Source organism: Eumetopias jubatus, unplaced genomic scaffold, assembly GCF_037043125.1.
Source record: "Eumetopias jubatus isolate StellerSeaLion01/CBP00866 unplaced genomic scaffold, mEumJub1_p1.0 scaffold_13, whole genome shotgun sequence".
Taxonomy (NCBI): Eukaryota; Metazoa; Chordata; class Mammalia; order Carnivora; family Otariidae; genus Eumetopias; species Eumetopias jubatus.
Genome location: NW_028274819.1, coordinates 20440278 through 20512366, shown reverse-complemented (window position 1 = coordinate 20512366; position 72089 = coordinate 20440278). Strand labels below are relative to the sequence as shown.

The window sequence follows — 72089 nt, the reverse complement described above, 5'->3', positions numbered from 1 at the left end:
TTAAGTGCCCAGACTCAAATAGAATCTCTGCAAGATTCTGTGGTTACAGGGATGGTTAAGACAGAGCTCCTGACTTCGTGGATTTAATTCCCATCTTGGTAGCTAGGAAGTCACTACAAAGAATTCTTCAAAGCCATCTTTTGTGATCTAATCCAAGATACTATTAAAAACGCACTCTTCAGGTCACTCCTACAAGCTTCGCTTTTTTCTTCATATCATAGATTTTGAGGGCTGGATGGAAACTTAACATTGATAATAAAACGACAATAATATTTATGAAACACAGGAACTGTGCTAAAGAACTTAAGGCATAAATTATTCCATTTTATAAATAATCCTATGTCAGAGATGCTGTATGTGTCCTCATTTGACAGAAGAAGAAACTGAGGCACAGATAGGTTAACTAACAAATAGGGACTTTAGCCAAGAGCCATCTGACTCCAAAGACATGATATAGCACCTCATTCAGTTTCTTGCCAAGGCTGGTAATACATCATGGTTAAAAGGACAATTTTGGGGTTTAATCATAACTTGTCTGAATCCCTAACTGCCCCGTGATATTTGCAAGCCTCGTTTCCTCCTATATAAAATGAATATGCTAACATCTAGTTAAAGGAGACCATGGGATGTAAAGGAGATGCTGTATGTCAAATACTTAGCGTAGTGCCCACACAATTTTAAGCATAGTATATGTGGCAGTAGTAATTATTATTTTTAAACATAATTGTATAGATACCGAAAGTGAGTCACAGAAAAAGACACTTGCCCATAGTTAGGTAGTGTCAGAACCTGAGCCCAGGTCTCTTAAAAGCCAGATGTGGCTCATCTCTCGAGGTCTCCAGGCAGTTATAACTTCCATGTGACTCATAGCAAAAACGTTATATATCTGTAAACATATATAAAACTCCTTTATTTCCCTGTCAGGCAGTTTCAAATACTCATATTCGTAAGGCTGATATCTGACAAGTCTCTAAATAGCAGTGTCTGACTAAGATAATGGTCCAGGGTTCCATCTGCTCAGGTGAAGTCTATGAAATAGGCCAGACCCCTATTCATGAAGGATCATTCTGCCACCACTGGATACCTCCTGTCCCAATTATGAGTCCATCCTTCTGTTGGGTTTTAATACTAGTCACTTCCTGCCTGCCTTCGTATTTTAAACTGACTTCCTCTCAGAGAAAGCAACTTGTACGACTGAGGTGCAGGCCCATGGAATTTCATTACCAGGGGAGGAGATGTCTGAGTCCCGGTTGAAACCAGTGCTGAAATTTTGCTCACTTTGGAAGCAAAGTTCTTAAAGATAGAGTATACCAAGTCATCATCATCATTAAAATAATAAAAAGCTGTGACTGAATGAAAAGGACTGAGTGTATTTGTTTGTAAAAACCTAATCTAGTAAGAATTTTTAAAAATTCAGTGTACTTTCTAAAATTCTCCCTTAGTGAACCGAGAGTGGTAATACCATAGATATATTTCCTGAAGTTGGACAAATTTAGTTTCAGGTCTTAGTTTCACCATTTACCATCTGGATGACCCTGTCCCCTAAGCACAGTACATAAATATATATATAGTCTGTTTACTAAAGAAACTGTGTCTCATAGAAGATAGGTGTCGATATATTTATATCTTGTATAAGATATATCTATATATCTTACAAGTTTAGGTGAGATAATGTCAGGAGGTTGTTTTATATACTATGAAACTCTAAAAATGTGGAGAGATAGTAGATATCTCTCTCTTTTAGGATTTGAAATCAGAAGAGCCTGGGTAGAATTCTGAGTTCATCAGGAATGAGTTGGGTGGCCTTAGCCATAACCTCCCTCAATTTGTTTCATTATCGATAAAGTTAATTAAAGGATATTTTAAGAATAAACAAAGTGGTACATAAAAATCCTCAGAGCCTTTCTGAAAGTAAACATTCAATACGTTTAGAAACTACAATTGTTTTTAGAGTAAACAAAGTTGGGAAGTAGTTGCTTCAAGCCCTTGTTCTTGGCACTGAGCTACCAAGTGAGGCTGTATAGCTGGGATTACAGAAGTGACAGGAGTCTGGACTAGGTCTTCCCCTGGTCAGCTTCATCTCTTCTTTGCAAAAGAAAGTGAGCACAGAACATTGTCTGTACTTGGTACTAGTGCAAATCCTTCAGAACAAAGCTTTGCCTCCATCTATTGAAATTTCCAAATCATTTCATTATCCCTTGTAAAAAATTTCTCTCCTCTGCTCCAATATTGGGCAGAGATTAAATTTGGCTGGGTTTCTGGAATTGTTCTATTTTCAAATGTAAATGAAAATGCCATTTGCTGTCAATTTTGATAAGTCCTTTAGATGGAAAATCTCTCTCTCTCCAAGGTATGGCAGCTGTTTGGATACTTGATGAATCATTTAACAAGGAAAACCAAGTAGAGTGAATAAATATTCTTTCATTTCCAATCTTAAAATATGTGTAAATAATCATTTTCATTACAATATTCATTTGTGTTGTCTTTCATCACTAATTTTGGTTAATGTTTATTAATATCAACAAAATAAACATGATAATGAGTACTTAGAAAAATATTTATGATATATGTCATTACGATGCAACCATTTTGCAGATGTGGAAATAAAATTTCTGGGTGTTCGCACCTATTATTTTTTGATTACCAAATAAATGTAGAAACCAATGAGAAGTCATAGGGACTTTACTACAAGAATTTACATTCTAAATCCTTAATTCTCAGAATTTGATATGCCTCAACATCACCTGAAGGGCTTGTTAAAACATAGATTCCTGGGTCCCATGCCCAGTTTCTGATTCAGTAGATCTGGGATGGGGCCTTAGAATTTGCATTTCTAGAAGATTCCCAGGTGATGTTGATGTTGCTGTTCAGGGGATCTCACAATGAAAACAATTATTCTAAATCATCCTGTTAAGCATATTAAAGAATTTAAGCATATTTAAGCATTTTAAAGTAATATGAGCAAGGAAAAGGAAGAGGATATCTTGAAAAATTTCTTTGAATCACTTTGTTTTTACAATAATAGGTATTTTTGTCTTGTTTTTGGAGGTGTGCAAATTAAAGTTCAGATGTGTTAAACAACTTTCTCAAAGCTTTCTCAAAGGAAGGGATAAAGTTGGAATTCAAAAAGAGGCCAATGGGATCCTAAAACTGGGTTGCAAAAATCAAATATTTTCTAAATGCATTTAATATACTAGAAATAAGCCATTTTAATGATAAATAATTACTAATACTCAGCTCCAAGTTCAAGTAGACAATAAGGAGCAGTGGAGATTATGGTGAACTTGAGGGCAAATCTCTATGCCTCAGAACCTGTCAATTGTTATAAACTGGGAGCTGTTATAAACTGAATTGTGTTGTCCCTGATTTCATATGTTGAAGTCCTAATCCCTAGCACCTCAAGATGTGACTGTATTTTGAGTAAGGGCATCTAAAGATGTAATTAAGGTAATTAAGGTGGGCCCTCATGCAATATAGCTGATATAATATCATAATATACATAATATGTAATATGTAATATAGGGAGATTAGGACAAAGACACAGTTGGAAAGATGACCATGTGAGAACACAGTGAGAAAGTGGCCATCCATAGGCCAAGGAGAGGCCCCAGATAAAAACCAAGCCTACTAACACCTTGATCTTAGACTTCCAGCCTCCAGAACTGTGAAAAAAATAAATTTCTGTTGTTTAAGTCCCCCAGTCAGTGGTATCTTGTTATGGCAGCCCTAGCAAACTAATACAGGAGCGACCGTGTATTTTCTTACTACATCTTCAGATTGTTTCAGAGAAGTCAGAAATCTGGATATTGTGCAAAATCTGATTTCTAAATCTTGGCAACTAGTCAAATTTATTTAAAACACCACAAGACAAACTCTGCAGATAAAATAAATCAGGGTTACTTTATACTGCATATATGGAGGTCTTAGCCCATAATGATTGTTTAACAAATGTTCTTGTTCCTTTCCTTTCAGGAAATAGTAAAATTTTGTGGCATTGTTAGAAATATCGCCCTTTATATTGGAGAGCTCCCCTGGAGGCCTGGTAATAGAAACCACTTACACTTGCTTTGTTATCTTCCTTTCCTGTCCTTTCAATTTGAAGCTGATATTAAAAGACACTCGAGAGAGTTGAGATTGAGAAATGTGGGAAGGAGTCTATTTCTTCAAATTTCTGAGAAATGAAGAAAAGCCCCGAAAAGAAAGTGAATTTTTGGCAGAGCAATTTTGTTGTCTATCTAAGAGCTCCAAGATGGAGGCCATGGCTGGGCTGAGTGGTTTTGCCTTTTTCTTGAGATCTCAGTGAACACTTATCAGAAAGATATGAATGGACAAGACCAGGCTCCTCATTATCGACCTTTCAAAACACAGGGAGAATGATGAGAAAGGTGACTGAGAGAGATTCTCATTTCCTTCTGACTAAAGGATGAGTTCAAAAGGTTATGTGGGGGTGTGCTAACGATAGCATGCAGGAGTCTCAAGACAAGTTCAGTGAGTTTGAAGCCTTTGAGTCTTTGGACAGGAAAAATAAAAAAAAACAGTACCAATTTAAAAAGTGATTCTACATCAGAGGCTCTCCACACTGTATTCATAAAGACTGAGTTTCCCTGCTGGTTGGGTACATTGTAAACTTGGAGAAGGGAAAAGATTCTATTTCCTCCTATAATGAAATCTCATTAGAGTAGCTCTCAAACTTTTTGACTGCAACCCCCAATAAAAATATTTTTACATCATTATTCCATACACATATACACATGTACATAACTAAAGCAAGTATTTTGTGAAACAAATCAAACATTTCATGAAACATTACTATGTGTGATCTCTCATAGTATTTGCTATTTTATTTCATTTTTCAAAAACACTGGTCATAGTCACCAAATGGATTTTATGATCCTCTAAATAGGTTGTAACCTACAATTTAAAAATTTAAGATATTGAAAACCTGCTCTAAAAAGATTAAGGTACTGAAAGGATCTAAGAAGAGGGCACAGTCTGATAATTCACTTCGATCTGTGCAAATCCACAGAAGTTATTCTCAAATTAGTGCAACTGCCAGACTAAATGTTAAGATTCATGAATTAGTTGAGAGCGTACTACATTCCAAGTACTGTTCTAGGTGGTTGCAGAAATGAATATAAGGTATAAATAAGTAAGTCCCTCCATCATGGGCCTTATTTCTGGTAAGAGAGCCAAGATGTTCATCAACAGATGAATGGATAAAGAAGATGTGATATATATATATACAATGGAATATTATGCAGCCATCAAAAGGAATGAAATCTTGCCATTTGCAACAACATGGATGGAACTGGAGGGTATTATGCTGAGGGAAATAAGTCAATCAGAGAAAGACATGTATCATATGACCTCACTGATATGAGGAATTCTTAATCTCAGGAGACAAACTGAGGGTTGCTGGAGTGGTGGGGGGTGGGAGGGATGGGGTGGCTGGGTGATAGACATTGGGGAGGGTGTGTGCTATGGTGAGCGCTGTGAATTGTCTAAGACAGTTGAATCACAGATCTGTACCTCTGAAACAAGTAACATATTATATGTTAAAAAAAAAAAAGAAGACGATAGCAGGAAAGGAAGAATGAAGGGGGGGGAAATCGGAGGAGGAGACAAACCATGAGAGACAATGGACTCTGAGAAACAAACTGAGGGTTTTAGAGGGGAGGAGGGTGGGGGGATGGGTTAGCCTGGTGATGGGTATTAAAGAGGGCACGGACTGCATGGAGCACTGGGTGTTATACGCAAATAATGAATCATGGAACACTACATCAAAAACTAATGAGGTAATGTATGGTGATTAACATAACATAATAATAATAAAAAGAAAGTAATAACAAATAAGTCTATAATATAATTATAGGTCATAATAAATACTATGAAGAAAAATACAGCCTCATTAGACAATGGAGAATCACTGGTAGGGGCATGTTTTTAGATAGGGTAGTCATAGGAGAGTTTCCAAAGGAGATGACTTTTGACAAAATACCTGAATTAAGCAAGGGAAAGAGGCAACAGACCTATGAAGACTGATCTAGTAAACAATGTTGAAGGCAGGAGGGACAACAGTGCAAAATCTTTGAGGCAAGAATGAGCTTAGTGTGCTTGGAAGGACAACAAGAGGGCCAATGGTCTAAAGCACTAGGAGATGAAATTAGAGATACACACAGAAGCCAGATGATACAGAACATGCCAAGCATATGTATATATTTAATTTTCATAACGGTAATGGAAAGTCATTGTAGGATTTTAAGGAGAGAAGTGGCATGAACTATCATAGATTTTAAATGTTCACTTTGGCTGCTTTGAGGAAAATTGACTATAGCAGGAAACATTAAAGATGGAGGCCAGTTCAGAGGCCTTCATACCACTACTGGTGATAGATGAAGGCAGCTTCTTTTTCATGGTGGAGAAATAGATTCAGAATATATTTTGAAGATAAGCTGAAAGGATTTACAGAGTGACTAGTTATGGTTAGGGAACGAGAATAATTAAAAATGACATCAAGATTCTTGGCCCAAGTAGCTAAAGGACTTGGTAGGGTTCATCACTAAAATGAGAAACATTAAGAATAAAAAAAAAAATGGGGTGGAAATCAAGCATTCTTTTTTGGAAATGATATATTTCAGAGGTCCACTACACTTGCAAGGGGCGAGGGAGTGGGCAGTTGTATATAGAAGCCTGAAGCTGGAGAGAGTACACAGGTAGACTTATATGTTCAGCAAATGGGTGATATTTAAAACCATAAAATTAGATAAGGTCACCTCAGGGACTATTAAAGATAAAGGAAAGATGAGTTCCAAGACTGGGTCCTGGAACATCTAACAATTATCATTGAGGAAAAGAAAGTGAGGGTCGCTAAAGATAGGGAGAAGAAACTGTGCATAAAGTAGAAAGAAAATCAAGAGAATTTTGTGTTCCAGAAGCCAAATAAAGAAAATGTTTCAAAGACATTCACTGTGCAAAATGCTATCAACAGGGACTAAGACTTGATCTTTGAGTTTGGCAAGATGGTGGTCTCTTGTGACAGCATAATTTCGGTGAAGTTTTGGGGAAGAAAGCCTGCAGAGAGTGGGTTCATGAGAAAATGTGAGGTGAAGAGAAGACAATTAGCACAGGCTATACTTCTGAGCAGTTTTCTATAAAATGGAGAAGATACACAATCAGATATTTGCAGATGTTTCATGGAACAATGGTTCTAGGCATTTTATTTTGTTTTATATTTGATAAAACATGGTAGGCTTGCATTCTGAAGGACATAACACAGTAGAAAAGGATAAAATGATGATACAAGAAAGGGGACAATTAATTTCAGAAGCAAAGTTTTTGCATACATGACAATATAAGATCCAGTGAACAAGTGTAGGAATCACCTTGATAAGAATGTAGAGTTCATTCATTGTAACAGGAAGGAAGAAAAATGCATTGGTACAAATGCAGGATCATTAATTGATTTGGGGGTTGGAAGATAAAATAGTTTACTTACGATTGCTTTCATTTTCTCAGGGAAATAAGAGGTAGGTAAGACGGTCAACCATGGGAAGAAAGTAAGAAGGTGAACTGAGTGGTGGGATTCTCAGGGAGTACTGAGATATCAATTTCATGGCATGGTTACATGTTTTTCTCCAGCTATGTTTTGTGATAGGAGAAGAATTGGTAAGAAAGTTAGATTTTGCCAGATGAATAAGATGAAGGAGGGGAAGGGAAGGAAAACAAAGAAGCTGAAGTGTGGCAGTTGAGTGTGTATATAAGGGAATGATTTTCAGGATGGATGACAGATCATAAACCGTGGAATGAGGGAGTTGAGGACCTGATGGAGTTCATGGTAAGTAACCTTAAGTAGTAAGGTCAATGAATTAAAGATGGCATTGCATAACTATTGGACTGGGGGCCTGGAAGTTGGAAACTTTATAATAAATGTTGATGATTGAAACCAAGATTTGGGAGATGGTAGACCTATACATAGTGATAAGGTCTAGTCTATATCTATTAAAAAAATAGCTAAGGCAGCATAGAAGAAAATAGAGTTTGAATTGAGGCAATCAAAAACTGGGACACTAAATTGCTGGATGGATCATCTCTATAGATGTTCAAGCATCAAGAACGATAGTGACCAAGTGCCAAAGCTTTCAGTGATTAGAGAATGTTCAAGAAGTCTATAAATGATTTCACAAAAGAGGACTACTAGATGGTATAATCTGATGGTATGTACTCCAGAAGACCTGCATTTTCCCCTAGAAGGAGGAAACCTTTCTTAATAAAGAATTGTGAAACAATGATGCCCACCCCAAATCTAGATCTAGACCCTTGGTAAATAGCATTTGATATCATCATCATCATCATCATGATTGGTGGTAGTGGTAGTGTTGGTACTGGTAATAATACTGCACATACATACCTCAATTTCCTTATCTGTTAAATAAGGTTCTCCAAAGTTTCTTTTAGGTCAAAATATACTAAGTCTTCATGAATCCATGATTCAACCTAAAAATGAAACACATACATTTAGGAGAGCCCTGGACATCAAGATGAGTGCATGGATACCCAGAAAGAAAAGAGGCTCTTTTTCTAATATGTTCTCTCTCAAGTCTTTACTTAGGATAGAGTCTGACAAGTAGTAGGAACTCAGCAGTACTTTTGGAAAGAAGAACAGAAGATGGAGAATCAAGAAGGAGGGAAGGAGGAAAGGTTGCAGATGAGGCGTTCATGACTGCTCTGTCATTTCATTGCTTTGCTTCAGTTCCAGGAATGCACGTCCAGATTGCATCAAGTGAGGATTCAGTTGAGGTCAAGGCAGGGAGCTCTCATATCAAGAAATGAGGCACAGTCTTCATAAGAAAAAGAAATGTCTTAGAAAGTCCAAAGTTCGATAGTGGCTGTGTTATTTTCTTCTAGTTCCCTAAGGAAATGGGCGGTAGAAGGGAATTGTGATCCTGACTTAAAGTGACTGTCAACTTTTTATTTAGCCATGGCCACTCTCAGAGTTTTACCTGCTTCAAAGAAAGTTATTTTAAAGTTATTTTTATAAAGCTCATCCTCCTGGTGTAGGCTTCTGCACTTTGAAGAGAAGCACTGCTCTGTTCCACTCATGGAATAGGTGACTGAAATGAAGAAGCAATACCAGTATATCTATTTACAAAACTACAGGGAGGGGGCATTGGAACAGGATCTGGGAGTTATGAGAGGGTGCTCCCCAAGCTTATGCTAAAGGCGATTACAAATTAACCATGCTATCAATTGAGCAGTGGCGACATTCCTTGAATCCCTCGGTGAAAATGACTGCATTTAAAGAAACAGTGTATGAGTTAATGTATATAAGGAAAAAGGACTGATTTGGTACTAACAGATCAATAACTCCACAGGTAATAGCTATTAAAGAGTGAGACTCATTAATCTGTGCTAATAGCTTGCCAAGATTAAAACCCTCTCTTTTATCATTGAACATGAAAAGTAAAATAGCTCTCCTGGCCATGCTATTTCATGTTATTCTATTAAGTTGTCTTTTACAGACTTATAGTTTCTATTGTTCTATGTATTTATGCATTCATCCAAAAGTGTCTATTGAGTGCTGGAAATATACTAGGTATTCTGTTGGACACTGATGGTAGTGTGTAATTAGGAAAGGTCTTTGTATTTTTTTAAAAAGATTTACTTATTTTATTTGAGAGAGAGAGTAGGGGGAGGGGCAGAAGGAGAGAGTTTTCAAGCAGGCTCCCCGCTGAGCACAGAGCCCCATGCGGAGTTTGATCTAATGACCCATGAGATCATGACCTGAGCCTAAGCCAAGAGTCAGACACTTAACTGAATGAGGCACCCAGGTGCTCCAGAAAGGTCTTTGTATTTAAGGGACTTTCTTCTGATAGAGAGGACAGAAACAAAAACATAAGATTTACGATTTTGGCTATATTGATGAATCAGAAGATTCAGATGCTTGTCAGAAGAACAGGATGCTGCGGATGGGGATAAAGGTAGATCAGAGACAAGGAAAACTTCCCGGGGGAAAAATATTAAGGGGAAATATAATGTGTGCATAGGAATTAGGTAGATGAGAGGGTGTTTTTTACCTAGATTTCATAACAGTAATAAAACCCAACTACCAGCATGTATACTATTTGATAATTTGCACTATATCTTTACATTTATTATCAAATTAGAGATGATCCACCCCCTCGAGAGAAAGATAGGCTTGGGATGATAGTCCCATGAGACACCTGAGAGAAAAGAAGCCAAGGAACGAGAATAGGCAAGATGTGATAGCTGAAAACTGTCCAAGCTAGGACTCGGCGTCAGAATTTGAATCCTATTCACCATGATAATTCAACAAAACCAGGTGAAGAAATTGGCTTACTCATTTTCAGGCACGATTGAATTATAAAATTCTTTCTTTAGGACAATACCTTTACAACCAATTTTAATCAGATGCTTAACTTCACCTTCTGCTGGACATTAAATGGCCCTTTATCTTCTGAAAGAGAATATCACATCAATGGAAGCATGGAACTTTCTTTCATAAACTAGTGGTACTATCTACCACCTTGGAAATGAGGGCTCCCAAGAAGGCATATCAGACCTCTTCATCAATATAGCCAGATAACCATGGTTTTCTCAGCTTTTAAATTATGGAGCAGCAGTATAAGGTGTTATGAGTGAAAAAGCTCTTATTTAAAACACAAATATCTGTGACAGTAGCAGTAGCATGTCACATAGAACTGGCCAGGGAAATTGGTTTTTGAATAATTGTTTTTAATGCATTTCCCTCCACCAACAGTAATAAATATCTCTCTGGTAGAACTACACAAGCAGTCTTGGGTGTTGAACATTTCCATAAATCAGTAGTGTTGCCTTGGAAAGACTCAGTTACCCATTATCCTCCACTTCAGTGAAGCAGAGGGGGGCTGAATAACAGCAAACTGGAGTTCAGATTGTTTCCCTCATTCTGCTACCCTGCATCAAGCTTATTTTGCCTGAATCAACTTCTAATTTCCAGCTCTGAAAGAGAAGCCGGCGTTTCCAAGAATCCCTACAGATCAAAGCTCTATATTGCAGAGACAGCAACCAATGTTTGCCAAACCAATGTTTGCATACATATACCAAACAAGACATTTAGCACATTCATTCAACAGCACTCACTGAAAAATTATTTACCTTCTCCTTCTGCCAGGCTTGTTGTGACACACTAAGAATGCAATAGAGAAGACAAGCACATTCCCATATTCTAGAGGGTTAGACTGATATTAATCCAATAATTATGCAAATAAATGTTTGTTCTGTAACGACTTATATGAAGTAAAGAGAAAAAATGCTAGGAGAATATATAGTAGGTGAGCCTGACTTAGTCTGGGAAGAGGGATACAAAAGTTTCTCCTAGGAAAATAACTTAATAGGCTATGTAAAAGATGGTAGACATGACCAATCTAAGAGGAGGAGAAAGAGCATTTCAGACAGACATGATTCAGAACTGAGCACCATGTGTTTTTATAGCTGGCAGTGGTTCACGGTGGGTAGGTAATCAGAGTGTTATTTGGGGCTATACTGTATTGGCAGGTACAATTCAGCCAACTACAGTGGAATGTCAACATACAGATGGCAGAGCGTGCAGTAGCTGAGATCATCTGAGTATAGATTATGCAGGGGCAGAGTGAAGAGTGGAACCTTGAGGGAAATAGCAATATTTTAAAAGACTGAGGCAAAATGATCACAATCAAAGGAACAGAACACTTCACAAGAAAGGTGAGGAAAACAATGACAAACAGCAGAGAGGTTGAAAAGCACCCATTAAAATTGTCAATAACATAGTGGTTGACTTTATATAAAGAGGCTTTGGCAGAGTGACAATACGAAATCCTGCAGTATAGATAGTTATCTAAAATGTCAGAAAACAGCAAAAAAGATACTAATTTGTTCAGAATTCACAGGTAATAAGCAAGAATATGAATTATTTGTCTCGTTACCTCTAAGCAATAGCAAGAGTAGAGCTTGGATTCTGCCACATCCTAGCTGTGTAACCTTGAATATATCAACTAAAATCCTTCTACCTCAGTCTTCACATCTGAAGTAGGTTAATAATTGTATCTGCTTCCCAGGATGGTACACAGAAAGTGTACACAGAAAGAACACAGAAAGTGGAGGTTAACAGTGTATTGGAAATTGTAAAGGGCTATAAAAATGCTTGTTAATATTTTCCCCATAAAAGGAGAGAACAAGAAGTAGATCCTATTTAGAGATTGTGGATAAGTTGTCTCAGCATGTACCAGTATTTGTAGCAGGGTTTATAAATGGACCCAAGTGGAAAATAGAATTGCTTCACCAGTTGTATTGTATTGATAACTGATAAACATTTTTTTTATATTTTTTAACAGGAATCTAGGAAAATTTTCTAAAAATACCACATATATCTTAAGATAATTATAATTCCATAAGTTAAGATTTTGGAACCTGATGAAAAAAGTGTACTTGATTTCCCACTTGTCAAACGTCTCTTCATTACCATAATTTCATGACACATATAAGAATGACTCACATAACTAGGAAAGAGAATCCAAGTTGTTGGTGGCATCTTTTGAAGAAGTGGTTTAGGAAGAAAGTGTCTAAATATATTGAAAATATTTTTGGAGTAACTAAGAGCTTAAGAAAGGAAAACAAGTGAAATTCCTGCTTTATTTACCATTGTATATAAAAATGTTCATTACTGTATCATCTAAAAAGAGTAAAACATACATTCAGAAAATTATAATGAGATGCCCAAGAAAACATTATTCATCTTTTCGTAGTAATTACAATCAAGGAATCATGAGGGTTTTTTTAATTTTATCTACCTACTAGGACAATAAGTAAATACGACATGAATTCTAGTTAAGTGAAAATAAGCAAGACCACAAAAGGACAGACTCTGCAACACAGAAACATTTTACACATGGGAAGACATTGAATAACATCCCAAAAGAGAATTGCCTTAAGGTTGTAGGATTTTGGATATTTTTGAACTTTCTTTATTTTAAATTGTTGGTAGGTGTCAAACTTTTTTTTAAGGTATCTTTATTTTTATTTTTTAATTTTTTTATTATGTTATTTTTTAATTTTTAATTTTAATTTTTATTTTTTATTATGTTATTTAATCACCATACATTAAATCATTAGTTTTTGATGTAGTGTTCCATGATTCATTGTTTGTGCATAACACCCAGTGCTCCATGCAGAACGTGCCTTCTTTAATGCCCATCACCAGGCTAACTCATCCCCCAACCCCCTCCCCTCTAGAACCCTCAGTTTGTTTCTCAGAGTCCATAGTCTCTCATGGTTCGTCTCCCCCTCTGAATTTCCCCCCTTCACTTTTCCCTTCCTATTATCTTCTTGTTTTTTTTTTTTTTTAACATATAATGTATTATTTGTTTCAGGGGTACAGGTCTGTGATTCAACAGTCTTACACAATGCACAGTGCTCACCATAGCACATACCCTCCCCAATGTCTATCACCCAGCCACCCCATCCCTCCCACCAAATGAAATTTTAAAACTGTACTTTTTGATATCAGAGTTTGAGAAATTAATTGAACCAGGACATTACATTGTGTTTCTGTATACAGTTCAATTCATTCTCCCACTCCTTTCAAAGCTACAAGAGTCTGATATTCCTAATTCCATCCTTCTTCTTTTGGAAATAACTTTTTAATAGAGAACATTGATGTCACCAGACTGGTACTATTTCAACTTTCCGCCACCTAGTCTATATCTAACCATATCTTCATCTATCTTTTCTTCTTTATCTCCCATTAGATACAGAAGGTATCTATCTGAAGTCTCAGAAACCCAACTCAATCTTGTTCAAAGCAGATACATTGGCTTATTTATCTGAACATCTGAGGACTGAACTGACATTCATCACAAGCCTATCCAACAATATTATCAGGGCTCATTCCCCAGTTTCACTCTGTGTTATACTTGTGCATATGTGTTATGTACTTTGTTTTGTCATATTCTCAAAGGAGGCCTTCATTCTTCAAAAGCCTAAGGACTGCAGATCTAAAGATGGGGACTCTGTGTGATTTGCGAGAGATATTGTGCTGATATTAAAGAAATAAAATCCACATTTATCTGGTAAACATGCTGCTTCTCGTTCAATTACCAGTCAGTATTAGGTGGGTAGGAAATAAAGTATATGCTCAGCGTTAAATCATGTTATGAGTTCTTTTTTTTTTTAAGATGTTTTTTTAAGTTTTTTTTTAAAGATTTGACAGAGAGAGTGAGAAAGGGAACACAAGCAGGGGGAGTGGGAGAGGGAGGAGCAGGCTTCCCCTGAGCAGGGAGCCCGATGCGGGGCTCGATCCCAGGACCCTGGGATCATGACCTGAGCTGAAGGCGGCCGCTTAATGACTGAGCCACGCAGGCACCCCCATGTTATGAGTTCTAAGAGAAAAATAACTCATGATATTTTTCAAAAACTCTGGGTAAAACTTTGATGGTCTCCCCGATTTGTTGAAGTGAGCTGACTTGTCAAATTTAGAAATTCAGGGCTATCGATTTCTTCTCTCTCTTTCCCTTTTTTAGTCTCTTCTTGCTTCCCTTATCAATGTGTACTGATCTAACTTATTGCTTTTAATAGTTCACATTATTTTATATTATTATACGTTAATATATAATTAAATCACATTTTCCCTATTTCTGCATAATCTCAATTTTTCTGCCATATCAATACTGACATAAGTAAATTTCTGTCTATATAAATCTTGATGTACCAGTGTTCTTATTTCTGTAGACTGAGTTTCCCAAATGAAGGTTTTTGGAAATATTACATGAGCAGCACATTTTTTCATAATGACTATTTATAGGTTGAATGCCCAGTCTTACTAAAGGTATGAAATTCCTTCTCAACAGAACACGGTTATTTCTTAAACTCCAAAGAATTTGACTTCCAAGTTTGGTGCAAAAAAATGATTATCCAGAGACACTGGGATGGTTTTGTTAGAGTATTTTTAGCAACAAAAGTTTTAAACTTGTTCTTTGCTTCTTGCTGGTCAAGGTCCATTAGCTTTCTTCCTTCTTATGCTCTACTTCAGGATCTGGCCGATTTCTCATTTTGGACAAAAAAAATGAGTGCTTTTGGCTCTTTTATAACTTAGTGTCTTTCTCAGGATAAATTCACTTTGGAGTGGGAACCACTGTACCATTTACCTATTTCATGTGAGATTGCCTTGTACTCTTCTATCAGAAAATGTTTCACTCTCGTGGGTAATTCCCAGAAGACAAACACCTCAGAGTATCTAGCTCCTGACTTTTTGGCCAATCCCTGAAGTATTTTAAATACTTTGTTTTTCTCCCATAATATTAATGATTACAATCAACATTTTGAACACTGCATGTGTTTTATCTTTATTCTCTTACAACAGTCATCTGAAGCAGGTAGTCTTGCAATTACCAGCTTACATATATAAACTGGGTTAAACAATGTTTAACATTACTTAGTTAAGTAATTTGCAGGGCCAGAGTTAGCAGGATTGAATTCAGGAAATATGGACTAGAGTCTATATACTTAATCTCTAAGAATTACTGCTTGGAACAATGTTAACTTCCAGTAGATACAAAAAATTGGCATCATGCAGGGAGGATTGAGAAAGTCATGTACTATTCACTATAGAGAAGGGCAACAGGGATTTCCGAGTTTATAAAAACAATCCAGGTCTCCTTGGTGAATTGGAGCTGAGATGGATTTTGCGAGAGAGAATTTATTAAGTCCAAGCATCTATCAATTTATTAAATATATAGGCATGGATCCCCTCTTCCATTGCTACCATATATATAACTTCATATTAGTCTGTATTGACAGCAACAAAATAGACTTGCTTATACTTTTAAGAGTCAATCCACCACTGTCCAAACCCAAGAAGAATCATAAAAGGGCAAGCCATTGCCAAATGAACACTCCCCTAGAAGGAAGTTCAGTAGGCATTTTATGTTTTCTAGTGTTTTGTTCTTGAACCATCTGGATTACCTTACTCTGGTGCTGATTGAACAAATGCCCTTCTACTTAGAGTAAGGGCTTATTTCAAAGTAATGGAAATCACAACTCCTCTGAGCTCTGTATCATCCTCGGTTTCCGATCATGAAGCTTCTGTTGACATTTGAACTTTGGCAATATTGTCATAGGCCACTGTTTGTCTTTTCACCCACTATATGGTCAATTATTTCTAATTGGTGCCAACAACCTAGTCTTAATAGTGAATTGTTGGAAAAAAATGTTGATTCTCACTATCAGGTCCCCTTAAGTTCTCTTATTTGATCTTTATTTCTAGGCATCATTACTCCAAGAAAGCTTCTGGGTTGGTGAACACATCTACATGCCAGGAGGAAGGTACACCCCAATTCTACAGGGACAGAAGCACCTGTTGCTCAGGAAATTTCTGGACCTCACACTATGGATCTGACTATTATATCTTAACCTTTTTAAAAAATCTGGTGTGTGTAAGTATCTCCCTGAGTCCCGAAAGCCATTTCAGCAAATTACCAAACCCAAGAAAGGAGTCATGGAGGTATGTCAGAAGTACAGGTGACAGCCTGGGATTTGTGATTGGTTTTTGAAATGGGGGCTGTTTCGTGGGACTGAGTCCTTAACCTGTGGGCTCTGAGGCTAACTTCAGGCAGATGGTGTCAGAACTGAATTGAATTGTGGAACACTTGGCTGGTATCGGAGAACTGCTTGATGTGTGGAAAACACACACTTCTGGTGTCAGAAGTGTTGTGTTGCAGTAGTGTGAGAGTAAAGGAGAAAGGCAGGAGTGTTTCCTGTGCAGATATATTAACAAACATTAGTCCTATAACTAGAATGAGAATGGGAGGTACAGGTGACATTCGGGTCTAAAGATACTGTTGGATACAAAAGGTACCCAACTACATAATTGCAAAGCATGGATTCTTTACTGAATGACATGGGTTTTGATTTCATCTTTGGATCAACCTGCTATGTGATGTACAAGTTACCTTTCTGAGCCTATTTCTCCTTATAGTGAAAAAAGAATTAATGCCACCTACTTCATAGGAGTTCTGGAAATTCCCTTCAAATTCTAAAATATTTAAATATATGTTCAGAAGTAGTTACTATTATTTGTTGAGTGTTTATTATATTCCAGACTGTGCTAAGAATCTGAAAAACACCTGTCAGTTTTCATGCTCAGGAAAACTCTACGAGGCAAGTTCTTTCGCTATAATCATTTTGAGGATGAGAAAACTGAAGTTCAGAGAAGTTAAGCAGCATTCTCTAGGTATCATGGCTGGGAAATAGTGGAGCCAGAATTTGATGGACTCCAGTACTTTTAACCTTGTCATGTACTCAGCACAAGAAAACACTATATAAACACATACATACATACATACGTATTGAATTTTCTATACATAAATGCTATACATGTCATTCTAAAAAGTGTACTCCATTTTCAGATTTTCATGTCATAAACCAATGGAGCTTAGGAGCCCCAAATAGATATTGTTGAGGAAAAATATTAGGGAAAACAGATACTCCAAACTTTGCAATCTATGAGTGGTAATCTGGCATCCCTTAACTGGATACTGAGAATAATGCCAAAGAGAAGCTGAAATGCATACTAGCTGCCTAATGAAAATTTATCTAATAAATTAACTAGAGTGAATAGATATTATTTAACTTCTAACCAATAACAAAGACATTTACTGATGGTTGTTTGAAAAAGAACACTTGTAGACAGCAGTGTAAGATCCTAAGAAAACCAAGAAATCTGAATGAAAAGATCACATTTTCAGTAAGACCAGAATATCCAAAGCTAGTCTATGTGCCTTAATGATTCCTCAAACCTTTAGGTCTTGGAGGTTACCTGGAGAATCCTCTTAGCATAATGTGTTATTTAATTGTCTAAATTATGACACATTCACTTTTCTCAAAGTGTGAGGGAAAATGAAACAGGACTGTGAAAAAAACAACAAGTTTCAAATAGTAAGACTGTTGAATCGCAGACCTGTGCCTCTGAAACAAATAATACATTATGTGTTAGAAGAAAAAAAAAGATAGGAAGGGAAGAATGAAGGGGGGAAATCGGAGGGGGAGACGAACCATGAGAGACTATGGACTCTGAGAAACAGACTGAGGGTTCTAGAGGGGAGGGGGTGGGGGGATGGGTTAGCCTGGTGATGGGTATTAAAGAGGGCACGTTCTGCATGGAGCACTGGGTGTTATGCACAAACAATGAATCATGGAACACTACATCCAAAATCAATGATGTAATGTATGGTGATTAACATAACATAATAATAAAAACAAACAAACAAACAAAACAAATAGTTCCAATCATGCCTGTGGACAAAACGTCTCTGCAGCTGTAAAGGAAAAAGTTTATTTATTCCCATCTCATATTAATATTGCAGGTGGGCAGGTTAAAAAGAGCTAATTACACATTAATTAAATATTTTAAGAAATCAAAGATTTCAGGCTTTATTTCAGCTGAGGAGAATGGGCCCACAATAAGAAAGTTTTATATATTGAAACATGGAGTAGGTTGTGCACTTTGGAGGCAAATGTCTAAACCAGCAGCTGTGTTTACACCTTTTCCATTTAACACATTTTATAAAGATGACCTCTCGAGAACTATCTCCAGTCTACTGCTCTTAATTCACTGCCTCCTCCTGATTTTGATAATGGATTTGAGTACTACCTCTGTGCTTTAACATGAGACACAGGCAATCTCTTTGTCTTCCCTACAGGTCTCTCACAATGGATAAGGTAATAGCTTCGGCAGTGGCATCTAACCTCTCCCCTGTCCATTCTAGATTAAAATGTGTCCTCATCTTTCACTCATATTGCAGTAGCTAGATACTTTTTTGTCTTTTATTTCTCCAATACTGGAAAGCAGGGCACATGTTCTCTTATGACTAATTACTTCAGCAGTATTTCAATGACCTCACGGCGTCACTGAAATCATTACATTCCTACTCCCATGTCGCTTATACCCCCACGAGAAGGGCTATGTTTCACCTAACATTTCTTCTTGAATTCAGTAACAGCCAGGCTGTTTAAGATGCCTTTTTTTTTTTTAAACAAAAGGCCAGAGGTAGCAAACTGAAGGAATTTAAATAGGAAGGAAATATAGAATGTGAAAACATTAAACTCATCTGAGAAGGACCCAGAATCATCAGCGAGCAGTTAGCAGGCTGCTGGTGAGTGTTTGGGGCATGCAGGGCGTGGTGCCCCATCACGTGCAACCCCGTGACGCACTCATTTTTGTACCCTCATGAGCTATTCATCCCTAGAGCCATGCTGTTCAAAATGGGGTCTGCATATTAGGACAGTCTGAGAGGAGATAATTATAGAAATTGAGAGTAACGCGGGGAACTTTCATATGAATATAACATAAATTTTATGTCATTCGAATCTAAATTTTTAAGCTCATATTTTAAACTTCTTGTTGTGTGTCTCTCTTCATTTTTATTGTATTATATGAACTACTAGTCAGATACAGAATGAGAAAAAAAAATCAGTCCTCACCCCAGGAGAGGGAGAAAGCACTGAGCCAGGAAGACGGAATATCCCTTAAACAGCTTTGTATTCCCTCACGGCACCCTGAAATACAATAAAACCTGTTTCTGGGAACCTACTACCCTCATCCCTGATATTTTCCAGATGTTATATAATTTTTACTTTATCTCCTATATATACTGTGATAGGTAATTTTACATCTCAAACTGACTAGAGAAAGAGGTGCCCAGATTAAATGCTAATCCTGGGTGTGTCTGTGAGGGGGTTTCTGGATGAGATTAGCATTTGAATTGGTGGACTCCCTAAAGTAGATCACCTGTCCCTGCCTGACTAATGAGCTGGGCCATGAGTCTCCTGCCTTTGGATTGGGATTTATACCCCACCCCCGCCATTTCTCAGGCATTCACACTTAGTACGGGATTGTACGACCATCTTTCCTGGGTCTCCCCCTTGCAGATGATGGGCTATGGGACTTCTCAGCCTCCATTAGCACATAAGCCAAGTCCCCATAATAAATATCTCTCTGTCTCTGTCTCTGTCTCTCTCTCTCTCTCTATATATATACACACACACACACACACACACACACACATATATATATAATACTGGTTAAAGCAGTAATATATACTGATTCTGTTTCTTTGGAAAACACTGACTAATACGTATTCAAAACAAAAAGAAGTAAGATGGGTAGAGAACCTGATACAACCCACATTCATGCCTTGTCATTCAAACATCTCGTCAGGTCTTCATCTTACGAAGAAAAATGCCAGTGCACACCCCAAAACCCTAACTTCCATTCATTTTGGTTCTAAAGTTATTCTCAGCAGCCTTTTGCTACTTGTGTGGCAGGAACTCCTTGAAGAGAACAAGAGGAAGTCTTAGGGCCTGGAATTCAGATTGGAAAACATTCAAATGTAAGTCACCCTGGGCTCTTCCAATTTAATATAGGCAAATTCAGTTATCTCATATTAACCCCAATCTAAGGTACGAGGGAATCATGCCCAGAGATCTCTCTGGGCAGACTTTCTATTAGATGGTAAAAAGAACCAGGCCAGGGATTAAAAACCAGGGGAAAGTACATTTGCTTAAAGAGCCCCTAATTCTAGATAACAGTTGCAGAATATCCCATAATCAAAGAAAGGCTCATTCTTCAAGTGATCATGCACAAAGTGTTTTTCTCTCCAACAGAACTGTGAGTTCTTGAGGCATCCTTCCTAAATATTGCAACACCCATTATAGGTCACCGTCTTCCCCTGTGCTAACTTACTTCCTTGAGCCTGTTTCTGCTGTTACAATTTCCACGTCTCCCTGAGGGGCAACACGACATAGAGAAGAACATACAGGAAGTTCTAGAGACCAAAAACCTTGGGTTAAATTTTCCAGTTCTGCCACTTAGAAGCTATGTGTCCTCCTGTAATTTGGTTAAACTCTATGAACCTCTGTGGCTACATGAATACCAAATTTGCCAGGTTGTTACCAAATTATAGATGTAAGAATGGACATATGCTGCATGACTTTATATCTATACATACACATATGAGTATGTTTGTATTATATATGCTTTGGCCACACTGAGCTTTAAACTTAAGTTCTTTATCTCTAAATCCCTATTATCTTGCACAGTGCTTCATATGATTGCTGAATGGAAGGTGGATGAATGAAATAATGGAGTGGAAGGGCTAAATATTAATTGAATTATTCTGATGACATATAATGCCCTCATCATTGTTGACTGGTCCGGGAGGCTACCTATCCTCATGTGTGTTGTTACCCTTATAATGTATTTTTCACTGTTTCAGTTTGAACATTAATTTCTCTCATTTGAGAAGCCTTTACTGACCAGGTCAAATCCTCTTGTTTTTCCTTCTTGAAAACCTGCATAATCCACATATCTCAAATACTGATTTCATTTCACTCACTTCATTTCACTTCACTGCTAAACATTGTTTTCTGGGAGCCCCTTGAGGGAGGTGCATTGCACCTTCTTGAAAATGAACTACAATGCAAACAGAGTTACTTTGGGGAATTAAAGTTGATGTTTAGGACTTAGGTATGTCTGCCTCTTTCGGAAATAGCAACCCTCTCCTGAGAGTGAAATATCCTAAGATCATTATAGACCAATTCCTACAAGTTATTTTAAACACTGACTCACAAGCTTGGAAAAATCTTGGCAAGACAGATCAGAATGAAAGTCAGAGTCTGCATAGGCTGTTGCAGTTTGAAAATTAAGACACTCAGGTAAGATGTAATCAGGCAACAGGAAAAAAAAAAAAAAAGACCACACGCACAAATTCTGAAGATGGGTGGGGTGGAGAATAAGGAGGGGGTGTTAAGGAAAGCATTGGTAAAGATGAGGAAGTCTTTCTGTAGCTAAATTCTTAGGAGTGACAGACACATATTGATGAAGTGAAGAGTAAAAGGTGTGATACACAAGCAGTGAGGAGGTGAGGAGAAACTAATTCAGGATGGGAAAAAGTAGTAGATAAAGTTCTGTTCTTGGCCACCTAAAAAGGTAGCTGGTGCACTTATTTTGGAAATGTATATTCTAGGGGCTCCTGGGTGGCTTAGTCAGTTAAGCGTCTGCCTTGGGCTCAGGTCATGATCTCAAGGTCCCGGGATTAAGCCCAGCATCAGGCTTCCTGCTCAGTGGGGAATCTGCTTCTCCCTCTGTAACTCCCCCTGCTTGTGCTCTCTTGCTCTCTCTTTGTGTCAAATAAACAAATAAAATTTTTAAAAAAAGAAAAAAAAACATATACTCTATTTGATCAGCTAGTCTCCCACTTTCCTTGCCATTATTTTCAAATGTCTGTCAATGAAATATTTAAAAATTGGCTGTAATTTGACTTTCTTGCCTCAACTCCTATCCTTCACCACATACTGTGCCAACCCGGTATTACCCTTGAGGCAATTTCGAATACTTGCTTCCCTTTAACTAACCCCGCATCCCTTGATGTTAAATACTGTGATAATTAAATGAGACAATTCAGTTTTTAGTCCTTAGTTGTTAGTGTAGTCCAGGGGTCAGCAAACTTTTACTGCAAAGAGCCAGATAGTAAACATTTCCGTTTATAATAAGGGCCATAGGGTCACTGTCGCAACTACTGAATTCTGCTGTTCTATGTAGAAGCAGCCCTAGGAAATATGTAAACAAATCATGGCCATGGCCATGGCCAAACAAATCATGGCCATATTGCAATGAAGCCTTATTTACAAAAACGGCCAGCAGGCTGGAACTGGCCCAAGTGCTATATAGTTCACTGATCATTGGTGGAGTGTCTGGCATGTACTAAGTCCTCAAGAAATGTAAACTATGAACTACCAGTTCTCACCCTTCAGAACGGTATTCACTCTTCCTCAGATTCCCTTAGTCCTCCAGTCCTCCTACTCATTTTCTCATATGAATCCTTTCACCTGCATCTCCAGGCATATTTTCCACTATTATTTTTGTTATTAGAATCCCCAATTTATTTCCTTTTATTGTTATTTTCAACAGCCAGGTACAAAACTCACTGCTTTAAAAACATTATCTTACACAGTCTTTACAAAGCACTATGCAGTTGTTGTTATCCTATCCATCTTCACAGACAAGAAAATTATTGTGTAGAAAGATTAAATAACGTACCCCAAATCACTCACCTCACATGTACTCCTTTCTCTGTCCACTCACCACCAAATGTAACCCATGCATCTAGTAATGATATTGGATTGTTATCAAGGTAATTTTCTCCTCTGTCTTCTTGGCTGAGTTGTGAATTATGTGAAAACAGAGTTTCTGGTTTGTACAACTGAATCTTGACATTTGGTTCAAGATTTTTTTCTGGTTCTGGGATGCCTGGGTGGCTCATTTGGTTAAGCATCTGCATTCAGCTCAGGTCATGATCCCAGGGTCCTGGGATGGAGTCCTGAATTGGGCTTCTTTTTTTTTTTTTTAATTTTTTATTGTTATGTTAATCACCATATATTACATAATTTGTTTTGGTGTAGTGTTCCATGATTCATTGTTTGTTCATAACACCCAGTGCTCCATGCAGAATGTGCCCTCTTTAATACCCATCACCAGGCTAACCCATCCCCCTACCCTCCTCCCCTCTAGAATTGGGCTTCTTGCTCAGTGGGGAGCCTTCTTCTCCTTCTGCCTGCCACTCCCCCTGCTTGCATGCTCTCTCTCTGGCAAATAAATAAATAGTACCTTAAAAAAAGATTTTTTTTTGGTCCCAAGTTTCTTCATATTTAAGGTTAAAAAAAAGTTCCTGGAGTTCATAATTAAATACTTAAGCTCTATTAGGGATTTCCAAGGCATAGAAATAGGAAATATGAAAGAAAGGTCATGAGACAAGAAGGATAAAATGAGGTCTAATGTGCATAAACTGTAGATATGCATACAATAAGATAAATAAATGTGAGATAGGTAATATTTTAAAAAGAGAAAGAAAAAAAATCAAAGAAAAAAATTCCAGAATCCAAGAAAGTCATTCATCTTTTAATTCAGGAAGCTTAATGAAATCTAAAATATGAAAAAAAATTCACAAAAGATTTATTAGAAAAAACTTCCAAATACAAAGACAAACTCTTATATGCAGTGAGAAAAAGATGATTATGTATAAGACAAACAGTTAAAATGATGCAAATTCAGGTGAAAAATTATAAATCAGAAAGTAAAATAAAACTATCCAATAAAAATTATAAATCAGAAAGTAAAATAAAACTAAAAGAAAATAACTCAACTTAGAATTAGAACTTCTAGCTAAAATATGATTGGAAAATGAAGCAAAAGAAATGATTCTGGAAGTGAGATATAATGACTGTACAAATTATAGCAACATAGTCTAATTTAGGTATTTAAAAGTCTGTAAGAAAAAATAAGAAAAGAAAAAAATGAAAAAAACTAGTTACCAAAAATAGCAGGTATGAGGGGAACAGAAGACTAACATTTAGGTATTCGAAATTCCTCATTTTTATTTGGAAGCAAGGTAAAGTAGTTGAATAAATTTAGACTTTGTTAAATTAAATATCCATTTTCTCATTTTACTGACTAAAGAAATAAATTATAAAGAAAAATAAATGTGCATAACTTCCAAATTTATAGAATGAGATAGACTTAATGAAAAATCTTAATCCCACACAAATCACAAGGTGAGATAGAAAAAAATGAGAAGTAGGACACATAAAATACAACATGAGAGTGTGAATAAATCCAAATATAGCAGAAATCACAATAAGTATTATATCCATCAGTTATTACTACCTTATACATTACTTCTATATTTATATAATTAAATTAATCAGTTAAAAGAGATCCTCAGCTTAGATTTTTGAACCCAGCTATACTATTACTATAGCCACACTTGAAACGTAAGGGTAGAAGGATATTAAAACTTTTAAAAGATGGATTAACATACATAATCAAAAAAACTTTTAAAAGATGGAAAGGTAGAACAGGAAATTAATAGGTAAGATAAATGTAGGACAACCATATTAATCAGAAAAGTAAACTTTAAGGCAAAGAATATTGTGGAACTAAAGAGGTTCAACTTGAAATTTAGAGTTCAAATCTCCGAAGGAGTCATTGATTTAGCAACCAAATACATAAGGCAAAAAAAAAAAAAAAAAAAAAACTGTCAGGGCGCCTGGGTGGCTCAGTTGGTTAAGCGACTGCCTTCGGCTCAGGTTATGATCCTGGGGTCCCGGGATCGAGTCCCGCATCGGGCTCCCTGCTCAGCGGGGAGTCTGCTTCTCCCTCTGACCCTCCCCCCCCATGTGCTCTCTCTCTCTCATTCTCTGTCTCAAATAAATAAATTAAAAAAAAATTTTTAAAAAAACCTGTCGAATTATAAGAAAAAAAGTTAAGTCCTTCATCACTTTGAGAAAATTTAACACTTTTCTTTGAACAATTGATAAAACATTATAAGGATGTAGTGGCTGAGCTGCGAGGCATATCCTGAGCCCTATATTCAATAGTTTAAAAGTATTCTTCTCAAGCAAAAATTGAATATTATACCCCTTAAACAATTATTTTGCACACTATGTTCTCTAATGATAATGTATTTAATTTAGATATCATCATCAGAAATATAAGTAGAGAAAAAAATTGTGAACTAAGAAATTTAAGTAAAAGTATACATTAATGAATAATGTAAGTCAAAAATGAGATTATCATGGAAACTATAAAGAAAAATTAAAGAATTCCTTCATTTCAAATATGAGATTCTGTCAAACTGAATTTATAGGTATCTTATAGCAATTAATGTTCATACTAAGAAATAAAAAACAACTAAAATTATTGAGACAAGCATCCAACATCACAAGCAGGAAAAAACAAAACAAAACAAAAAAACAGAAACAACTAAAAAGAGACAGAAAGAAGAAACTGGTAGATATGAAAAAAATAGACGCAAAAAAGAGTAATAAATTTAACGTTGATTATTTGAAAGACTGGTAAAATAAACAGATCTCTCTTAACACTGATCAAGAGAAAAAGAGACAATGCAGTGTAGATAATAATAAAAGTGAAAAGACACAAAATTACAGACAGACATGGTATGATTTTTTAAAAAAATCACAAAGGACTATGGTAGGAAACTTTATGCCAGTAAGTTTGGAACTTGGATGAAATCTAGTAGCTCAGCAAAATAAAACATTTCAAAACATTTTTAAAGGTTTATACAGGCCTACAAATCTAAAATATATTTAATCAGTTTAGAGAAAAAAATGAAAAGAGAAAAATTCAATAAAAGGCCCTAGATTACGTTACTGTTGATTTCTAGCAAACATTTAAAAAATCAATATTTTCAATTTTGTATGAAGACTGTGAGAATTGAGAAAGAAACAATATTCTCAAAATTCTTTCATGGTACTACCATAACCTTCATTCTAACATAAGACAAGAATTATATGATGAAGAAAAATTATACATCAACATCCACTAAAAAATATAGATGCAAAAATTATAAAAAAGATATTACCCAACCAAATCCAGCTATGAAGTAAAATTATATTTCTATCTATATTTGTATTTAGATCTGAAGAAAAAACATGGCTTTGAATTAGAAATTATATTAATGTCATTCACCAAACTATTAGTTTAAAAGAGTCAAATTATTGGATCATGTTAATAGATTCAGAAAAGTAGTCAACATTCATAATTTAAAAGAAAATAAATCTTAGTAAGCAAATAATGCAAAAGAACTTTCATAACTACCCTATATCACTGCAAAACATATTATTTATGGATGAAAAATTTAAAGCTCTTAATTCTAGAATCAGTCAGGGATGCTAATTATCACTGTCTCCAGTCAACACTGTGTTGAAAGTCTTATCGAGGTTTGTAAACATCAAATTATAAGAATTGAAACCAAAGAAATAAAACTGCTATTCCACTCAAAACATATGAAAACACACTGATGAAAAAAAGAACATCAATAAACAAACAAGCAGATGTAGTAAGAGTATTCACTAAGGTTGCTAGATATAACAAAATCCATATTCAAAACACAATGGTGGCAGGGGGGACAGGGAGTTCCAGAACCACGATGTCAGTATAAGCCCACTACCACACATCTCTCCCATATTGCTCCCAAATTCTGAGCAAAATATACAATCAAAAACAGCAACAAGAGCAACTACACAGTGTTATGAAAATAAACACAAGCAGGTGAATTGTGAAGGAGAGTTGGGACTTGATGAAGTAATGTACATGCAACCCACATGATTTGAATTTCCTACTTGTTTTTTGTTTTTTTGTTTTTTTGTCTTCTAGCTGTGTCCTAAAAATAAATCCCAGTCCAGAGCCTGGCGTTTCAAAATGCTTTGAATCTAGAACTCAATCACAAGAAGAAAGTCGGAAAGAACTCAAATACTTGGAGGCTAAAGAGCATCCTACTAAAGAATGAATGGGTCAACCAGGAAATTAAAGAAGAATTAAAAAATTTCATGGAAATCAATGAAAATGAAAACACAACTGTTCAAAATCTTTGGGATACAGCAAAAGACAGTCCTAAGAGGAAAGTATATAGCAATACAAGCCTTTCTCAAGAAACAAGAAAGGTCTCAAATACACAACCTAATCCTACACCTAAAGGACCTGGAGAAAAAAACAGCAAATAAAGCCTAAACCCAGCAGGAGAAGAGAAATAATAAAGATCAGAGCAGAAATCAATGGAATAGAAACCAAAAGAACAGTAGAACAGATCAACAAAAGTAGGAGCTGGTTCTTTGAAAGAATTAACAAGATTGATAAACCCCTGGCCAGACTTATCCAAAAGAAAAGAGAAAGGACCCAAATCAACAAAATCATGAATGAAAGAGGAGAGATCACAACCAACACCAAAGAAACACAAGCAATTATAAGAACATATTATGATAAATTATATGCCAACAAATTAGATAACCTGGAAGAAATGGATGCATTCCTAGAGATGTATCAACTACCAAAACTGAACCAGGAAGAAATAGAAAACCTGATCAGACCTATAACCACTAAGGAAATTGAAGCAGTCATCAAAAATCTCTGGTACTATGGTAGGAAACTTTATGCCAGTAAGTTTGGAACTTGGATGAAATCTAGTAGCTGAGCAAAATAAAACATTTCAAAACATTTTTAAAGGTTTATACAGGCCTACAATAAACAATACAAAACAATACAAAACAAAACAAATAAAAGCCCAGGGCCAGAGGCTTCCCAGGGGAATTCTACCAAACATTTCAAGAAGAATTAAATAACTATTCTTCTGAAACTGTTCCAAAAAATAGAAATGGAAGGAAAACTTCCAAACTCATTTTATGAGCCCACCATTACCTTGATCCCCAAACCAGACAAAGACCTCATCAAAAAGGAGAATTACAGACCAATATCCTTGATGAACATGGATGCAAAAATTCTCACCAGAATACTAGCCAATAGGATCCAACAGTACATTAAAAGGATTATTCACCACAACCAAGTGGGATTTATCCCTGGGCTGCAAGGTTGGTTCAACATCCGCAAATCAATCAACGTGATACAATACATTAACAAAAGAAAGAACAAGAATCATATGATCCTCTCAATAGATGCAGAAAAAGCATTTGACAAAGTACAGCATCCTTTCTTGATCAAAACTCTTCAGAGTATAGGGATAGAGAGTATATACCTCCATACCGTAAAAGCCATCTATGAAAAACCCACAGTGAATATCATTCTCAATGGGGAAAAGCTGAGAGCTTTCCCACTAAGGTCAGGAATGCGGCAGAGATGTCCACTATCACCACTGCTATTCAACATAGTATTAGAAGTCCTAGCCACAGCAATCAGACAACAAAAAGAAATCAAAGGCATCCAAACTGGCAAGGAAGAAGTCAAATTCTCACTCTTTGCAGATGATATGATACTTTATGTGGAAAACCCAAAAGACTCCACCCCAAAACTGCTGGAACTCATACAGGAATTCAGTAAAGAGGCAGGATATAAAATCAATGCACAGAAATCAGTGGCATTCCTATACACCAACAATAAGACAGAGAAAGAGAAATTAAGGAGTCAATCCCATTTACAATTGCACCCAAAACCATAAGATATCTAGGAATAAAATCTAACCAAAGAGGCAAAGGATCTGTACTCAGAAAATTATAAAATACTCATGAAAGAAATTGAAGAAGACACAAAGAAATGGAAAAACGTTCCATGCTCATGGATTGGAAGAACAAACATTGTGAAGATGTCAATGCTACCTAGAGCAATCTACACATTCAATGTAATCCCCATCAAAACACCATCAACTTTTTTCAAAGAAATGGAACAAATAATCTTAAAATATGTATGGAACTAGAAAAGACCCCGAATAGCCAGAAGAATGTTGAAAAAGAAAAGCAAAGCTGGCGGCATCACAATTCCGGACTTCAAGCTCTATTACAAAGCTGTCATCATCAAGACAGTATGGTACTGGCACAAAAACAGACACATCGATCAGTGGAACAGAATAGAGAGCCCAGAAATGGACCCTCAATTCTCTGGTCAACTAATCTTTGACAACGCAGGAAAGAATGTACAATGGAAAAAAGGCTCTTCAACAAATGGTGTTGGGATAATTGGACAGCCACATGCAGAAGAATGAAACTGGACCATTTCCTTACACAACACACAAAAATAGACTCCAAATGGTTGAAAGACCTAAATGTGAGACAGGAGTCCATCAACATCCTAAAGGAGAACACAGGCAGCAACCTCTTTGACCTCAGCCGCAGCAACTTCTTCCTAGAAACATCGCCAAAGGCAAGGGAAGCAAGGGCAAAAATGAACATTGGGACTTCATCAAGATAAAAAGCTTTTGCACAGCAAAAGAAACAGTCCACAAAACCAAAAGACAACCCACAGAATGGGAGAAAATATTTGCAAATGACATATCAGATAAAGGGCTAGTATCCCAAATCTATAAAGAACTTATCAAACTCAACACCCAAAGAACAAATGATCCAATCAAGAAATGGGCAGAAGACATGAACGGACATTTTTCCAAAGAAGACATCCAAATGGCCAACAGACACATGAAAAAGTGCTCAATATCGCTTGGCATCAGGGAAATCCAAATCCTAACCTCAATGAGATACCACCTCCCACCAGTCAGAATGGCTAAAATTAACAAGTCAGGAAACGACAGATGTTGCCAGGGATTCGGAGAAAGGGGAACCCTCCTACACTGTTGGTGGGAATGCAAGCTGGTGCAACCCCTCTGGAAAACAGTATGGAGGTTCCTCAAACAGTTGAAAACAGAGCTACCATATGATCCAGCAATTGCACTACTGGGTATTTACCCGAAAGATATAAATGTAGGGATCCGAAGGGATATGTCACCCCGATGTTTATAGCAGGAATGTCCACAATAGCGAAACTGTGGAAAGAGCCAAGATGTCCATCGACAGATGAATGGATAAAGAAGATGTGGTACACACACACACACACACACACACACACACACACACACACACACAATGGAATATTATGAAGCCATCAAAAGGAATGAGATCTTGCCATTTGCAATGACATGGATAGAACTGGAGGGTATTATGCTGAGCAAAATAAGGCAATCAGAGAAAGACATGTATCATATGACCTCACTGATATGAGGAATTCTTAATCTCAGGAAACAAACTGAGGGTTGCTGGAGTCGTGGGGGGGGGTGGGTGGGATGGGGTGGCTGGGTGATAGACATTGGGGAGGGTATGTGCTATGGTGAGTGCTGTGAATTGTGCAAGACTGTTGAATCACAGATCTGTACCTCTGAAACAAATAACACATTATATGTTAGAAAAAAAAAAGAAGATAGCAGGAGGGGAAGAATGAAGGGGAGGAATTGGAGGGGGAGACGAACCATGAGAGACGATGGACTCTGAGAAACAAACTGAGGGTTCTAGAGGGGAGGTGGGTGGGGGGATGGGTTAGCCTGGTGATGGGTATTAAAGAGGGCACATTCTGCGTGGAGCACTGGATGTTATATGCAAAAAATGAATCATGGAACACTACATCAAAAACTAACGGTGTAATGTATGGTGATTAACATGACAACAAAAAAATTTAAAAAAACAGCAAAAATAAAAAGAAAATCTACAGAAAAAAAAACTATTAGAACTAATAAGTACATTTAGCAGGGTGTCAAGATAAAAAGTGAATATACAAAAAGAGCAATTGTATTCTTATTTCAAACAATAAACAATCAGAAAATAAATTTAAAAAACATGTAAAATACCTATGAATAAATCTACAAAAGATGTCCAAGACTGCTATACTTAAAAGTATAAAAAGTTATTGAAATTAAAGAAGACCTAACTAAATGGAGAGATACTACATGATCATGAATTGGAAGATGTCCCCCCGCCCAAGGCTTCTGATCTCAATTCCAACGGGAATTTTTACAGCAATTGTTAAACTGACTCTAAAATTCATAAAGAATCCAGAATGTAAGTAAGCCAGAATAAATAAGGTAAATTTAAAGAAATAAAAAGAATGAAGAACAAAGTTGGAGGTCTTATTCAACCTGGTTCTGAGGCTTACCTCAAAAAGCTAAGTTAACCAAGACATTTGGTAGTAACATAAAGAGAAATATATAGATCAGTGTCTCAGAAAAGAGAACCCAGAAATGTTAAGAGAGCTCATACATGTTAATTCTATTTATTTTCAACAAAGTTCCTAAAGCAATTGAATGGGGGAAAGAAACTGTTTTAGAATCCCTTCTAAAGCCCTGTAGTGGTACCTCAGCACTGTCTGAGAAGTGTTTCTAACCAACTCCTCTGTTGCTGGACCCCACATCTTTGTGTTTATTAATTTCTTCTCTACTTTTAGTGGATCATGTAACTTTTTAGAAGGGGTGTACAATATATATACACATACTTTTTTCTTGAGATTTTGCAGGATTCTAAATGTCCATCAAACAGACTGTGGTATATGATAAATTATACAGGGGTGCCTGGGTGGCTTAGTTAAGAATCAGACTCTTGATTTCAGCTCAGGCCATGATCTCAGGGTGGTGAGATCAAGCCCCAGTGGGGAATCCCATCTCAGTGAGGAGTCTGCTTGAGATTCTCTTCTCCCCCCACCCATTGTTCACTCATGGGCACATGCACACGTGTGCTCTCTCTTTCTCAAATAAATAAAAGCTTTGAAAAAATTATGCAAAAATAAAAATGAATAGAATAAACAGAACAACATGGATGAATCTCAGACATTTTGCTGAAACAAAGAAGCTGATCACAAGAGATTCCAATCATAACAAGTTCAAAACCAGCAAAAATATTTATCCTGATCAAAAATCAGTGGTTCTGTGTTCAGGAGGTGACACAGAAAGGGCAGATTGCAAGGCAATGACAGAAAAACTATCTGGGAGATGAAAAATTCTCCATACTTTGATTGGAGTGCTAGTTATATGGGTATTTGCATTTTCAAAAGTCAATGACCTATATACTTAAACTGTGTGAATTTTGTTTTATGTAGATTATATTTCAATGAAATTGATTAAAAATAGTTTCTAAATGTTTAATTCTAATGTACAGATACACTTTTTTCTGGTTTTGCTATATATATAAATTTTATTAATAATATACATTTATAGTAAAGTACAAAATTTTGAACAGTTTTGAATATAGTATGTGTATATGTATATATGGTATTTTTGAATATATACACAGTTTTCTTAAATACACATACACGTATATTCCCATAAAACCTTTACCACAAATCTGGATGATGATCATTTCTACAACACCATGGTAGTCCTATCAGGAGTCTTTCCTCATCTCTTGCTCTTTTTTACCTGCTCTGGTAAAAAGCAATATTCAAGAATATTCAGTACTTCCCTCTCCTTATATAGAGAGAGCGAATCTTATGACAACGGGCTCCAGTTTCTGCTTTGCTTGAGTCTGGGTGGTCCATCTACTTCTAAATAATTAAATTTATGAGTTCCAGAGTCAGGGAAACCTTAGGGGATTTTTGGACACTGAAAGTTACAGGACAAGGAGGTTTGAGGTCAGAAATTTCCTGAATTTCCTCATCCTCTTTAAATTCTGAAATTCTATCTCCCAACCAAAGATTCCCTCACTCGGCAAGGGGAAAAGTGGCAGGATTGTTGTCATGATCTCTTCTGGGGGAGGATGATCTTTCACTTCTTCAAAGTCTCTTCCTCATGCTAATTCAATTTCGTTTCAAGTTAACAGTTGGCCTAATTGATATTTCTATAGCACCCACATCATCTTCCCTTTTCTCTATTTTCCTCCATCTCAAAGTCTTTGGAGAGGCAGGAAAACGGTGAAAGAGATGAGGGCAACGCTTTCTCAGAGATGGGTTGTGACAATGGGTAAATTAGAGTTTAGATTCCATTTCTCCCATACCCTGTGCTCATTTCACCTCATCTGGCTTCAATCCCAATTTCTTGTTCTTGTTTTATTTCCCTTCTGCTGTTCCTTTCCTTGAGTTGCATTTCTGGTGCCAGGTGGGCACAGCAGCTGAGAACTGTGGAGGCGTAAGATACCGAGAGCTGGATGAGGCTGCTAATGTTGTGCTCTGGCAAAACAGTTCTAGTCCAGCCACGGTGATGGATGGCATCACTGGAGAATAACCCACAAAAGTGCTCAACTTTTTTCATGAATCTACAGTTTCTTCTGAAAAAGTAGAATTTTATCAAAAGATACAGTAAGACATCTGTTTCCTCCAGCAGTGACTTACAGACAGGGCAACATCATATTGAATAGAGCCTGAGAATAATTCCTAACTGTATTGATCTAGGTTCTGATTTCAGGTTTTCAGTCTTTAGAAGAGAGGACATATCGGTATTATTTTTAAAAGTTTACGTATACTCCAAGAAAATGAAAGGCAGATGTGAAAAGGTCATTCATTCACTTGTCAACACATATTCACTAAGTGTCTATTATGTGCCAGCCACTTTGCTAAGATCCACCATCATTACTTCTTTGCAGGCCACAGAGAACTGTTGCTAAATTGATGTGTGTGCTTCCCTGAGTTATGGGAAATATTTCCTACTAGATTCGCATTTCTCAAGAGGAAAATGGCAAACATTCTAAGCTATCAGTAAGTTCTGCTACCGAGGTCAGGTGAACGTCGGCGAGATGCCTTGCTCATGACAAGGACATCAGTGATCCTTCATGGCTTTTGAGTAATGTCCTGGGGGACTTACTAATTGTCATGTGTAGAGATTGCTTAGCAACTTAGTGGTGGTATTGACAGAAGAATAAAGTAATGCATTTATTTTTTTTAAAACAAAGTTTATATAGAAACAACATAATTAAATCTAAATGATAAATAGTAACTAGATATTATTTTGCCTATTGACATTTCAATAGCAACGTATTTAAACTGGACTCATGGGGCGCCTGTGTGGCTCAGTCGTTAAGCATCTGCCTTCAGCTCAGGCCATGATCCCAGGGTCCTGGGATCGAGCCCCGCATCCGGCTCCCTGCTCCGCGGGAAGCCTGCTTCTCCCTTTCCCACTCACCCTGCTTGTGTTCCCTCTCTCACTGTGTCTCTCTCTGTCAAAAAATTAAAAAATAATAAAAAAAATAAACTGGACTCATTAGAGCCTTTTAGCACATCTTACACATAACAACAACACTCAAACAGCCACAGGAACATTGAACCAGAGGCCTAATTTATCTTGTGGTCAAGCTCGACTGTACCATTTGATGTACCATCAATTCTTTCCCTACAAGAATACTTGCTACACAAAATCCATTATGGCAGAAACCTGGCACAGAGCTCATTTGAATAATATTTCAGGGCTTGAGATGGTCTAGTCTGACCCATAGTTTTTAAAATGAGATGACTGAGGCCCAGGGAGACTATTTATGAACTTTAGCCTTAGTAAAAGTAGAAAATGTGCTTGTTCCTATATAGGTGACAGCAACAACAATCGCTGACCAGATAGGAAAGTTGAGTTCTTGCTTTTCATGCATTTCTTTTCTCCTCTTTTCTTCTCTTCCTCCTCTATGTCTGTCTCTCCTTCATTATACCTCTCTTTTCCCTGTGATGCACCTTATTCCAAAAACAATTTGTTGGTTTATATTTGAGTAGAACATAGCACAAAAATGGAATCAGGACAACAAAATATCTAAATGCAAAGTATCCCAGTTTGTGTCACTTGGAGCAGTAACAATGTTACAGAAAGATATTTTCTATCATTTATGGTTACTTCTTAAGATTATATTTTGACATTTTTCAAACCTTAATAGCTTGTAACCCATTACTGTCTCAGTAATATAACCAGCATTATAAGATACAGAAGAGAAAAGGAGGGAGAAACACTGAGTTTTTTACATTCTTTCTTTAAAGCAGAAAACATACAAGAAATAAAGCAGAAGGAACTTTCTAAGGAATTATATGCAACCGAGATCAGCCAGTATGACCATTCAGTGTTATTAATGATACATAAGCAGAAAGAGTGTTTCAGAATATTTTTTTTTACAAAGCAGGGAACACAGATTGTGAGGTGTGAATTCAAAAGCCTTTTGAAAAAAGACCAGATCATTTGGTTGGCTCATTCACTCCTCTGCTAATGTACACCCTCAATCTCTGTCTCAATCTCTATCCTTCCTTCCTTCCTTCCTTCCTTCCTTCCTTCCTTCCTTCCTTCCTTCCTTCCTTCCCTCCATCCTTCCCTCTTCTCTCACTCTCTCGTTTTTGTTCTCACTCTACCTCTCCTTTTATTCTCTGTCATAGGAGGAAATATTAGGCTCTCATTGTATCATTCTGTACTCGCTACAGAAGTTGAGTATAAGTTTGTAAAATGCAAATGTATTTTATCAACTTTGAACAAGATCCCCAGAGATGACAAGATGGAATTCGTCCATCCCAGACATATCAAAACCAGTCTTTCAGGAAAGGAACTGAGTCCTGATTTTGGGAATGACAAACATTCTTATTGGCTGCTTCTGTCCCAGAGTGCAGAGCAGTCCAAGAATTTGAGATGATGCCTGGCATGTGTCTAGTCTTTGCTAAAATTTGCTCTCACAAAAGGATTGGAGATTCACAACTACAATACATAACTGAAGAACATTTAAAATGCTAGAAAATGGATTACAGGTTTTAAAGATATAACCCTTAGTGTGTAGGTCCAGGCACCAAGTTAAGAGATTAACTTAGAGATATTAAAATCAAATAGATAATGAAGACAACTTCATACACTTCCAACAGATAACATTGGTTGGGCCCGGGGAGTGAGAATTAAGGGAGAGAAAGAGAAGAAAGGAAAGAGCAAAGGAAAAAGAAAAGGGGGGATTATTAGATAGCATACTTACAGTACAAACTGAAATTAAAATCCTCAATTAATGTGTGGCTACAATATTAGATTGTATGTAAAAGAGATAGGTTATATATAATCTCAGTGGAATTTATCATTGCCAATCAAAATGACCTCTTCTAACCCCCCTTTGTCTTTTTCCCATGTTCCTCAGTGTGCTATTCTCCTGATCTTTCCTCTTCATTATAATGTTTGAGGCATACTTTTTAAGAGAAAGAAAAAAGGATCCTTGAACGCACCTTGAGCTTTTCTGAGGAAAAGCTAGAGAGAAGCTCAATGGATATGCTGAATAAATACCTCTGGAGCAAGCAGTTTAAGGTTGTGCCCTCAAACTTTAACTGAGTAAAACTTTCTCAAGATAAATCATGAATCAATGCCACTCTTTCCCAAGTGCAGAATAAGACTATAGCCCAACTTGAGTATCTCTCCTTTACCTCTCTGGCTTCACTCTCTTTCTTAAAACATGATGAAGTTTCTGATTCATTCATTTAATAAACATAATTTTTCTTTTATCCTTTCTGGGATTATCCCTCCAGATTAGCTGATACTTAATGCAAATATGACTTCTCTAAATTCTTTTACCAAAAGATTCAGCAATGTCTTCTAAGTGATATATTTAAGCTTGAGACAAGTTTTGCCCCTTGTCTCAAACAAGCCCCTTTGCCTTTTGCAAGCTATGCCCTTTGTTAATTGTATGAATTTAGATATGTTCTTTAGCTTCCTCAAACACAAGTTTCTCATCTGTAGTATGGGGTATTGGATTAGCTCATCTCATGGTATTGATATGAAGACTAACATAGCAGGGCCTCAACAAGCAGTTATTTGAAACCAGACCTGGCTGTGTAAGGCAGATTTGCTTCTGGTACAATAATCCTGAATGGAGATCCTGAGATATGGACTAAAGGGAGCTAGACATCATAAATCCCACATGAGCAAGATAGGTCTTCCGCTAGACAAACTGCTTCCATAGAAACAAGGACCTACCTTTTATTTATTTTTTTAAATTTTATTGTTATGTTATTCACCATACATTACATCATTAGTTTTTGATGTAGTGTTCCATGATTCATTGTTTATGCATAACACCCAGTGCTCCACGCAGAATGCGCCCTCTTTAATACCCATCACCAGGCTAACCCATCCCCCCACCCCCCTCTGCTCTAGAACGCTCAGTTTGTTTTTCAGAGTCCATTGTCTATTATGGTTCGTCTCCCCCTCCGATTCCTCCCCTTCATCCTTCCCCTCCTGCTATCTTCTTCTTTTTTTTTCTTAACATATATTGCATTATTTGTTTCAGAAGAACAGATCTGTGATTCAACAGTCTTGCACAATTCACAGCGCTCACCATAGCACATAACCTCCACAATGTCTATCACCCAGCCACCCCATCCCTCCCAACCCCCACCACACCAGCAACCTTCAGTTTGTTTTCTGAGATTAAGAATTCCTCATATCAGTGAGGTCATATGATACATCTCTTTCTCTGATTGACTTATTGCACTCAGCATAACACCCTCCAGTTCCATCCACGTCATCGCCAATGGCAAGATCTCATTCCTTTTGATGGCTGCATAATATTCCATTGTGTATATATACCACCTCTTCTTTATCCATTCATCTGTCGATGGACATCTTGGCTCTCTCCACAGTTTGGCTATTGTGGACAATGCTGCTATAAACATCGGGGTGACATATCCCTTCGGATCCCTACATTTATATCTTTCGGGTAAATACCTAGTAGTGCAATTGCTGGATCATATGGTAGCTCTGTTTTCAACTGTTTGAGGAACCTCCATACTGTTTCCCAGAGTGGTTGCACCAGCTTGCATTCCCACCAACAGTGTAGGAGGGTTCCCCTTTCTCCACATCCCCGCCAACATCTGTCGTTTCCTGACTTGTTCATTTTAGCCATTCTGACTGGTGTGAGGTGGTATCTCATTGAGGTTAGGATTTGGATTTCCCTGATGCCGAGCGATATTGAGCACTTTTTCATGTGTCTGTTGGCCATTTGGATGTCTTCTTTGGAAAAATGTCTGTTCATGTCTTCTGCCCATTTCTTGATTGGATCATTTGTTCTTTGGGTGTTGAGTTTGATAAGTTCTTTATAGATTTTGGATACTAGCCCTTTATCTGATATGTCATTTGCAAATATTTTCTCCCATTCTGTGGGTTGTCTTTTGGTTTTGTGGACTGTTTCTTTTGCTGTGCAAAAGCTTTTTATCTTGATGAAGTCCCAATAGTTCATTTTTGCCCTTGCTTCCCTTGCCTTTGGCGATGTTTCTAGGAAGAAGTTGCTGCGGCTGAGGTCAAAGAGGTTGCTGCCTGTGTTCTCCTTTAGGATGTTGATGGACTCCTGTCTCCCGTTTAGGTCTTTCAACCATTTGGAGTCTATTTTTGTGTGTGGTGTAAGGAAATGGTCCAATTTCATTCTTCTGCATGTGGTTGTCCAATTTTCCCAACACCATTTGTTGAAGAGACTGTCTTTTTTCCATTGGACATTCTTTCCTGCTTTGTCAAAGATTAGTTGACCAGAGAATTGAGGGTCCATTTCTGGGCTATCAATTCTGTTCCATTGATCGATGTGTCTGTTTTTGTGCCAGTACCATACTGTCTTGATGATGACAGCTTTGTAATAGAGCTGGAAGTCCGGAATTGTGATGCCGCCAGCTTTGCTTTTCTTTTTCAGTATTCCTCTGGCTATTCGTGGTCTCTTCTGGTTCCATACAAATTTTAGGATTATTTGTTCCATTTCGTTGAAAAAAGTGGATGGTATTTTGAAGGGGATTGCATTGAATGTGTAGATTGCTCTAGGTAGCATTGACATCTTCACAATGTTTGTTCTTCCAATCCATGAGCATGGGACATTTTTCCATTTCTTTGTGTCTTCCTCAATTTCTTTCATGAGTATTTTATAGTTTTCTGAGTACAGATCCTTTGCCTCTTTGGTTAAATTTATTCCTAGGTATCTTATGGATTTGGGTGCAATTGTAAATGGGATCGACTCCTTGATCTGTCTCTCTTCAGTCTTGTTGTTGGTGTATAGGAATGCCACTGATTTCTGTGCATTGATTTTTTATCCTGCTACTTTACTGAATTCCTGTATGAGTTCTAGCAGTTTTGGGGTGGAGTCTTTTGGGTTTTCCACATACAGTATCATAGCATCTGCAAAGAGTGAGAGTTTGACTTCCTCCTTGCCGATTTGGATGCCTTTGATTTTTTTTGTTGTCTGATTGCTGTGGCTAGGACTTCTAATACTATGTTGAATAGCAGTGGTGATAGTGGACATCTCTGCCGTGTTGCTGACCTTAGGGGAAAAGCTCTCAGCTTTTCCCCATTGAGAATGATATTCGCTCTAGGTTTTTCATAGATGGCTTTTATGATATTGAGGTATATACCCCCTATCCCTATACTCTGAAGAGTTTTGATCAAGAAAGGATGCTGTACTTTGTCAAATGCTTTTTCTGCATCTGTTGAGAGGATCATATGATTCTTGTTCTTTCTTTTGTTAATGTATTGTATCACGTTGATTGATTTGCGGATGTTGAACCAACCTTGCAGCCCAGGGATAAATCCCACTTGGTTGTGGTGAATAATCCTTTTAATGTACTGTTGGATCCTATTGGCTAGTATTCTGGTGAGAATTTTTGCATCCATGTTCATCAAGGATATTGGTCTGTAATTCTCCTTTTTGATGAGGTCTTTGTCTGGTTTGGGGATCAAGGTAATGGTGGGCTCATAAAATGAGTTTGGAAGTTTTCCTTCCATTTCTATTTTTTGGAACAGTTTCAGGAGAATAGGTATTAATTCTTCTTTAAATGTTTGGTAGAATTCCCCTGGGAAGCCACCTGGCCCTGGGCTTTTGTTTGTTGGGAGATTTTTGATGACTGCTTCAATTTCTTTGGCAGTTATAGGTCTGTTCAGATTTTCTATTTCTTCCTGGTTCAATTTTGGTAGTTGATACATCTCTAGGAATGCACCCATTTCTTCCAGGTTATCTAATTTGCTGGCATAGAGTTGCTCATAATATGTTCTTAAAATTGTTTTTATTTCTTTGGTGTTGGTTGTGATCTCTCCTCTTTCATTCATGATTTTGTTGATTTGGGTCATTTCTCTTTTCTTTTTGATAAGTCTGGCCAGGAGTTTACCAATCTTGTTAATTCTTTCAAAGAACCAGCTCCTAGTTTCATTGATCTGTCCTACTGTTCTTTTGGTTTCTATTTCATTGATTTCTGCTCTGACCTTTATTATTTCTCTTCTCCTGCTAGGTTTAGGCTTTATTTACTGTTTTTTCTCTAGCTCCTTTAGGTGTAGGGTTAGGTTGTGTATTTGAGACCTTTCTTGTTTCTTGAGAAAGGCTTGTATTGCTATATACTTTCCTCTTAGGACTGCCTTTGCTGTATCCGAAAGATTTTGAACAGTTGTGTTTTCATTTTCATTGGTTTCCATGAATTTTTTTAATTCTTCCTTAATTTCCTGGTTGACCCATTCATTCTTTAGTAGGATGCTCTTTAGCCTCCATGGATTTGAGTTCTTTCCAACTTTCCTCTTGTGATTGAGTTCTAGTTTCAAAGCATTGTGGTCTGAAAATATGCAGGGAATAATCCCAATCTTTTGGTACCGGTTGAGATCTGTTTTGTGACCTAGGATGTGATCTGTTCTGGAGAATGTTCCATGGGCACTAGAGAAGAACGTGTATTCCGTTGCTTTGGGATGGAATGTTCTGAATATGTCTCTGAAGTCCATTTGGTCCAGTGTTTCATTTAAAGTCTGTATTTCCTTGTTGATCATTTGCTTAGATGATCTGTCCATTTCAGTCAGAGGGGTGTTAAAGTCCCCGACTATTATTGTATTGTTGTCAATGTGTTTCTTTGCTTTTGTTATTAATTGCCTTATATAATTGGCTGCTCCCATGTTAGGGGCATAGATATTTACAATTGTTAGACCTTCTTGTTGTATAGACCCTTTAAGTAGGATATAGTGTCCTTCTTCATCTCTTATTACAGTGTTTGTTTTAAAATCTAATTTGTCTGATATAAGAATTGCCACCCCAGCTTTCTTTTGGTGTCCATTAGCATGGTAAATGGTTTTCCACCCCCTCACTTTCAATCTGGGGGTGTCTTTGGGTCTAAAATGAGTCTCTTGCAGACAGCATATCGATGGGTCTTGTTTTTTAATCCAATCTGATAGCCTGTGTCTTGATTGGGGCATTGAGCCCATTTACATTCAGGGTAACTATTGAAAGATATGAGTTTAGTGCCATTGTATTGCCTATAAGGTGATTGTTACTGCATATTGTATGTGTTCCTTTCTGATCTATGCTGCTTTTAGGCTCTCTCTTTGCTTAGAGGACCCCTTTCAAGATTTCTTGGAGGGCCGGTTTGGTGTTTGCAAATTCCTTTAGTTTTTGTTTGTCTTGGAAGATTTTTATCTCTCCTTCTATTTTCAGTGACAGCCTAGCTGGATATAGTATTCTTGGCTGCATATTTTCCTCATTTAGTCCTCTGAAGATATCATGCCAGTCCTTTCTGGCCTGCCAGGTCTCTGTGGATAGGTCTGTTGCCAGTCTAATGTTTCTACCATTGTAGGTTACATATCTCTTCTCCTGAGATGCTTTCGGGATTTTCTCTTTGTCTCTGAGACTCGTAAGTTTTACTATTAGATGTTGGGGTGTTGACCTATTTTTATTGATTTTGAGAGGGGTTCTTTGTGCCTCCTGGATTTTGATGCTTGTTTCCTTCCCCACATTAGGGAAGTTCTCTGCTATAATTTGCTCCAGTATACCTTCTGTCCCTCTCTCTCTTTCTTCTTCTTCTTCTGGGATCCCAATTATTCTAATGTTGTTTCGTTTTATGGTATCGCTTATCTCTCGAATTCTGCCCTCGCGATCCTGTAGTTGTTTATCTCTCTTTTTCTCAGCCTCTTTATTTTCCATCATTTCGTCTTCTATATCACTGATTCTCTCTTCTGCCTCATTTATCCTAGTCGTTAGTGCTCGCATTTTTTATTGCACCTCATTGATAGCCTTTTTGATTTTGACTTGGTTATATTTAATTCTTTTATTTCTCCAGAAAAGGCTTCTCTAATAACTTCCACGCTTTTTTCAAGCCCAGGTAGTATCTTTAAATTCATGATTCTGAATTCTAGGTCCAACATCATACTAATGTCTGTATTGAGTAGGTCCCTGTCAGAAGGTACTACCTCTTGTTCTTTTTGCTGAGGTGATTTCTTTCATCTTGTCATTTTGTCCAAAGGAGAATAGATGAATGAAAGAACGAAATGCTAACAGGTTAACAACGTCCCCAGCAAATATACTCTATATAAATCAGAAAAGACTTGAAACCAGGGGAAAAGAAAGGGAAAGAAAAGAGAAAAAAAAAAGAAAAAGAAAAAGAAAAAGATAAAAACAAACAAAAACAGAACAAAACAAAACAAAAAGAATATGATCAGATATGATCAGGGTAGTGCATAGATCAGTGCCACACACTAGATTTTGGGCGTATTTTGGTCTGTTAGAAGAAAGTGCCTCCTAAAATTTTAAAGGACGAAAGACTTATATATGTACAAAATAAGGGTTGATATAATGAAGGGATGGAAGATGACTGTAAAGATGAAAATTATAAAAGATTTCATAAAAAGAATTGATAAGAAGTTGTTTGGAAAAAGAAAGAAAATTTTAAAAAAAGAAAAAAAAAGGGAGAGAACGTGATCAGGCAGGAGACTAGAACAAAGCCATACACTAGTGATTTAGGGTATATTTTGATCTGTTAGAAGAAAGTGTATCTCAAAATTTTAAGGAGAGAACAACTTTTATATATATATATATATATATGTGTATATATATATATATATATATATATATATGCCAAAAATAAGGGTAACTACTATGAAGGGATAAAATATGATTCTAAAAATGAAAAATAAAAAATGTTTTTTTTTAAAAAAGGGATTGATAAGATGTTGGTTGAAAAAGGGAAAAAGAAAAAATTTAAAAAAAAGTTAAAAAAATTAACTTGAAAAACTAATGAATCATTGTATAAAAGCCACGAATTCTATGTGCAGTATTCCCCTAGCGCTGGAGTTCTCCCGTTCTCCTTGATCGGTAAACTTGGTCTTGGCTGGGCTAAGCAATCTGCTCGGGTTTACTCTCAGGAGCTTTTGTTCCCTGCAAGCTCTCGGTACAGCTTTGGAGGACCAGAGTGAAAATGGTGGCCTCCCAATTTCCGCCTGGAGAAGCTGAGAACTCGAGGCCCCACTCCTCAGTGCGCCCCCAGAGAAAAGCAGTCACTCCCACGTCCCCGGTCTCCGACCGCACTCCGCACTCACCCGGCCTGTGACCGAGTGTTTCTGTCTCTGGCACCCAACCCCGTGTGGAGTCTCCAAACCCAGCAGATCCCTGCGGCTGCACCGCTCCTCCCGGGGGAGGAAGGGGAGTCTCCCCAGCTCTGCCACCTGTTGGGTCCCTGCTGGAGGAGCAGTGGCCCAAATGGGCCACAGATCACAGTTTATGGCCACCCCGAGCTGAGAGCCCACGCCTCGGCTCTGTCTCTGCAGCCAGCTTCCCCACTCCGATACCTGGGAGCTCTGCTGCACTCAGGCACCCCTGGTCTTTCTGTGACCCCGAGGGTCCTGAGACCACACTGTCCCGCAAGGGTTCCACCCCCCGCTTAGCCATTGGAGTCACGTCCCTCAGCGGAGCCGACTTCTAAAAGTTCCGATTTTGTGCTCCCCGGCTTTATCACTTGCCAGAAGCGGCCGAGGGAGGCCCCCTCCCCCGCCATCTATCCTCCCGAATATCGCCTCGGAATCACTTCTCCGCACATCCTACCTTCCAGTAAGTGGTCGCTTTTCTGTTCAGAGAGTTGTTGCTAATCTTTTCTTCAATCTCCTGTTGAGTTCGTAGGTGTTCAGAACGGTTTGATCCCTATTCAGCTGAATTCCTGAGACCAGACGAAATCCAGGTCTCCTACTCCTCCACCATCTTGCTCTGCCTCCTAAGGACCTACCTTTTAGATAAGACTGGAAATCACCAAACAGTAGCACTTTTAGCTTTTCTAGTATGTCAGAGAAGGCTTGGGTTTTTTGAATGTAAATAACCTACCCCATTTTCCATCTCTGTAATTTTTCCTCGGAACCTCATACTCTGTGCTACATTGGATCCCCTGCCTGGAAATTAATAAAAAAGAAAAATCCTTACACTCAGCACTCAAACTCAATCAACATTAGCTACCTATCTTTGCACTGAATAGTCTGCATGAGTCATGTTTAGACTTCATGGTATTATAACATGATTAGGGAAAAATTGCCTTTTGATATCTAAAGACCTCCAGATCTCCACCAGGTCTCTTGGTCTGATGCAATCTCAGTGTCAGCAAAGGTCCAGTCTATATTGGTACCCAGGCAGGTTAGTAGTCCAGGATCCCCTTAAAATTATATTCCATTAATATTTTTAGTATTTTTTTACAAAGAAAGATAAATGCTATGTAGAATAAGGAAAGAAGGTGGCAAAGAAGGATCATTATTCATAGCTTTCAAACTCTGATTATACTGAGAAATTCAGCTCAGGTTCCAAAGATGCAAACTCACTAACCAATCAAAAACCCTACAGCTAACCATATCTTGTCTCAGAAGAAAGTTTTAACTGTCTTCATTCTCAGTAGACAACTTGGAATGTTGCTATTGCCCACACCCCCCTTCCCCTGCCCTGCACCAAATAAGTGGCTCACTAAAGTAGTCCTTCCAACCATTTGAAAGTATTCTTAAGAAGTCCATCCTGTTATATTTCCAATGTGTGTGTGTGCGTGTGTGTGTGTGTTTGTGTGTGTGTGTGTGTGTGTGTGTGTGTGTGTATCTATCTGATCACCCTCCCTTTGGCTATCCTTCTAGGACTATTGGTGGGCAGAGTACAGTTTTGCTTCCAGAAAGTTATGGAATGGATCATTCCATATATATTAATTAAATCACCCACAATTTGAGACTAAATTCAATGATGAAAATGTATATCTTGTTAACTTCCTATCCCAAATTAAGTCCAGCCACATTCATCTCAAAGGCTTTTGGAAATTATACAGTAAGATTAAATGGCAAAAGAAGATACTTTTACTATAAAATGCCAACAACATAGAGATGCCCCAAAGTAGGAATTAAATTCCTTTCCCAAATCAAATTACTGGAAATAAATAAATTCAAGATTAAGTCTCTTTGCTGTTGTGAATTCAAGTCCAAAGGAAATTTCTTGTTTCTGTAAAGTACAAAAATAATCCAATTTTTAAACTGTCCAATGAAATTAAATTCCAATTTTTAAATTCTGCTTTCTCTTAGCTAGATGGCTTCCTTATGCCCAGGTAGAGTTGAAGTTTGGCCATCATCAGTCCTGTCACTGTCTTCTATTGGAATAGGTATATCTACTAGTTTACCAGGGCTGTCATAACAAAATACTGGACTGGGTGATTTAAACAACAGAATTTATTTTCTCACAATCCTGGTGGCTGGAAGTTCAAGATCAGGGTGTTGGCAGGTCTGATTTCTTCTGAGGGCTTTTTCCTTCTGTGTTCTCTCATGGTCGTCCATCTGTCTGTCCACATATCTGATGTCTCTCTCTATGTCCAAATTTCCTTTTCTTATAAGAATTCCAGTCATATTGGATTAGAGTCTACCCTAATGACTTATTTTAATTTAATCACCTCTTTAAGGCTTTATCTCAAGTACATACATTCTGAGGTACTAGCGGTTAGGATGTCAACATATTAATGGGGGGGGGGACACAATTTAGCCTATAACATCATAATGCTTCAGTATTGTAGAAGTTTAATTCCATGTCAACTCTCTTATGGGTTCAAAGTGATCTCGGGACAGACAAGATCATCAAAACGCTACTACAACTCCCAGAAGAAAAGAAAAAGTCAATTCCCAACACCCACAATAGTTCATCCAGGAATCCATCCAGCATATAATGTTGCCAAAGTCTAATTGTAGTGACTCAGTGGTGTCTGAGAAGTGGTGGACAGGGAAACCCTTTCTCATAGGACAATGCCAATCATTGTAGGTCTCTCTGGAGACATGACTGGGAGTTTATTCTCAGTTGGAAAGACTCTTCCATCAGTAGGTTATTCCCACTTATTTCCTATGTGTCTGGGGGGAAGATGCAGCTGTATAGAGTATCTCTTCATGTAGAATGACCTTACAGATAATTGTACTTTATGAACCCTCAATATTTCCAAAAGTGGCTGCCACTTATTAAGCTATTATTTATTTTCATCCAGAATATTAAAAATCTCTTGGTTCAATTCAATTTTCGTATCTCTGGCACCTTCATGGTGAACTGAAGGGGCTTCTACCTGGTAAAATCATCCACAGGTTCTCCTGTGAGTAGGCATTTTATCCTGTGCCAGTAGCTTTTGCCTCTTGCTACATAATTGCTAAAGTCTAAGAAATGGTTCTTAGGGAGCTCCCAAGATGCTGTTGATACTTTGACAATGAGAGGCTTCCTGAGGACCAACATTTCTGCTTATGCTCCTCAGACACCGTCGGTTTTCAACTTTTGAATGTTCCACACACTGAGCAACATTTGGGTTTGCTATATCTTTTTCTTAAGTGGCGGCAAATTCCTCTAGTATTCTACTTCCTTCCCTTACTTTGTGCTTTTAGGACACTCACCCCCTTAGCTTCCTAAGAGGTGAGACTGCTTTTTTTATGCAGTTCTTTTTTTTTAATCTTTATCTCATATCTAGCTATGGCTGTTTACTGGATATATGTGCCTTATTTTTGTTCCTTTGCTTTCCAGCCCTGACATTTTTTTTTCTAACATACTTCTTTACAGTTTGTTTTATGGTAAGATTTAGTAAATTTTAGGGTAAGTTATTTGAAATTAATGAGTTCTGAGTAGGTTAAAGCATCCACACTCACCTTATTAAGTTGGATCAGATGATCCAGTGAGTCGTCTCCTGTCAGATAAGTGTTGAATAAAACATTCTCTAAGTATTACAGAAGAGAGACAATTTCATTAACAAAAAAACAAATCAAGCTGGTAACATAGTTCTCCTCCACAGGACAACTGATAACTCCAGTGGGGGTGAAGAACACATGGTTTTAAGAGACACAGGCTTCAACGCAGATTCTATCTGGAGTGGAGGTCCATTTGTAAAGACATTCTCAATTGTACAAGAGCCCAGAAACTTACCGCTTATCTGGACTTCAGGAAACATTCATTCAAAGAGTTACTTGAGTCAATCAGAGATGAAGTAAGAACTTCTGAGTTAAGTAGTGAGGCACCAAAGGACTGTGATAATTGTTATATCAGGTAAACACAAATTCTAGATACACACAAAAACCAATTTTTTCTTGCAAGAAAGCATGCCAAAGGGGAAAAAAAAATAAAACTTCCTCAACTGGGGCTTTAATTCTAAAATATATGACTACACTTCAGGACATGGTAGGAAGAAGGGATACTAGCATACTAAATCTCCTATATATAATAAGGATGTGCCATAATTATTACTTCTAATATAAAAATATAAGGTAATATATGATTAGGTATGATTTTAAAAAGCAAATATAATTACTAGTAAAATTTTTAAGCAGGATGTAAAACTATATGAGACAAAAATAATCAGGCTATGAGGTCAAACTTGGAAAAAAATTACATAAGTATAAAATATGTAAGTGTAACTTTACCACCTATGATGGAATCATAGATTAACTTTTTTAATACTTTTGAAAAATTTTAAACACAAATACTCTTCAGTTAGTAAAACATAAGTATATAAATATTATTTATAAGTCAAAAACAAAATGAAATCTTTTATTTATTTATATAAATAAATAAAATCTTTTAAAAAAAAAGAATCAATGAACCAACACACTCAACTTTAAATAAATAAATAAATAAATAAAATGACACAAAGCTTGAACCAACAACATATTAGCTAAAAGATTTAAGCTTTAGAAGTAGACAAAAAATACATTTAAATCCCAGCTTTCAGCTTAGTAAGTGTAAATTTCAGTAGAAGCACCTTGGTCAGATTAGTCTGTCTCTGGAATACTTGGTGGCCTCATGTACAACATGGAAACTAATAAATAGATTTCTGGGTTATTGTGGTATTAAGTGATATAATGCAGAAATTTAGCACAGTTAGATACATAGAAGGAGTGAAATATATTTTAATTATTACTATCATTGCTAGTCCTATTACTATGTATTGACAATTTACCCTACAACCAATTTAATTTTGACAAATGGACCATATGCTAAACTTCCCCATAGAAGTCTCAACAAGTATAAGGGATCTACAATATAACAAACACAGAAATTAATATCAAAAGTTTACATAAAATAAATATGTTAGAGTTAAAATAAATGTATTTCTCACACATGAAAGCCTTTGACATAATTAAATAGCTATTGCTTATAAATGAAAAGTAGAGTAAAAAGAGTAAAACAGACATTCTCACTCAAGGAACCAATAGCACACATGAAGGAGAAGAACCCAAGTGTTATTTCCTTAAAGTCAGGAATTAGACAGAGATTCTCACCATCAACAGCATAAACAACAAACAGTGTACCTATTATTAAAACACATTTTATTGAAAAATAAAACTTTCAATTTAAATAAATGAGGGGAAAAACTTAACTACTTTCTCTATAGCAGCCTTAATATTTTAGTTACCTCTTATAGAATTAATTGACATTTGGGACTCCTCAGTGGCTCAGTCAGTTAAGGATCTGCCTTCAGCTCAGGTCATGATCCCAGGGTCCTGGGATCAAGTCCCACATTGGGCTCCCCTGCTTCTCCCTCTGCCTGCAGCTTGTGCTTTCTCTCACTCTGACAAATAAATAAATAAAATCTTTAAAAAAAGAATTGATGTTCCATTACCTAATAATGAACTTACAGAATGATACCAACTGAAATCAAAATACCATGTAATTTTAAAAATATCTGGCAAAGTTGTCTTAAAGAACACATAAAATAATAAAAGGTAATAATTACTGAATTTTTTTTTAAAAAGAGACTAATGGCCCCAGAGTCCCGGAGTCCTGGCCGGTTCCTCCCATAGTCCCGCAGTTGCCCGTCTCATTCCTTTCAACATGACAGATGCCGCCGTGTCCTTCGCCAAGGACTTCCTGGCAGGTGGAGTGGCCGCGGCCATCTCCAAGACGGCGGTAGCGCCCATCGAGCGGGTCAAGCTGCTGCTGCAGGTGCAGCATGCCAGCAAGCAAATCACAGCAGATAAGCAATACAAGGGCATTACAGACTGTGTGGCCAAGGTGGGCAAAGCTGGAGCTGAAAGGGAATTCAGAGGCCTCGGTGACTGCCTGGTTAAGATCTACAAATCTGATGGGATTAAGGGCCTATACCAAGGCTTTAATGTGTCTGTGCAGGGCATCATCATCTACCGAGCTGCCTACTTTGGTATCTATGACACCACAAAGGGAATGCTTCCAGATCCCAAGAATACTCACATCTTCATCAGCTGGATGATCGCACAATCCGTCACAGCGGTTGCCGGGTTGACTTCCTACCCGTTTGACACTGTTCGCCGCTGAATGATGATGCAGTCAGGGCTCAAAGGAACTGACATCATGTACACAGGTACAGTAGACTGCTGGAGGAAGATCGCTCGTGATGAAGGAGCCAAAGCATTTTTCAAGGGGGCGTGGTCCAATGTTCTCAGAGGCATGGGTGGTGCTTTTGTGCTGGTCTTGTACGACGAAATCAAGAAGTTCACATGAGTTACTTCCTAGTCTTTCCCCCCGACTGTGAACAGGCATGTTGTATTATATAACATATCTTGAGCATTCTTGACAGACTGTTGGCTGTCTATTTATCAATGGCAACTATTCCACCGGTTGAAAACGGGAAGCAATAATACTCATCTGACCAGTTTTCTCTTAAAGCCATTTCCATGATGACGGGACTCGATTATATTTTTTATTTCAGTCACTCCTGATAAATTTGAAGAAATAAAAAATATCTGAAATAAAAAAAGAGACTAATGTGAGGTAACTAATAATTCTAAAGTAACTAACAGACATATTTGTATTTAATAACTATATATGTATATTCTACTGTAATTTAAACGTGATATTTCTCAGGAACAAACAAGTAGACAAAAGAAAGCACACACAAAGCTCATAAAATCTTAGTGAAGGTAAAATTGACACTTTAATCTCATGAGAAAGAAAAGCTTTTTCAGTAACAACTTTTGGGAGAATTAACTACCAGAAGAACAAAACAAAACAAAAATTGAGATTCACCTCTCTTACCAAATACACTGTGAATCCATTATACATTATAAAGGAGCTAAATGTAAAATAAAATGTCTTAAAATAAAACAAAACAAAAACCGGAGAGGTTTTTAGGAGTACTAATAGAAGCAATTATTAATGTTGTTTACTTTTGAGTGGTTTACATGAGATAATACATGGAAACAATTTAGAAGTTGAGAGATACAGAATGATAGACTTCATTGTTAAGGATATGACTTTAGAGCCATACTTTCTCATTTCAGGATGGGAAGGAAGAATTTATAGTAGAATATACTACTTTATATACATCATACATGAATACATATTTATCAAAGAGGCTGAACAAATGATAACAAATACTAAATTTAGCCACAGCTATCTTTAGGTGCTAAGATCCATAAATACTCTTGAATATCTTCCAGGAAGTTTTCTGTATGTTCCAACATTCCATGATGTATATATATTAATTTGAAAGGCAGTGAAAAAAATTATAAAAAATGTGAGTGGGTGACTATAAAAGGTATAGTTCATGGATAAGTTAAAAAGAAAAAACAACCATGTATATTTTCTCCTTGCAACTATTTAAAACTTGTTGTCAGGCAAGTCTTGACATAGGATAACTTCAGGAGTTGCCAGTGATAAACCATCCTTGCCAATCACTCCAATCAGGCTGTGCAAAGAGCCCTCTGAGACCAGGGGCCAGCGGAAGTGGAGATATGGGGCATGAAGGGAGAATCCAGTAATGAAAGCCCCAAATGCATATGGAGATAACAAGGCATGTTAGGGGAGTTGCATGGGAGAGGAGAGAATTCTGCTGAACACCAAATGCTCCAATTAGACCAGGGGACTGTGTATTTGTGCAAAATTCTTAGTCTCTGGCTATCATTAAAATAGAGGCTCTGTGGCTTAGGTTTTAAGCATATAGATTTCAAAGCCAGGTGCAACACAGAGCAGCTTTGTGCAGGTGACCTGTTTATTTCAGCCCTTCTCTGAAATGAGAAGTACTATAGAAGCAGTGTCTTAGGTTGTCTTCCTGTTGGGTGAATTCAAGGAGATAATATATGAGAAGGGTTTTCAAGTGAAGCTATGGAATAATAGAATTAGTGGTTAACATAGTGACTTCAGAGCCTCCCTGCCTCCCTGACTGAATTTTTTTTTCTACTTAGAGAGAGAGTTCGCAGGTATGAGCACTGGGGAGGGGCAGAGGGGGAGGGAGAGAGAATCTTAAGCAGTCTCCACACACAGGGGGAGCCTTTTGATGGAGCCCCCACCCACCATGGAGCCTCCCAATGGAGCCTTCCCACGGAGTCTGGGGGGAGCCCTGCAGAGCCCCACAGAGCTCAGGGCAGCCCACCATGGGACTCTATGGGCTCTATCTCACCACCCTGAGATCACCACCTGAGATAAAATTAAGAGTCAGATGCTTAACCTACTGAGCCACCCAGGCGCCCCTCCCTGACTGAATTCTTATCCCAGATCCATCACTTGGGTGAGTTACTTAACCTTTCTGTTCTTCAGTTTCCTCATCTGTAAAATAGTCATGGTAATGGCACCGCTTCATGCGGTTATCGTGAAGATGGCTGAGTTCACAGATAGTAAGGTTTATGGGAATGCCTGACATAGAGTCAGCTTTCAATAAATGTCAGATTTTTTATCACCATTTTATAGATGAAAAAAACTGAGGCCCAGAGAAGTTAAGCAACTTGCCCAATGTCACCAAAAGAGTCAAGAAGAGAGTTTACATTTAAACTCAGGCTGTCTACCTTCATAGTTTGTATTCTGAACCATTGTACTGACTGTATCCAACACATATTAGGCATGATTTTTACTGTTATTCGTTAAGTCAGAGGTGGTAAATGAGGATGCTATCAAAATGTTTCCTAGGAACTGAGAAGGACAAAGGAAGATTAAGAAATGAGTACTGCTCATTTCTTATACAATGGATATTGCCCCAGTCCATATATATTTATGTAGAGATCACATTTAATCCTCCACCTCCATGATGCATGTAATATGATTCCCATTTACAAATTGGGAAATTGAGCTTGAGGAAAGTCATGCCTTACTTATGCATGAAACAAACATCAGAATTCAAGTCTGTCTAACCTCAAAGCCTGGGTCTTTCCACTCACAACCTTGCTCCAACGTCCTAATATTTGTTCTGATGATATTCAGTTTACCCCTGGCATACTCACCATAGTCAGATTTTAGGTTCATCTTTCATTTAGAATAATGCATGGGAAGCATTTCCATTTCCTTAGTTTGCCTGCAAATCTCAGTCTCTGAGGAAAGCCAAAATGGGTGGTCAGGAGATGACAGGAAGTAAAATAATCAGAGCTTCACTGCCCTCTGCTCAAAAGAACCCTTTTCCAGAAAAACAGAAACTTGTTATGGATTCATGATAAAAATAATATGATAGTTCCCATCTTCAAAGCCCTCTGATATTGCTCAGGTGCTCTGCTGGGCAGAAAACATCGATATCCTTTCTCCTTAGATCTGGACCTTGGATTCTTTGACCTTCGGATGCTGAGTCTTCAGTCTCAAGATTCGCAGGGTAGCTCCAAAGGGATGCTATTTATGCTCCACTTCTGGTGAACACTTCGTCTTCTCATATGAAACCTGAGATTACATCTGTAATAGACATTTATCCCTGCCTCCATAGCTTCTATTTCCCCTCTTTCAGCCAGCAGCACTCTGATTTCTTTTTGGTAAGTTACTTCTCCACCATTGTGTTAGCCTTACAGTTTGGGGGGACTGACCCCACTGCTCACTTCAGGAAGGGGCTGATTGACTCAAGCTAATCCTTAGGTTCTATTTCCTCCAGTTATAGTAATTGGTTCAGGAATAGATGAACAATCCATTTTGGGCCAATGAAAGAGACTGAATCTAAACATTTGAGCAGAAGCCTGCTGGAGCCCTCCTCTCTCTTCCCTTGGCACTACATAGGTAGGTGTGGGAAACATTCTGGAGCCTGAAGATTAATTGTACCCTGCCAAGACTGGGAGAAGATGATAATAAGCTGTGCTACAAGCCTTAGTAGGGACCAGCCCTATTTCTAAACTATTTCAGTTTTGTGAACCAATAAATTCCACTTACTGCTGCTGATTTGGATTGGGTTTTCTGTTACTTAACCTGGAGAGAGAACTTAACAATAGTGTATGTCATCAGGCAAATGCATACCTGGTCTAGCAACCCTTAAAATCCTAATGGCTATTATGGAAAAATGAATCTAATATACACATGAGAAATGTAACATCTTCTCTCACAAAATAGGAAACACACCTAATGATTCTCAAAAGCCTTCTTGGGTTCAGCTGCAAATAATCTTTAAAAACAAAAAAAGATTTATTTATTCATTTGAGAAAGAGAGTATGCTTCAAGCAGACTCCCTGCTGAACACAGAGCCCAAGGACTGGGGACTCAATCTCAGGACCCTGAGATCATGACCTAAGCCAAAATTAATAGTCAGACACTTAACTGACTAAGCCACCCAGGTGCCCCAATAATCTACTTTTTATAGTAGCATAACCATGCGTAGGTACAGGGTAGTCACCTCCCATGTCAGGTATTGTGACACCAGAGCCATGATAGAGAGTAATACTGCATCTTCCCTACATCAGAGAGTCTGCTGAAAATACTGGTCTCTCCTAATGATGCTGTTGTGAATTTATGGCATTGTGCTGCTCTCCTGTGCCCACAGGTGCAGTAACATTATACACTAGCCTCACATAGAGAGAGTAAGCTCCAAGTTTTGTTGGTGTGGTAGCCAGTATAGCATCAGACTAAGCAGAGAGATGCTATATGAATTGCTAAAGAGAGAAATAAATATTCCAAAAATTCTTGTGGTCTAGTTATAATCATTATGCTTTTGGATTCCAAACACCTCAATTTTCAACATTCAGAGAAGTATGAAAAATCATATTTGAGCACCAACTACTTTATATATCAGTCATCACCAAGACAGGCTTTACATATATTTGCAACAACAACAACAACAACAACAACAACAAACGCACATATGTGTGCATGTGTGCAATTGCACACCCTGGGCTTTTGGCGACATAACTATTTATTTTTTATTTTTTTTAAGATTTTATTTATTTATTTGAGAGAGAATGAGAGAGAGCACGAGAAGGAAGAGGGTCAGAGGGAGAAGCAGACTCCCTGCCGAGCAGGGAGCCCGATGTGGGACTCGATCCCGGGACTCCAGGATCATGACCTGAGCCGAAGGCAGTCACTTAACCGACTGAGCCACCCAGGCGCCCCATAACTACTTATTTTTAAAGAATGAACACCCTGAAACTGAGATCCTAAGCACTGTGAGGCAGTTCAAAATTTCTCATGGCAATTCTTGCAACAAAGTATTGATTGTGGAGGCCGGGCTTCAGGAAATTTTAGTATATGGAGCCACCAGGACTCTGAATCCCAATAGATATCAGTAAAATACACATGTTCTTGTTTGCCATAATATTGCTGGAAAACACTGCTGTGTTCATGATCTGTTGGAAATGAAGTAGTAAAGTGCTGTGAAATGAAAACTTGTGGCTGAGCATAGGTGGTCCATGATCGCCAAATGGCCAGGTAACTCTTTCATTCTCTAATTACATGCTTCCATTCTCCTTCTGATACCCAGAGACACTGCTGTTGTCATGAATGGACCTTGGAACTAAGAAAATTGCTATTTGCAACTCTGAAGACCATCCATTCTAATTGGCTGTATGTGGTGGTGTATTTAATCTTAGATTGCAAAAATGTCTCCATCTACAAAATGCATATAGTAAAATTTGGGATGAGGATTAGACATAATGTAAATGAAACCACCTAGTCTGCTTACTGAGTGCCATGAAGATTATTCAGTGGGTGATTCCATAGTTGAGTTGTGCAATGCTTAAGGCCATGGGGGCCCCCAGCTGTCCACCATAGCACAAGAAGTCTATTAATTTGAAGCAGATGCTAGTGAGAACAACTGGTTTCAAAGATGGTGGGTGGGTTGATCAGAGGGTTGGCCAGCTAGACCTGAAAATATGAAAATGGCATGAATGACTTCTCTTTGTTTAATTGGAAAGTTTTGCTTTCAGATCCATACCTAGCCACCTTGACTTTTTTTATTCAGCTTAAACTTTCTTTTCCAGAGCTAGGAGAAAGCTAACTATTCAAAAAGGCATAGGGCTCCCTTTGCTTATTGCAAAACACTGTGAAAAAAAACCCTCAATCAGAAAACAGTGATTTCAGAGTAGACTCTACTAGTGCTGAATTCCATTCTTCATCTGGGCCATAAAATCATCATGAGGTCCCAACCAAGTATAAATTCTTGTTGCTGCCTCAGGGCACCCAGTAAAGTGCCAGCTTCATTCACTGATATTTAACAAGATGGACTTTTTTTGAATCATTATTCAAAAACAAAAAACAAAAAACAAACTGCTATCTGAATAAGCCATCCATTACGAGTTGCATCTAGTCTTTGACATAATCCATACCCCTGTTTATAAAATCTAATCACTATTAATTATAACCAAATGCAAAAGAATAATAGATAACTTTTCTTGAGTGCTGCCGTATGCCAGGAACCATGGTCCTCAATTTACAACAACCTAATTTAATAGGTATTTTTATTATAATAAATGAATATAGCAAATATATAATAAGCTATTATAATACATATAGAGGTGACCCAGGGCAGGCACAGAGAATTGATGATACTTGCTCATGTTTTCTTCACTAGTAAATATTATAGCCCAGACGGGGATCCAGGCAGTCTGACTCCTGAGCTGAGCTGTCTGTTGACTGCATGACATGGGAAAATGTAATTGCTACCTCACTTTTCCCATATGCCCTTTTGCAATACTAGCAGACCTATATTATATATTATAGCTAAATATGAAATCACATAATTCAGACTGTGTTCCCCCCCATTTTTTCATGAAAGAAAGCTATCAAAATTATGGGCAGTATGTAGGCAATCTATTTTGTGAATAGACATAATGGAAAAATGAGACAATTATAAAACTGATTAAACTGTTTATTGTGGTTTTGGTAAAGTCCTCTTTAATTGACTATTCCTTGTGAAATTATTCAAACATCTGAATATGAAAAGATCAGGACAAAAAAACCTAGGAACTAAAAAAATTGAACTATTAAAAAGGAAACAAATTTCTGGGTGCCTGGGTGGTTCAGTCAGTTAAATGCCTGCCTTCAGATCATGATCTCAGGGTCCTGGGATGGAGCCCAGAGCCTGGCTCCCTGATTAGTGTGGAGTCTGCTTCTCCCTCTCCCTCTGCCCCTCCTCTTGGTTTATGCTCTCTCGCTCTCTCTCTCTCTGTCTCTCTCAAATGAATAAATAAAATCTTAAAAAAGGAAACAAATGTCTTGTTTAGATATTGTTAGTTGACTCAAAGAGTAAACACAAAATTCCATCCAAAACAAAAAATAATTTCTGATTTTGCCATTTAATTTTCAAATTCTGTGTAATTAATTTTACTCATTATTTGAAAGGGAATAAAGGAGGTAGTCACTTATTTTCATGTTCAGAAAAATGCCAAGTGTCTTCCTAGAGGAATAAGACTGGGCTGTCCCTCATCATCCTGTTATGCTTCAAATATTCTCTCTCCCTTTCCCCATCTCCCCCTAAATTAGCCTAAATTTTAAATAATAAAATTATTCTTTTATCCATCTTATCAGATCCCTGTTCATCCTACAAAGGGCAGAAAAGCTAAACTGAAATTAATTCCTGGTAATGAAAGGCAGTATATTTTTTTCTATCTTATATATAAGGACTTAATATTTATGAAACATAAAGAAAGGGAATGACAAAAACAGTCCTAGAATAATAAGAGTCTGACTAAACAAACAAAGTAAAACAAACGAAACAAAAATGGCTAGAAAGTTTAAAAAGCAAAAGAAGAGCTTTTTAGGTCATTCTTTCCTTCCCACTTTTGCCTTATTTTCAAATTTTCAAAGTGAAGGAAAGAAGGAAAAATGTTCCATAGTCAGAGAAAATAGGGAGGGAGGACTTCCTAAAATGTTTCTACCCTCCCACTTATGTTCCTCATTCTTGCCTTTCCCCCCTCTCCCCAAGCACATGGGGTTTGATGAGAGGCAACTAAATAACCCCATGAATACAATGCCATATGTTACCTATCTAGTTAGAGCCCACGTCCTAATTCTCAGGTGTGTAAGCACCTGAACACACTTGATTACTTGAGCCCTATCTTTGAGTGAGAAGGTGGGAATATGCTTTGTCTCACCATTTGTGAGACAGGCAATGGATGTATATTTATTGTCCTGCACAATCAGATGCTATCTCATTGTATATTAATTAGTCAATTAATAAACAAATATTACTGAGTATCTATCATGACTCCAGAATGTGACACAGACTTGTTGCCCAAGGCTGACTGGGTAGAATACATTTCCTGATGATGTAGTAACCATAATTTTAATTTTTGCCTGCAATAAAGTAATTTATTACAAATGAAATGCATGTCATACATGTAAGTTCTGGCTTAAATAATGATTTCTACTTCTAAAAGAAAGAACTGAACCACTGTAATAAAGATTCAAAATTATGGGGAGTATGAACTTTGCAAACCTGCTTTATGAACTAGACACTGGAATGACCAACATGAGTGCAGTTTTGACGTAACTGGACAGAATATTTGAAGTCAAGACGTACAGAGGAATTTGAATGTTGGGGTTGCTGAACTTGGCACAGAGCTGTTAACTGATCGGAACCAGACTTCATTGAGAATCACGTTTCACAAGGAAGGAAATGGTATCAATACAATAAAATTTAGATTCAAATAAAACTCTTTCTCTGCACCAAAAAATAAGCACAGGATATCTTCCCAAATCATTTTTTTGCATATAGAAAAAATTCATATGAATCCATGGCTATATCATTAGAACAATGTTCATCTTTTTACAAGCTTTAAAATTTTGACTCAATCGGTAAATTTTCCTACCTAGATGAGAGATTTGCTGTTCCACAGAGCAGTATTGCAGAGTGTTTTGGAATATGGAAGCTGGAGTCTCGCCACCTGTGTGAAAATCCCTGTTCATTGTCTTCTCATTGCTGTAAGCTTAACCTTTTTTTATATCAGTTTTGTCATCTGTAAAAAGATACGAGATTAATACAATGTACCTCATAAGTTTTTATGAGAATTAAATGAGTTAACATATAGAAAGTACCTAAAACAAAAGTAAACCCTAAATATGGTTTTAGTTGTTGTTAAGTATATTTTGTCCACTCAATCAGGGTTAAAGGAAATAGCTGAATATGGAGTTGGGGGTGGGAGATGAGGGGTAAGAGAATGGAGAGAAAAAACATAAAAATATTTTCTAAAGGTCAAAATAGCTCTTTAATCACTGACCAGACTTTGGTTTATGACACCTCAGGGTTTTGAAAAAACACTCCCTCAGACAGCAAGATGAACAACCCCTGGCTAGAAGGAACAGACGGGTCACGTCAGGAGTGAAAAAGGGAGAACAGCTGGGCGTTTTCACTGATGCGACAAGTTTGTTTGCAACATAAGGTGTTTGACTTTAGGCTCATATTTTAAGCCCCATTTTATATATTTATTTAACAGACTAGCAGATTGTAGTGCAAATTCACCTTTTGTGCTTTCTTTCATAGAATGAGTTTCCCAAACCACATTATAATGTCATATACTGTAACTGCTTCCTCTCACAAATGATGATTTCAAGATAAATGAGAACTTTTGCCACAGATATTATCAACATAAATGAGAAAGGATAAACAAGATTTTTTTTTGTTTTCCTTTGAGGATGATAAATATAAATTAAAAATGACTTGCCTAAAGACCACATCAATAAACAATATTGCCAGGCATCCTGGGTTTAAAGCCCTTTCCCACTGTGTGATCTTAATCAAATTATTTGATCTTTCTAAAATTTGGTTTTCTAATCATAAAACAGGGATTATGAGTATGTGATTATATAAATTAAATGAGTATGGAGAGAGAGAGAGTTCATGGAACAGTGCATATAATAACTACCCATCAATGTTTGCCAATCTGTCATCATCGGCAATTGATGTCTGATGGAATACATTCTATTAAAGTGTTTCCTACAAGAAATCAGATAAATATAATCAATTTCCTCAGTATGACTAAGAAGAAACCAGTTCTAAGAAACAAAATTGAGCAGTTGCATATTTATCATCTACTTCTCTATAGAGATATATACACCTGTAAAGATGGCTGCCTATTCCACTCCCCACTCCAGACCATCTATATGATGGTCATGAAAGCCACATTCATTTACAAATGATGAAATTAATCAGCTGCTCCTCTTTGAAACAATGATGCTCACCCCTATGATTGTGAATGCAGTGGCGTACTTCTGTGGGTAACATTCCATCAACTTTTTCGGTATCCTACACTCTTGTCTTGCCACCAGCCAACCCCAGGTGCCTTGGATGCGTTCATAACCAAAGCAACAGACAGAATGCCCTCTGTGGCCATCTTTCTGGAAAACTATCAAACTGTGCTAACAATAAACGTACTCATTTTGAAATACTCATTTGCTATTACTTTTAAGGCTAGAAGTGACCTGAAAGGCTAGAAGGACAAAAGAAAGAGAAGCTAACATTCATTGAACACCTATGTTCAGGAATTCCCTCTGGGTGTTTCACATATTTGGTCTCATATGATATGGCTCTGGCACCTTCACATGAGGTTAGATATTTTACCAAATGAAAACAATGACTGAATCATGAGTTAGGATACTTGGGGCAGAAGAAGTGTCAATGGTCTCTCTCATATTTGAAAATAGTAATAGCAATAATAATCATTTGAGACCTCATTGATTCATAAATGTATAATTTCCTTCCTCTAGAGTTGAGAAAAGAGATCTCTCTTTTTCTGTCATAAGAAAAATGGAATTTATATAACATTACTTACCTTATAATTTCTACAATTAGGAACCCCAGTTAGTTGAGAGATACCGTGGTTCAGAGAAGCATGGGCTTTGCCCTTTTTTCTGTTCAAGCCTTTTCTTTTCAGACATCCTTTTGAATGGATATGAACTTGCTCTGCTTCCCCTTCTAAACTGTGAGTTCCTGAAAGCCAAAGACCAGGTTTGGTTGTTTGTTTTACTCCCTTTCTCCAGTTGGTAGCAGAGGTGCTTAATTTTAACAGATTAATTAGCTTATTAATTAATCAATCAATGAACTGATTTAAGCTGTTCTGAAATCTCTCCAGAACAGTTCTGCTTAGATCATATGATCTTTTATTAGTATTTCCTAAGAAGTCAGATAATATGGCAACTATACACCTTAATTTCTTCAGAACACTACAGATTTTGAGTATTCTGTACTATTATTACATTAAATGTTAGAAGATATGTCTCCGTTTCTGGCTTTAGAAATAGAAACACAGTGTATAAACCTCATACAACCCATAGAGAAAACTGTATCTTCAAGACCTGCCACTCACCCCCAGGACTTTAAGCAGCAAGAAATGAAACAAAGGGTATGTCCTTTGGAATCTAAGAGACCAAGGTTCAAATCCTCATTCTATTCCTGACTTAAGATTTTCCATGATTCTTGTTGCCTTTGAGAAGCATTTTTCAATCAAAATCTTACATGGAAAATCAAATAATTATGATAGACAATGTTAGAATTTTCTCCTCAGAGCAGGGGGAAGGACCCAGACATCAGCCCATTTGTTCTTCGTTTTATCCTGCCTAACTCACCGCTCTGTATCCCACTGGGCCCAGGAAAGGAAAGCTCTGAGGAACAACGTTTGAAAACCACAGATTTTGTTTTTCAGAATCTGGCTTTCATCATCCCCAAAGTGGGAATGGTAATATTTACCTGAATCAAGTGCGTTCATCCTGAAAAGATTTCATAGTCACAGCACTGCTTTGGTCTTTAGTCTTCAGAAGATGTCTTACTCTTAGAACCTTTATCTAGCTAGGGAGAATAGATTGGTGAACAGTTTGATTTTCCAACCCAACAAGTCCTGGCTCCTAACATTCTCTCTAATCTCTGCTTGTAAATTAATAGTACTTTCTTCAGCTTGTTTCCCTCTTCCTAGAGCTTAACACACAGAGCTAGAAAATCCTAAGGGAAAAGAGTTAGCCTCCCATTTTTGATGTAAAGAGGATCATGGGTATAAGAGATGGGTGGAATTGATGGGATCCATACTTGCAAACTGTCTTCCACAGGCAGATCCAAGATTACCATAGGCAACGGTTTAATTAATTGGTTCACAGGCACAGATGATGGATTGCCAGCTTTGCATTTTCCAACAGCAATCTGAAAATTTTCCACCCTTTGTTAATAGTGCAAAATTTTCCACCCCCAGCCTCTTCTTGCCAACCAGTCTCAAAGCCATTGAAAGTTTTGGTACTAATTTCTGTATCAATTATTTATTGCTACATGAAAAACCACCCCATGGGGCGCCTGGATGGCTCAGTCATTAAGCGTCTGCCTTCGGCTCAGGTCATGATCCCAGGGTCCTGGGATGGAGTCCTGCATCAGGCTCCCTGCTCCGTGGGAAGCCTGCTTCTCCCTCTGCCATTCCCGCTGCTTGTGTTCCTTCTCTCGCTGTGTCTCTCTCTGTCAAATAAATAAAATCTTAAAAAAAAAAAAAAAAGAAAAACCACCCCAGAAGCCAGAAATGAAACAACAGCTATTATATTCACTTAGGATTCTCTGGGTTAGCAGTTTGGGCTGTGTTCAGGCAGGTGGTTTTTTGGCTGGTTTCACCTAGGGTTATTTATGAGGCTGTATTTATTTGTTGACTCAGTTTCAACTGGACAATCTACAAGGACCACACCCATGTGCCTGGTCTTTGTCAAGCTGTCTATGGCATCTCTGTTCTCTTAATTGGTGGCTAGGTCAGGCTCATTGCCATCTTGGTCTTAAGTTTCCCACCACAAACAAAAGAGGTTAAGCCCCAATACACAAAGTCTTTCAAACCTCTGTTTATGGAACATTTGCTAATACTCCATTGGCCAACATGTCACATGACTAAGCAGAGATTCAAAGTTTGGAGAAATAAATTCTTTCTCTTGACAAGAAATGTGCCAAAGCCAAATTGCAAAGTCATGTTTATACAAGGGTGGAATTATTGAAACTACTTTGAAATCAGTCTACCACAGATTTATTGTAATCAATTGTGAGCTGTTTTATAAAAATCTATTTTTGTCCTGATGATCAAGTAATGAAGCTTAGGAAAGTCTTACTTCTCAAAAAGAATTAACAGTGGATTCAAAGTTGTATCCTGAAATTGTTTCTCACTCACTCGAATTTAGATATGTTTTTTTTAGAGGAGAAAGGCATGTGGAATTGTATCTAGTGTCTTGAGAATTCCTTGTTATCCTAGGTTTCTTTGGTTGCAGGCCAAAATATCCTTGGAAGAATACTGGCAACCCACAATTTCCTGAGAGACAGGAGAACTAGGCTTTAAAACTGGTAGGAACTGAGGCAGCTAAAAAGACAATGAAGCAAAAAGTACAACGGTGGTTTATTCGTAGGTATAGTCTCGTCTCCACTGGGACACAATGAAATCTCAAACATTATGAGTATTTGTGGCTCTCTAATTCAGTTTTAATTTCCAGAAAGCAGTCACCTGAAATAGCCTACCTTGGATCACACACTAGTCCTCACCCAAGTGATGGCCATAACCGGATATGGTCTTTCTGAACTAGATCCAGTAGCAATGAAATACTTCTTCAAAAGGCACTTACGATCTCATGGGGAGGAAGAAGTGGATGCTGACAAATCAACAAGCAGCAAGTTCCATTTACTCTATCTGATGTAGGTTGCCGTACTTGGGGTAGAGGCATCTCTATAAGTTGGTTGCAGAGGGGCAAGCAAAAGTTTGAGAATTGCTTCTTTAAATTACTGTAAAGCCTAGGATAAACCAATTTCAGGGACCACAGAATCTTCCTCATTTTCCTTCTGGATCAACGTTGAAGATTTTAGGTCTTGGGAGGGGCGATGTGACGAGCCTGAGCAGAACACCTGAAAACCCATCCTTTAATGCAAGTCCTCTGGACTGCCTTCCATCCTGTGGAGTGCCTGTCACTCAGGAAAGGGAAAGAGAGGAAGCACCACAGCACTTGATGAATTAGCACATTGTCTCTTGGAGTCTGGTCCCCTCACGCCTGTGTTAACTGCCCTCTCAGCAAACCCTGCAGGGCTGAGGTCATAACGCCACCTCCAGCGGTGGCTGTCTGTTGTGTGGTGGTTTGGAATCTGATGACTCAAAGCCGCCAGCCCAGGTAGCAGCCTGCTGTCTTTGGATTTCTCTCTTCTCCTAATGTTCCATTAACCTCTCGCAGCTGGCCTCCCTGTGCACAATCAGCAGTTCAGCTCATCTCTCCCTGATCTCTCCCCTTCTTGCAGGAGGCTCATCATTAATACACACCTCGCTCTGCCTTCCCCTCCTCTCAGCCTACCAGTGCTCTCGATTAGCGCCTGCTGTGCCAGAGGCAATTCATCCTGCTGTCAGCTCAGCACCAGCTTTGTTGGGTTTCAGCACTGTTGGACCCTAAGGCAATGGATGTCCAGGCCCATTAGACACTGGGTTGGAGGCAATGTTAGGATATCTCCTTGTGTATGAACACGTGGTCTAGGAAAGCTGAGCCCTCACTCTCTCATGTGGCCCACTACCACGCCCAAGTTGCTGCTCCCTGCCATGGCCACAGCCTAAATTAATTATATTAATAAAAATCATAGTAACAATGGTTAATACAACCATAAAAGTGATATCATTATAATAACCAGTCAGTTTCATGTATAGGGTGTTCACTGTGTTGAATCTGTGCCAAATGTTCCACTCTCAGATTAAACGCCAACAACATCTCTGTGAGTTAGGTAAATGGTGGCGAGGATACATCAGGTCACAGAAAGTTTAACAAAGCTGCCCCAGGCCATCCAACTGGCAAGAAAAAAAGCTTATACTTGTTCCTGATTTCCCTATTTTCTTTAAAGCTTGAGCTTTAACCATTGTGTATACTAATGAAATAGCTACCAGTTACGTTGCCTGGGGTTTTACCTGTGTCAACATTTCAAAACGAAACGTAGTCTAGTATTCATATCATTAGAATGGTTGATATAAATTAATCTGGTGTCTTTAGATATATACTGAAGTCTGTATGGATTTAAAAATAAGGCATAAAAAGGAAACATCAAAAGAATTTTCAAGTATGATCCCTCAGATAACCAACAATAACTCCTCCCTATCTTCCACTCTGAATAAGGGGAATGCAAGTGGCAAGTTTTAAGAAGCACTGATCTTTTATGGCTTTGTGATTCACAACTGCTTTCCTCCATCAGAATAGACTAGACTGTAATCTGTAAGAATGCTGAGAGGCCATGCGTATTTACCCTCCCAGTGTCTAGCATCGTACCTGGTATATTGTGGATGCTCAACAGTTGTTTGACGAGGGAGGGAAGGAAAGAAAGAACATACAGAGGTGGAAGGAAGGAGGTCTATCAAATGCTGACAGTACCCATGGCCATCGGCTTGGCATAGGCAGGGGGTCAGTGCAGACAGTCCCATCACGCCGATGGTGTCTCTGCATCTCTCAGGCTAAGGGCGTTTTTTTAACCATGGGAGTATTTGTCCTCCAAACTGGGCAGGTCAGAAGGACCAGAGAGTTAAAGTCCCAGAGAGACTCTCAATGAGAAATTCAAATTTGTGAATCAAGAACCCCTAGAGGGGGTTTCACACGGTTCTGCAGAGGGCACAGCCTCACTCGTGCACTCTGGAAACATGCTTATCGGGGCGCGTTTCGTTGACTTTCCTGGCTGCCCGCTGTCACTGCCCACCTGCATGGTGCTTCTAGGACCACCTCCCAGATGGATGACTTGTGCTTAAGTTCCTTTCTCAGGGTCTCCTTTTGGAGGATCCAAACTAAGACAAGACAATAAGGGGGAAAGTGTGAAGGTAGAAGGAGTGGAGAAGGCAATGTGGGAAGTAGAAAAAAGAGAAGAGAAGGAGGGAGGGAGAGAAAACAAGAAGGAACGAGGGAGAAAGAACAGATGTACAAGAGGAAGAACAGAAAAGAGGAAAGAGGAACAGCCACAGAAGAAAGAAATGGAAGAACGACAGAATAAAAATAAAGAAATGGGGAAAAGGAAAGAAAAAGATTATAAGGGGGGAATCGAGAAAAGAGAGAAGGGAAGGGGAGGAAAGGAAGGAAAGGTAGAAGGAAAGAAGAAAAGAAAGGAAAAAGAAGAAGAGAGGAAAAGCGGGCTGGGGGAGGAAAAAAGGAAGATGCGCAGAACGGAAGAAAGGACGAAGTGGAAACTAAAGACGGGAAGGAGAACGAGGGAATAAGGAGGAAGAGACAAGGGGCAAGCAAGAAAAGAAAGAAGGAAGGATTTTAGTTTAGTGTTTTGTTTTGTTTTGTTTTTTAAAGGGAGAAGAGTACTGATTCTGAGTAGAAGCGTGACCTCAGAGACGATGGCAGGGAGACAAAAAGGATGTTGAAAAACCATTTTCCTAAACAAACTGAAACTGTTGTTCTGCGTCTATCCTCCAACACAGAAAGGCATTTCCTCAAGTCTGGTTACGATGCTCGACCGAGCCCCGAGGAGCACATCCCGGATGATAGCGAGGAAGTCTGGTTTATCTCTCAAGGGCCGGAGCTGCCCGCCTCCCGGAGCTGCCAAGGCAAGCCTCCCCAGCTACGCGGGTGCCCGGGGCTCTCCGGCTGTTCCCCACGTGTTGTGACGAGTGAGAGAAGCCCCGGTTGGGGCCGACGCAAAGCAGAGCAGGCTAAGGAGGTGTCACCGTGAGCATCCCAGGGCATTTCAGGGGACTCTCAGGATGGGTATAAGGTGTTCACTGGGACAGGGACAACATTTAAGTCAGAAACAAATTTACTGAAGCAAGACGAATGCCTGTGGTTGGCAAGACTTTTCCACTATGGTTTAATACATACCTATTCATAAATGAAAAGCCTTTTTTCAGTCACAAGGTAACTGTCTGTAGCCACTATTCATTTTGTTTTCTCTTCAACATGCTTCATTTTAAGTAATTTTTTTCTCTTTCCCCTAGATCAAAAGAATTAACCCAATCTCAGAGACAGTAATGAGAATCAAGAATTTATAGTTTAGAGTTAGGTCATGGCATGGCCTTATGAACTACTTTGTTCCTCCATGCTTTGCTCCAGATCAGTTTGGATAAATCCATCAGTACTCAGAGTGGGCTTTGCAGAACACTTTCAGGTGGCCTCCAAGCACCAGGGAGATGGGGAAGGAACCAGACCCTCTGACCATGTTTCCTCTAAAGCAGTCCTGATAATTTATTTTGCCATGTTGAAGTCTGAATAAGCGTCCATTCAAAGAAAGGTTTCTGCTAAATATATTAGTAATGTTATTAATATTAATTACAAAGTGATAATATTAAAAATCTTTAGATTTATTTTCAAGTCCAAAGCAAATTCTAATTCTATAAATAAGCAAATAAACCAAGATAAATATCCTCCAATAGGAACTTAAAGTAAAGAATGGTATTTTCTTTAAATGGAAATGGACAGGGGTGCCTGGGTGGCTCAGTCAGTTAAGTGTCTACCTTCGGCTCATGCTTCGGCTCAGATCATGATCCAGGGTCCTGGGATCGAGCCCCACATCGATCTCCCTGCTCAGCAGGGTGTCTGCTTCTGCCTCTCTCTCTGCCCTTTCTCCCCTTCCCCCTGCTTATGCTTTCTCTCTCTCTTTCAAATCAATCAATGAAATCTTTAAAAAAATAAATGGAAATGGACAGAATTATTTTAAAGTAAAATGTAAGAATATACATGACATGACATGATAGCCATGTCTGACAAATGTGTTTCTGTGGGTCTGATTATTCCTACAAGCTTTTGTTAACTTCCCTGCCCACTGAAAAGAGGGGGCACTGAGCTTCATGAGAAGCACTGCAAAGGTGTGTCTTTGAAAAAGGTAGCTTAGGGGAATGTGCCTCCTTCCCATCTCTGTGCTCTTACCAAAATGTCAGAGGAGCATATACGCAGAGATGATTTCTCTCCCCTTCTACGTGCATTAGCCCCCAGTCTGTGGATTAGATAGCTATCATGGAGACTGAAAGAAAGGGGAATATACATTAAAATATTTCTTGCCTTCACTTCCCTTTGTGGTTTGTCCAGGCCAGAAGGGAAGTCAAAACTGCTTCTCTCCAGGGTTGGCAATTTCCAAGGATCAAGCAGTGCACAAAGGAGCAGTGGGGTCAAGGAGGAAGCAGCCTCTCCAGGCCCCTCAAGTCCCAGCAGGTTTCATGATCAGTCTATTAAAGGAGAGGGACGAGGTGAAAGGTGTTGAGGAGATGAAATGCCAGGATATGTGGGAGATCCTTGCTAACTTGGTAGCTCCAGTTTGGTTTCAGAAAGGGTCCCTGGGTAGGTGCAGCAATTATGTGAAAATGGAAGTATTTCTGGGTATTTCTGAACTCCATCAAACACTTCATCATTTCTATGACTCCAAGGGACAGAGGACTGTATTTTGTTTGTCCTGGGGTTCACAGGCACAGCCCCTGACACCAGTCTTCAATTCACACCTGCAGATGAGACATTGTTCCAGGTCCCCCAGGGTCCCTCAGATCTTCTGAGGTAGATGGAAATCTTTATGCCCAAAGAGAGAAAGGTGCCTATTTGCAAATAGACTGTTCTTATCAAAAGAATGCTATGAAATGTTAATTCTTTACAACTAACATATTAATTTTCTTCTCTACAAAGAAAATGAGAAAACATATAGTAAACAAATGATCACTTAAAAACGTTTGGAATCCTGGCTCTATTTTATACTAGTCAGATGATGACGGTGATCGAAGTTAGGTGATTGAAGTCTATTTCTTTATCTGCAAAATGTGTCCAAGAAAACTTAAATCACGGGATTGTACACTTGTAAAGAGTTGAACAAATCACCTAGACCATGGTTTATTTAATGTTCTTATTAATAAAATTCAAAGAACTCCATAGTGGAATTAGACTACGGAACCTAATGAAAAGATACAAATACAAATATTTTCCATGTGTCTCAGTCTCAGATTGTTTGTTTTGTTCAGTTTTTGGTGATAACTTATTTATGGTATTCTCCAATCCTCACTTCTCTATAGTCATAGTTTCCATCTATTGCCAGCATGTAATTATAAACATCATCAAAAATTTGAATGACAACTTAAACTTTTTAAGTAGTAGGGAGCCATTGATGGTATTTGAGCATGGGATGCATCAATTTCTTGAACAGGTATTTATTATGTGCTTGCCACGTGTCAGGCACTGTTCTGGAAACAGGTGACAAAGGGCTGCAAAAGACAAAAGTTAGGAGGTTCGCATTTTTGTGGTGATGAAATGAGGAGAGATGTTCTATAATGAGTGATAATCTGGAAAAAGAGCTCAGGGATTTCATAGAGGAGTGAAGAGAAAACTGAAGAACGGGGGTACTTAGAGGACAATTCCAATGCTCCAGGTAAGAAACAGTAATCTGTAAGACTAGAGTAAGGCAGTGTAAGAGTCAATGATGGAGTGCATGGAGGAAGGGAGAGATGGATGGAAAGGGGACACACTGATTTGGAATGAGAGTAAAGAGTTCTGTGTTAAAGTGTTGACAAGGCATCTTGTTACACATGTCCCTTGAGCAGTCATAAATGCAAGACTGTGGCTCAGCAGAGACTTCAATGTTTTAGTTTCATTTGCAATGGGATGGTTCTGAAGTTGACAAAATTGTGAAAGGGCAGAGTAGAATGAGAAAAGAGAAAAGGAATTAAGTAAATTATTTTATATAGTTCATCACCCGCAAACAATGAAGAAGGTAGATGAGCTTACCCTGCAGGAGTCTGGGGAAAATCAACATGCTGGAAACTTCCCCAGTGGAAACTGCTTAAAATTCCAGATGTACCTTTTCTGTTGTCTTATCAGGAAGAGAATACCCCTGCCAATCCTTGACAAGAATGAGAATTCTTCCGGATGTGCCATGGAGAAAACAGAGCTATTTATTCAGCCAAAGTAGTTCAATAACCTTATTGCTTAGAAAATGACTATTTCTTCTCTGTAGAAATGATTTTCCCTTCTTGAAAGAAACCCAAGGAAGTGACTCAGTTTCTCTCAGGAAATACTAAGTGAAGCCTGGGTTTACCAAGTAAAAGTCAGTGCCTCACCTTGAGAAAGAGCTGCATATTGTACTTAGTAGTCAACCTGCTAATAAACATTATTCATGTATTCCATTTTAAATCGAGTGACCAAATATGCTGTTAGGCTTTTGTAATGGAGAAATATAAAAGGAATAACGAAGTCCATGCATTATTAAAACATCAAATATAACACAATACTATTGAGAAACTGGATATTTAACACAAACAAAACACAAAATGTCAAATGTAGGAGTATAGCTCAAAAGAAACTTAAGACATAATTGCTGAATACATAATTGCTGTATAACACACACACACATATACAACCAATTAAGATAAACATTAAAATTGCCAAATAAATTATCCAGTCTTTTTGAAGAGGGAGAGGTCACATTTTGCTTTAACGATGAGGGAAGACTTTATAGAAGCATTATTTTAACTTGTATCTTGAAAGGTGGGTATAATTTGCGTAAGTTTATAAAGAAAACAAAACCAAAATCAAAGTAATCCTTGCCTTATTGACTTTGTTTAGGTAAAAGTGTGAAGTCCAAGTCAGGGGACTCAGCAAATGAATTTGATTTCCAATATTTGGTAAAGACATAAGCATCTTGAATGTCTGGCGAAGGTTTGTAAGCTCTATCTATCATGCATGTATCCCAAAGCTATTGAGAGAGAAAGTATGAGTTTGAGGAGTGTGAGGAAGGAGGAGAAGCAGACATTGAGGAAGAATCATACAGTCAAAGTACAGACACAAGATGGAGAAGGGAATGAATGGAGTTAGAACAAGCGGATATGAAGTTCCTTTCTGAAGGCTTGGCTTGAGACAGGACACTAAACAGTATTCTGACATTATAGATTTCAACTTGTGACTCGCAGCATTTATAGCAGGTGTAGAACTTTACACAAGCTGATGTTAGCTGGGTTATACAAGAGACATTGCTCTCTTTTCCCATCCAACTCCTGAAGAAGACACAATGATCTCTCTGTGTAGCTAAAGTCAGAGCAAGGACTCTGAAGGTTTTTGACTATTGCTAACAAGTGCCCTAGATGTCTATCTTCCTAGTTGAATAAATTTTGTAACCTCCCCGTGTCTCAGTTCCCCATACTATAAAGTTTACTTAATAATACTTCAATGATTATAGGTAAAGCTCAAATGAGTTAATACATGTAAAGGAAACATAATAGTGTCAGGTACATAACAGATGTTTATATGTTTTAGCTATTATCATTATTTATTACTGATGAACTAACACATCCATGAGACCCATGACCACGTTTTAAGTCCACACCATATATAGTACAAGTACCATGCCCCACAGCATGACTCAGAAAGTGATTATAGTGACTATCTCTTAGTGCCCCAATGGGGTTTTTATTCAATGGATTGTATCGTTCCTCTCAAATTTTACCTACTCTAAAAGAGTGGGGCAAAAACAATATTTGATATTCTCTATCTTTCATCTATGAGGATACTTTAATCTTTTCCTTCCATAGTTTTTCAAGAGCAAAAATAATTTGAACAGGATATCTGTTCACTTAACTAAAATGCATTGGTTGCAATGGAAACATACATATTCATAAAGAAGGGACTCCAACTTAAGCGCCTGATACTTTTAGACTGTTAGAATTTATCTGATACTGCATTCTTTCTCTTTGCCAAAGATGCACAGCCATCAAGCCTTGGCTAAATAATCCCTAGCTCATGGCTGTAAGCCCTTGGGTAGTGGTGCTGGCTCAGGCTCTGCAAGTAGGAAAGATAAGCTCTTATCCAGGGTATGCATCTATTTCAGTAAAGATAACCACTGTCCCCTAAATGGTGTGGATAGAGTTAAAGTATGATGCATATCAAGAGCTCAGTGTTCATTTCTATTTGACAGGTGGGACATTCAGTGGCAGAGGTGGCTTCATTAGCTTTGACCACTGGCAGCCCATGTTGTTGGGGCTATGGATGATTTTCATCCCCAGCTTTATGCTTATCTCATTAATGTGCACATTGTACCAGCACTGGGATGGACAATGACAGAGACTGACCGCAGTCAACTCACTGAATCACTCTGACTTCCTAACTTCTTAGTCATTTAAAGCTTCTTCTCTGATAGATGCTCGCTAGTGGACGTTTATATGTGAAATAAAGATCTTCACATTTGATACTCACTTCTATAGCCTGTTTACATGTTTTTCCCCAGACTTTCTTGTCCCCGTTATTATTCCTTTCAGACAACTGACCAATCAGCCATCAGCCAAGGCATTTGAAAAGGCTCATGAATTCATATTTATTCTTACTTTTGGCCACTTCTTTTTCTATGTAAAGCAGATAAGAAGGTACACTGCAGGAAGCTCTGCCCTTTGGGAGGATTTCCCATCTCTGCTGTCTCTAAGTACCACTCCTAAGTGGAATTATAATGCAGCTGCCATCCATTTTAGGCTCATACAATACATCAGCACTATCCATACGTGAACCAAGCTCAG

At 37.9% G+C, this 72089-nt stretch overlaps 1 pseudogene; it reads left to right on the top strand.

Moving 5' to 3' along the window:
- Window positions 1-49356: 49356 nt before the first annotated feature.
- On the top strand, window positions 49357-50181 carry LOC114215173 (ADP/ATP translocase 2 pseudogene; annotated as a pseudogene).
- The last annotated feature ends 21908 nt before the right edge of the window (window positions 50182-72089 follow it).